At 45.9% G+C, this 72,089-nt stretch overlaps 1 protein-coding gene, 2 non-coding genes and 1 pseudogene across 3 annotated transcripts in view; 2 read left to right on the top strand and 2 right to left on the bottom strand.

Moving 5' to 3' along the window:
* The window catches only part of LOC137363018 (histone H2B 5-like), a 6,718-nt gene extending 2,892 nt beyond the window's left edge, over nt 1–3,826 (bottom strand). The window contains exon 1 of the mRNA XM_068027138.1: nt 3,821–3,826. Within this exon, the coding sequence (XP_067883239.1) occupies nt 3,821–3,826 (6 nt within the window). The remainder of the gene's footprint in view (nt 1–3,820) is intronic.
* A 14,001-nt stretch (nt 3,827–17,827) lies between these two features.
* On the top strand, nt 17,828–18,162 carry LOC137363029 (histone H2B-like; annotated as a pseudogene).
* A 29,181-nt stretch (nt 18,163–47,343) lies between these two features.
* trnaw-cca (transfer RNA tryptophan (anticodon CCA)) lies at nt 47,344–47,415 on the bottom strand. Its single transcript has one exon. It is a non-coding gene; the product is annotated as a tRNA-Trp (tRNA).
* Nucleotides 47,416–63,641: 16,226 nt separating this feature from the next.
* On the top strand, nt 63,642–63,714 carry trnaf-gaa (transfer RNA phenylalanine (anticodon GAA)). Its single transcript has one exon. It is a non-coding gene; the product is annotated as a tRNA-Phe (tRNA).
* Nucleotides 63,715–72,089: the final 8,375 nt, after the last annotated feature.

Below are 72,089 nucleotides of genomic sequence, written 5' to 3'. Positions count from 1 at the left end.
AGAATCTTATAGGTTTCAATAAGATCACCTCTCAATCTTCTAAACTCCAGTGAGTAGAGGCCCAATCTGCTCAACTTATTCTCACAAGTCAACCCTTCATCCCAGGAATCAGCCTAGTGAACATTCTTTGAACTGATTCCAATACAAGTATATCCCTCCTAAAGTAAGGAGACCAAAACTGTATGGAGTACTTTAGTTGGGATGCCACTAATGCCCTGTACAGTTACAGCAAAACTTCCCTACTTTTATACTCCATTCCCCTTGCGAAAAATTCCAACATTCCATTTGCATTCCTAATTACTTGCTGTACCTTCATGCTAACTTTTCTGTAATTCATGTACCTGGCACCCAGATCCCTCAGTACAGCAGCATTCTGCAGTCTCTCTATGTAAGTACTATTCTGTTTTTCTATTCTTCCTGCCAAAGTAGACAATCTCACATTTTCCTATATTATACTCCATCTGCCAAACTTTTGCCCACTGACTTAACCTATCTATATCTCTTTGCAGACACTTTATGTTCTCCTCACGACTTTCTTTCCTACCTATCTTTGTACCACCCATAAATTTGGCAACAGTACACTCAGTGCCTTCATGCAATTATTAATATAGACCATAAATAGTTCAGGCACCAGCACTGATCCCTGTGACATTCCATTAGTTACAGTTTTCCAATCTGAAAATGCCCCATTTGTCCCCACTCTCTGTTTCCTGTGAGTTAGCCAATCTTATATCCATGTGTGTGTAGTTTTCAGTTTGTATCTATCAGTGTCTGGTACTCTATGTGAGTTTTGGACTCTTTCTTACTCTCTCACTGCTATTTTTTGTGTGTTAGGTTGCTTTAGATGACTCAGGCTGAAGTACTGTGAGTGAGTGCAGTAATCAACCTATATCTTTCAGCATCTGGCACTGAGCATGTGTTTCAGCATCACTATCTATCTGTCAGTATCTGGTACTCTGTGTGAGTGTGGGATTCATTATATAATCCTCCATCCCTGGGACTGATGGCAAGTCTGGATTTATTCTCCATAAAATGTCAGCACAGCAACAGGCCACTGATGTGGTAGGTTTTAAGCAGACAATATATTTGAGGTTTTGCTTAGTATTAAATATCTGTCACTGTGAACACAATAGTGAAAGATAATGTATCCTACAATCTGATACAGGATTGGTGTGCAAGTGTAACTCAGGCTGTACTAATCAATTTGATCAGTGCCATTCAGTCTGAGTGAGTATCTTGGTTTTGCATGTAAAATGAGCTCAGTCTGGAATTGTACAGTATCTTCCATCTGACACTATGAGGTTTCAGGACTGGTATGTAATTTATCGCTCAGACTATACTGATCAAATTTATAATGTATCTTTTAGTTTCACAATCCGGATGAGTTTTAAACTGGAATCTGAGTTTGGATCTCAGGTTATACTATATTTCAGAATCTCTCAATCTGATTATGGACTTGAGTCTAATGTATATGTCTGGAAACATGATGGGAATTAATACTGATAATAAACTCAAAACCTGTGTAAATATTGGGCTGGTATTTAACTTGAATCTCAGAGTACATTATTGAGGTTAATTCTGTAACTTTGAAACAGGAACCACGTGTCAGTTCTCTGTGTGTTTAATTTGTAGCTGAGGTTGCTCTATTGTGGGATTGACACACTGATAATTTGATTGTGGGTGAGATGTTGGACTGGGATTTATGTATCTACCTGTCAGTGGTAATGAGTTGGGGTGACATAGAAACAACGTCTGTCTTTCCTGCTCTATTTGATTGATGGATTGAAAATGTGTCTCTGGAACTATTTCTGCTGTCTGAGACTGTGGAACTGATGACCTGTCTGTGTCTCTGCGCTCTGTGAGTGATAATGTACGTATTGTGTGTGAGAAGGATCTGGTGGCACTCTTCCTTGTAACTTGGGTGGAGGAAATAGCCCATTTATTCTGGTTCATTCAATCATTTGCCTGTTTGAACAAAAGTATGTTTGTAACTAAAATACAGGTGAGATCAAAGATATAGAGTTTTAATGAATTTAATCTCTCAAATAATAATCATTATGGATACCCGCAAAAGAACCACCGCAACACAAATATTGTCAGTGTTTCACTCCACTACAATAAGTTTCTTCCCATTCTGTCTCCATCCCCTTGTCCACACACAACCGGAGAATGGCCTCTCCACGCACTCCATGTTCCGAGACCAGTTTCAGATCCACTCCGCCTCCTACAAACAGCCCCCGCCTGCCCCTGAACTTGCCCCGGACTCGATGCTGATCTCTGAGTCTATCTGCGGACATGCTCCCAAAGCGATGTCCTGCTGGAAGGAGGCTGCTGTTTGCTCCCTTCCCCCGGGACCGGGATCTCTCCATTCGCTGCTGTTTTAAACCATCTTCTTCCGCTCACAGGCAGTGCTGGGGGAGGGGAGCGCAGGCCCAGATTTCTGCAGCACTTCAGCCAGAAACGTGGAAAACTTCCGGCACAGAATGAGTCCATTCGGCCCATCATGTCCGCGCCAGCGGAATGAGAGGGATATAGCCTGTTCCCACAGTTTGTTGTTATTGGACAGTGAAGTGTGGAAACAGAAGTGGACAGTCAGGATGTGGGGAGTTACACAAAGAGAATCTATTATAGGCACCAGGTGAGAAGTGTGAAGGACACATTTTAAACAGCGGCTGTTTGGTTTCATTTGAACGGTTGGACCATGGGAGCGGGAACAGGAAATCTGACCTGTGTAAAAGTCCCTGTTCCGTCAGTCAGTCCCGTTCATGGCCCAGTGGATTGTTTCTGGATGTTATTTAATTGTTGTAAAATGGCCAAAGCCCCTGGTATGCAGTAGCTGGGGGCTGCAGGACTGCAGTGGAATCAGACACTGACTCTGTTTGTGTTGCTGGCTTTCCTTTGTGATTGTTCACAATGATTATTCATTGAAAAATTGTTTTGGTCTCTCTTGTAACTTCCACCACATCTCTTCCTGAATTATAATTAATACTTTTTCTTTCTACAGGCAATACTTGAGGAAGCTGAATAAATGTAGTGATTCCTCGACACAAGGGGAAGTGCAGCCAGCTCCTCACACACAGTAAGTACAGTATCACTCACAGAGAGCAGAGACATCAGTTCCACAATCACCGACAGCAGAAGTAGTCAGAACACAAAAACACACAAAATAGGAGCAGGAGTAGATCATGTGGCCCGTGGAGCCTGCTCCGCCATTCAGTACCATCGTGGATGATCTTAGGCTTCAATTCCACTTTCCCGCCTGCTCGCCTTATCCCCTGATTCTCTGAGAGATCAAAAATCTGTCTATCGCAGCTTTACATGTATTCAATGATGGAGCATCCACAATCCTCTGGAGTAGAAAATTCCAAAGATTCACAACCCTTTGAGTGAAGTAATTTCTCCTCATCTCAGTCCTCAATGATCAGCCCCTTATCGTGGGACTGTGTCCCCATGTTTTAGATTGTCTGACCAGCAGAAACAATCTCTCAGTGTCTCCCCTGTCCAGCCCCTTTGGAATTTTGTATGTTTCAATGAGATCACCTCTCATTCTTCTAAACTGCAGAGTATAGGCCCAATTTACTCAGCCTCTCATCATAGGACAATCCCCTCATCCCAGGGACTAATTTAGTGAACATTTGCTGCACCGCCTCCAATGCACATATATCCTTTCTTAAGTGTGCAGACCAAAACTTCACACTGTATTCCAGATGTGGTCTCACCGAAATCCTGTACAATTGTAGCAAACTTCTTTATTCCTGTATTCTCATCCCCTCGCAATAAAGGCCAACACGCCATTTGCCTTCCTAATTGCTTGTTGTACCTGCATGCTAACTTTCTCTATTCCTTGTACAAGAAAACTGAAGTCTCTTTGAACACCAACAGTTACAAGTTTCACACCTTTTATCAAATATTCTACTTTTCTATTCTTATGACCAAAGTGAAGAACTTCACACTTCCCTACATTATACTCCATCTACCATCTTCTTGCCCACTCACTGAACTTGTCTATATCTCTTTGCAGCCTCTCTATGTCCTCCCACAGCTTCACTTTCCACCTACCTTTGTTTCATCAGCAAACTTAGATACATTACTCTCTGTCTCTTCATCTAAGTCATTAATTAAGATTGTAAATAGCTGAGACCCCAGCACTTATCCTTGCAACACTCCATTATTCACTGCCTGCCAATCTGTTTATACCCACTCTTTGCTTCCTGTCCATTAACCAATCCTCTATCCATGCTAATATATTACCCACAATTCCATGAGTCCCTTATCTTCTCTATTAACCTTTTATGTAGCACCTTATTGAATGCCTTTTGGAAATCCAGGAATATGACTAGTTTCCCTTTACCCTGCTAGTTACATCCTCAAAAAACTCTCATAAATTTGTCAAACAAGATTTCCCTTCAGGAAAATCATGTTGACTTGTTTGAATGCTTTTCTCAATGCATTGTTCAGACTTCCTGCATTTTCCCAAGGACTGATATTAGGCTAACTGGCCTGTAGTTCACAGTTTTCTCTCTCCCTCCTTTCCTGAAAGGCAGTGTAACATTTGCCAACTTCCAATCTGATGGAAATTTTCTGACCCCCTCCCACACCCACTGCAATATTACAGGGAACGGGGGTGGGGAAAAACAGCCTGTCTGCCCCAGGCCAATCAAGGCCCTTAATTGGCCAATGAACAGCCACTTATGGGCCTCCTCTCTCTGCTGCAGGTATTTTATCCTCGGTTGGGTTGGGGGCGGGGAAGCAGTGTGGCAAAGGCACCAAGAACCCTGCCTGATAAAACCAGGCATCTTTCTTGCGGGCTGCGGGGGTGTCCTCCTGATTAGGCACCCTGTTCCCCATGGAGGGCCACCCTCAAAGCTCCAACCGCCCCCAATGGGCACCCCCGGACCCTGTACCTGACCCCCCATTGCCTCAGACTTAAAGGTAACATTATATATTCTATCAGAACAGACTGAATGACAAATAACATAGCACTCCACAAAACTATAGTGTTAGAGTGAAAGATATTGTCTCAGTTATTTATTGCAGCCTGAGCTACACATTATATGCCAATCTAAAATCACATACAGTTTCAGACTGAGATACAGTATTTATTCCATAAATGCAAACCGAACTATATGTTCCACAGGAGTTCATACTATTGAACAAGCCTGGGCTCTTTTCTCTAAGTGGTCACCTAATCGAAGCATTGCATAATATGAAGGGTTTCGTTAGGGTAGAGGTAGAGATGTTTCCCACTTGTGGTGGAGTCCAAAGCTGTCGATATGAAATAGTCAGTAATAAATTAAATAAATAACTCAGGGGAATCTTCTTTACCCTGCTTTGACAGCACTTGAGCTGCTGAACATTGTTACATTTAACATCAAGCTAAATGATTAAATGAGGCAGAAACAATTTGAGAGATTTGCTGATGGGATTAGATGAAGTAGGGTTGGAGTAACCTCATTGGAACTACCAGCACTTGGGCAGAAAAGCCTGTCTCTGTGCTGTAAATACTATGTAATTTTGTGTAGAGTGAATCCAGAATGACAAACTAACCCAGAGATTAATGGCTACTGAATGCATCCCACACACAGGCAGTACCAGAGACTGACAGATACTGAACAAAACCCACACTCACAGGCACTACCAGAGACTGACAGATGCTGAACAAAACTCACACTCACAGGAAGTACCAGAGACTGACAGATACTGAACAAAACCCACACTCACAGGCAGTACCAGAGACTGACAGATACTGAACATAACCTACACTCACAGGCAGTACCAGAGACTGACAGATACTGAACAAAACCCACACTCACAGGCAGTACCAGAGACTGACAGATACTGAACAAAACCCACACTCACAGGAAGTACCAGAGACTGACAGATACTGAACAAAACCCACACTCACAGGCAGTACCAGAGACTGACAGATACTGAACATAACCTACACTCACAGGCAGTGCCAGAGACTGACAGACATTGAACATAACCTACACTCACAGGCAGTACCAGAGACTGACAGATACTGAACATAACCTACACTCACAGGAAGTACCAGAGACTGACAGATACTGAACAAAACCCACACTCACACGAAGTACCAGAGACTGACAGATACTGAACAAAACCCACACTCACAGGCAGTACCAGAGACTGACAGATACTGAACATAACCTACACTCACAGGCAGTGCCAGAGACTGACAGACATTGAACATAACCTACACTCACAGGCAGTACCAGAGACTGACAGATACTGAACATAACCTACACTCACAGGAAGTACCAGAGACTGACAGATACTGAACAAAACCCACACTCACACGAAGTACCAGAGACTGACAGATACTGAACAAAACCCACACTCACACGAAGTACCAGAGACTGACAGATACTGAACAAAACCCACACTCACAGGCAGTGCCAGAGACTGACAGACATTGAACATAACCTACACTCACAGGCAGTACCAGAGACTGACAGATGATGAACAAAACCCACACTCACAGGCAGTACCAGAGACTGACAGATGATGAACAAAACTCACACTCACAGGAAGTACCAGAGACTGACAGATACTGAACAAAACCCACACTCACAGGCAGTACCAGAGACTGACAGATACTGAACAAAACCTACGCTCACAGGCAGTGCCAGAGACTGACAGACATTGAACATAACCTACACTCACAGGCAGTACCAGAAACTGAAAATATTGAACAAAAAGTACACATGCGGTCAGTACCTGACACTGACAGATACTGAACAAAATACACACTCACAGGCAGTACCAGAGACTGACAGATGTTATGTCCATCCCAAATTCACAACAGAAAAAATAACTGAGAGATCCAACAGAAATCCAACACTTACATATAATACCAGTGACTTAAAGGTACAGAATTAATCGCACTCTCAAATATAGTGCATGTGACTGGGATACAGAATGAGTCTATACTGACACATAATACCAGGCAATGACAGATACAGAATGAATCACACAGTCACATACAGCAACAGGGACATTTTGGCACAGTATGAATCTGACAGTCGTGTACAGAAACAGAGGCTGACTGATATCAAATGAAACCCACACACACATACAGTGACACTGAGAGCTAGAACATATATGCCACATTCATATATAGTACCAGAGATTGACAGATACAGAATGAATTCCACACACACAAACAGTTCCAGAGCCTTATACATTCAGAGTGAATATGACACTTTGTACCAGAGACTGACCAATGCAGCATGAATCCCACACTCCCACTCAGTAATAGAGACTGACAGATAGCCACAAATAAAGAATGATTCTCATTCTCATGTACAGGACAACAGACTGATTTGCCACAATGGTGTCTCTAATCTTTGGGCAAACTCAGTGCAATAACAACTCATCTCCATTCCCCGTATTTCTAAATCCCACCTGTCCTCCATAATCTGAACAATTATTGCATGTCGTGTTGACTGTCTGATCTGTAAACTGCACTGGATCACAGGTTGCTGACATTTGCTAGCTGAAAGTGAGAACTGCAAAATAGAAGCAGAAATTGGCACAGCCTGTCAGGGTTAATAAACAGGTAATGTGAGGTAATAAACTTTGTAATAAACTCATATTGCTTCACATTTTTAAACTAAAAATAAAAGTAATCAATTCTTAATAAAAATGTTTACTACATTGATCTGATATTTGTAAATGTGCCCTGTTATATATTACACTACATTGAGCAGTATTTCTGTCTGATTTTTCAGGATACTATTTGCATTACTTCAAATAAAGAAAACATAACGACACAAAGAACTGAGCACAATGCTGAAAGTTTCACAGCAAACAGTCAAAAGGGAAAGAGATAACATATAGAAAGAAAAAAAGCAAAAATCCTGAAAACACTCAGCCAGTCCGGAAACAACTATGGAGAAGAGAAGCTCGGGTTAATGGTCCAGTTCTGTGAACCTTCTATAGACCTGAAACATTGCTCCTCCCTTCCTCTCTCCACAGATACTGCTGGAACTGCTGAGTGTTTCCAGAATCTTCTGTTATTCAGATTTCTAGCGGCTGCAGTATTTCTCTTTTTGAAGAATAAAACAATCCCTGGGAGGGAATGAAAGTTTACATAAGAAATAAGAGCAGGAGTGGCCACTCTGCCCATCGAAATAGTTCCACCATTCAATAATATAACAGCTGTTCTCCTACCTCAACTCCATCTTACCACACTGGCACAGCCCCCTTGATTCCCTTAATATCCAAAAACCTATCGATTTCTCTTGAATATACACAATGATTGAGCATCCAGAGCTCTTTGGGATAGAGAATTCCAAAGATTCATAACCCTTTGACTGAAAAGAAAATCTCCTCTTCTCAGTCAAATATGACCAAGCCCTTTATACTGAGACTGTAACCCTTCATTCTAGATTGCCCAGCTAGAGGAAACATCCTCCCAGCATTTACCATGTCAAGCCACTGAGCATTTTATCTGCCACTGAGATTACCTCTCACTCTACTGAGTTCTGGGGAATAGAGGCCTAGTCTATTCAATCTCTTCTCATAGGACAATCCCCTCATCCTAGGAAGCAGCCTAGTGGCACGTCTCTGTACTCCCTCGAAGGAAAGTATATCCTTCCTTAGATAAGGGGACCAAAACTGCACAGCACTCCAAGTGTGATCTCACGCTGTGTAATTGCAATAAATACTCATACTCTAATCTCTTTGCAATAAAGACAAACATATCATTTGCTTTCCTAATTGGTTGAGTACCTGCACGTTAACTTTCTGTGATTCCTGGACAAGGACACTCGGGTCCCTCTGAATGTAAACATTTCCCATTCTCTCACTAATTTCAAAAATGTTCTGTGTTGCTGTTTTAGATGAGAGATACAGCACTGAAACAGGCCCTTCGGCCCACCGAGTCTGTGCCGAACATCAACCACCCATTTATACTAATCCGACACGAATCCCATATTCCTACCAAACATCCCCACCTGTCCCTCTATTTCCCTCCCACCTACCTATACCAGTGACAATTTATAATGGCCAATTTACCAATCAACCTGCAAGTCTTTTGGCTTGTGGGAGGAAACCGGAGCACCCGGAGAAAACCCACACAGACACAGGGAGAACTTGCAAACTCCACACAGGCAGTACCCGGAATCGAACCCGGGTCCTTGGAGCTGTGAGGCTGCGGTGCTCACCACTGCGCCGCCCTGCCAAAGTGTGTAACTGTACACTTCTCCCCATTATATTCCATCTCTCACATTCTTGCCCACATACTTAGTCTGTCTAAATCCCTTTTCTCCCCCTTTGCATCCTCCTCACAGTTTACTTTGCCACCTCACTTTTTATCATCGGCAAGCATGGATAACATGACATTCAGTCACCTCATCTAAGTCATTGATACAGAATGGAAATAACTGAGTCCCGAGCACCAATCCTTGCAGTATCCAACTACTTACAGCTTTCCTGTCGAAAATGACTCGGTTATTCCTACTCTCTGTTTTTTGTCTGTTAACTACTACTCAATCTATACTAATATATTATCGCCAAATTGCATGGGACCTACATTGGTGTAATAACCACTTGTTTGATAACTTATTGAATGCTTTTTGAAAATCCAAACAGACTACATCCACTGGTTCCCCTTATCTACCCTGGCAGTTACAACATCAACATATTCTAATAATTTATCATTGGCAATTTCCTTTTAATAAATCCATGTTGACTCTGCCCAACCATATTCTGATATTCCACATCACCCTTTACCATGTCTGTAACAATGGATTGTAGCATATTCCCCATTGCTGATGTCAGGCAAACTGGCCTCTCGTTCTTTGCTTTCTCTCTCCTTCCTTTCTCGAATAGTGTGGATATGTTTGTTACCCTCCAATTCACAGCTTCCAGAATCCAGGAATTGTTTCTTATAAGGAACGGGAATAGCTGTGGGAAAATGAATCTGAGTAATTCTATTCTGAGTCCACTGTATGATTCAGGTCAAATAATAATTATCAATAAAAAGGAGTAAAATCAGAGTTCAATTGAACTTTAATTTGAAGGAAATCAGCGTTGGAAATATGTTTATTCAAATTATACACTTCTTGCTTTGGGAAACAAAATTCCTTCGAGACAGCACCCAACTCAGTTCCTATCTTTCAGTTTCTCATCTGAGGAATTTAAGGAACGCCAAACTGTAATGGCTGGGAATCAAACCCGGGCACAGCTGCTTGGAAGGTCATTGACCTGAAACATTAACTCTGTTCTCTCTCCACAGATGCTGCCTGACCTGCTGAGTATTTCCAGCATTTTCTGTTTTTATTCCAGCTGTTTGGAAGGCAGCTATGCTCATTGCTCGAACAGCATCGCTCACATGGAGCAATACATTGAGTCTTTCTGTGGATTTTGGGACTGGGCCGCTGTCTTTTGGTCTCTGATGCTATAATCACAGCCAATAAAATACTCAGCTCAGTTCCAGGTGTTTAAAACTGGTGAACTGAAAGGCGACATGATGTGTCAGGATGTTTCTGAACAGCAATAATCACAATTTTGCAACACAGAAAGAGTTCATTTGAACAATTGTGCTGCTCTTTGAACGATCTATCCAATCAGTCCCACCTCCCTGTCATTTTCACATTGCCCTGTAATTTCCCCATCAAATAATGATCCAATTCCCTCAGGAAAGTTATTATTGAATCTGTTTTCACCTCCCTTTTCAAGCAGTACATTTCTGATCATCAGAACGCGTGTTAAAATATCACCTCATCTTCCCCTGATTCTTTTAACAATTCTGCGTCCATTGGTTACAGACCCTTCTGCCAGTGGGAACAGTTCCTCTTCAACCCATTAGAATGTAGAACACAACTATTAAATATTACATTAACATCTCTGCACCAAGAAGAACGGCCCTAGATTTGCTACAAAAACAAGAAAAGCTGGAATCACTCAGCAGGTCTGGCAGCATCTGTGGAAAGAGAAGCAGAGTTAACGTTTCGGGTCTGTGACCCTTCTTCGGAACTGACAAATATTAGAAAAGTCACAGATTGTAAGCAAGTGAGGTGGGGGTGGGGTAAGAGATAACAAAGGAGAAGGTGCAGATTGGACCAGGCCACATAGCTGACCAAAAGGTCACGGAGCAAAGGCAAACAATATGTTAATGGTGTGTTGAAAGACAAAGCATTCGTACAGATTAGGTGTGAATATACTGAATATTGAACAGCAGCAAGTGCAAACCTGAAAAAAAACCTGAAAAAAACAGTGGGTAAGCAAACTGAACAAACTAAGATGAAATGAAATAAATGCAAAAAAAGATAGTAAAAAATGTAAAAAAGAATGTATAAAAAAGTCAGAAAAAATAACTAAAAATGAAAGTAAAATGTGGGGCTGTCATGCTCTGAAATTATTGAACTCAATGTTCAGTCCGGCAGGCTGTAGTGTGCCTAATCGGTAGATGAGATGCTGTTCCTCGAGCTTGCGTTGATGTTCACTGGAACACTGCAGCAATCCCAGGACAGAGATGTGAGCATGAGGGCAGGGGGGAGTGTTGAAATGGCAAGCAACCGGAAGCTCAGAGTCCTGCTTGCGGACTGAGCGGAGATGTTCCGCAAAGCGGTCACCCAGTCTGCGCTTGGTCTCCCCAATGTAGAGGAGACCACACTGTGAACAGCGAATACAGTATACTACATTGAAAGAAGTACAAGTAAATCGCTGCTTCACCTGAAAGGAATGTTTGGGGCCTGGGATAGTGATGAGAGGGGAGGTAAATGAGCAGGTATTACACCTCCTGCGATTGCAGGGGAAGGTGCCCTGGGACGGGGACGAGGTGGTGGAGGTAATGGAGGAGTGGACCAGGGTGTCGCGGAGGGAACGATCCCTTCGGAATGCTGACAGGGGAAGGGAGGGGAAGATGCGACTGGTAGTGGCATCACGCTGGAGGTGGCGAAAATGGCGGAGGGTGATCCTTTGGATATGGAGGCTGGTGGGATGAAAAGTGAGGACAAGGTGAACCCTGTCACGGTTCTGGGAGGGAGGGGAAGGGGTGAGGGTAGAGGTGCGGGGAATGGGTCGGACACGGTTGAGGGCCCTGTCATCCACAGTGGGGGGAAATCCTCGGTTGAGGAAAAAGGAGGTCATATCAGAAGCACCGTCATGGAAGGTAGCATCATCAGAGCAGATGCGTCGGAGACGGAGAAACTGGGAGAATGGAATGGAGTCCTTACAGGAGGTAGGGTGTGAAGAAGTGTAGTCGAGGTAGCTTTGCTATCCTTTCACGCATCTCTAGTGCCATTCTAGTCAATCTCCTCTGCACTCTCTCTCAGGCCTTGATATCCCTGCTAAAATGTGGAACCTAGAATTAGACACAATGCTCCAGCTGAGGCCGATAACCAGTGAGATTTATAAAGGTTCAGCATAAACTCCTTGTTTGTGACCCGTATTCCTATTTCTGGTTTCTAACCCAGTGTCGGCTCTGAGCTGTTGAAACTGCCTGAATAAATATTTCCGCCCAACAAAGCGCTCAACTTAAAGGCCGGAATGTGAGAAGCTGCTGAGAATAAGAGACCCTCGCAACCAGGCGTCATTTCCCGGTGGATTTTTCAATAGAAACTGGGGTTGGAGAGAGTCTTTGGGAAATGTAATTCCTGAATGCAGTGAGAGAGTTTGTGATTGGTTGCAGATATAAAACTATTGTGACATCACTGCCAATCACCCAATCACAATCTTTACTTTCTCCCATCCCTCATTAGCATAGAGCTGTGGGATTGTCTATTTAATCCGCACTCGGAAGGGGTTTGGTTTATTTCTGTATCTGAAACTGAAAATGGTAAGGTCCCCCCACCAGGCTCCCAGTGGAGCCATCATCCACTCTCCCTCCAGCTTCGCTATCGGGGGAAGTCGAGGCTTCTTGGTCTACGCTGGGCAGCCCAGAGTTTGCCGCACCTGTGGCAAATCTGGTCACGTGGCAGCCAACTGCAGCACGGTTGTTTGCAAGAACTGCAAGGAGGAAGGCCATCAGACCAAGGACTGTAAGCAGACTAAGTGTTGCAACTTGTGCGGTGCGGCAGGCCATCTCTACAAGACCTGCCCCAAACGTTGCCTCAGCTATGCTCAGGCGGCAACGTCCAAGGAAAGGCCGGGAGAAGGTTCGACGAAGGCGTCCGCTGTTCGAAAGGAGACCAGCAACCTTCTTCGAAGTGAGGAACTTCAACCTGAGAAGGAAGAGGAGGCAGCTGAAACCAACGACCCAGCACCTACCCAGCGCCCGGAAACCCCTCCTCCACAGACAGAATCAATGGAGGAGGAGGCAGCAGATGGACAAACAGGTCAGTGGCAAGTGGTCCAGGGGAAAACCACAAAGAAAAAACATCCCAAAGCCACCACCCAAACCAGTGGCAAGAGGAGGCTCTCTTCTGAATCAGACTGCAACAACTCCTCTTCACTGGACGGGGAAATGCTGGAACGACAGCCCCTTCAAAAGAGGCGGCAGAATTCCGAGATGGATGATAAGGCATCCCAGCCCCCGGGCACTGGAAGCTGTGATGGGCCCGGCGTGCCCCAACCCCAATGCCTCACACGTAACGACGTGGCCAACGCATCTCAGCTCCGGGACAGCGGGAGTAAAGACACGTCTGGCGCACCTGACCTCCGGGAGACCGGGAGCTGTGATGTTTTCGAGGAGGAACAGATGGAAGCAGCTGAGGACAACCCAATGCTCTCTGCCGACAAGACCCCCCCGATGTCACCCGAGCAGCACAAACCCTGCATGAAAAATCAGGAGGGGTTTCTGAGCCCAACCAAAGTGAAACTGCTTGCGCACACGATGGGTATGCAGGAACATCCCGAAGGACTGGGACCAGCGAGGGCAAATGGTATGGGAAGCAACAACTAATTTTTAGTAAAAAATGGGTGTAAGAATTGCTTCCATTAATGTGCGTAGCATTAAATCTGCTACGCGATGTGTTTCAACCTTGGATTACCTTGCCAAGGTCAAAGCTGACCTACTGTTTCTGCAGGAGTGTGGAATACCACACCTCAGCACCTACAGGCAGTGGTCGCGATGGTGGTCCCACGGGCCATCGATCTGGTCGGGGGGTAATGACTGCCGCTCCTCCGGCCTGGGTATTCTGCTGTGGGGAGGTAACTTCACCATCTCCGAAGTTAAGGAGGTGGTGGGCGGCCGCCTCCTCGTAGCAGACGTGATGTACAACAATGCTCCGTTCCGGTTGATCAACGTGTACGCCCCGTCCAACGCAGCGAGCGGCTGACCGTCTTCCAGCAGCTCCCACTGCTGCTGGCGACGTCCAGGCCGGTCATCCTAGGCGGTGACTTCAACTGCATCATCGATGCGGCTGGACGATCCGGCAGTGACGACAGGAAACTGGACGCTACGTCCAGATTCCTAGGAGAAACAGTTAAGGATGCCAAACTGCACGACGTCTTCAGCAAACCTGCAGACGGAGCGCAGCGCAGATACACATGGTCAAGATCGGACGGGTCTGCCCGTTCCAGGATTGACTTCCTGTTTGTGTCCCGTGCTGTCACGGTCGGATCCACCGACGTCAAGCCGGTGTTCTTCTCCGACCACTGCCTCTTACTGGACGACTGTCACTTACAGGACGACCAGCGGGTTGGCAGAGGGACGTGGAAGCTCAATGCGACACTGCTGACCCCAGAGAACGTTGAGGAACTCAAAAGGGATTACAATGGTTGGAGGAACGTGAAACCCGTCTTTGAGTCTCCAGTTCAGTGGTGGGAAGCGATTAAGGAGAACATCAAGAGGTTCTTCATCCACAAAGGTGTTCAGAAGGCGAGAGAGAGTCAGAGGGAACTGTCCCGACTCCAGAAAATTATGCAAAGTCTACTCCGGTTGCAGTCAATGGGGGTCGAGGTCAAGGAGGACCTCCAAGAGTTGAAGAGCCAGCAGGCCTCGCTCTTTGCCAAAGAGGCCTCCAAGATCATCTTCCGGTCCAGAGTCCGCTCCATCGAGCAGGATGAGACGTGCTCGCGTTACGTCTTCCAAAAGGTACACAGAGAGAGCTCTGTTATCAGCAGCCTGAAGGAAGAAGATGGCTCGGTAACATCTTCGCAGTCCGACATACTAAGGATCAGCAAATCCTTTTATGCTGGGCTGTATGACGCGAAGCCCACAGACAGCAGAGCCTCCCAGTCCTTCCTGTCATCTATCACAGAGGTCCTAGATGACAGCAGGAGGGAGAGACTGGACAAGCCGTTAACTCTGGACGAGCTGACAAAGGCCGTCGAGTCTTTCGAGACGAGTAAAACCCCCGGGAGCGACGGCTTACCGGTCGAGTTGTACTCGGCCCTGTGGGACTGGGTCGGCCCGGACCTGCTGGAAGTATACGAGAGTATGCTCCTGGCCGGCAGCATGTCAGAGACCATGAGAAAAGGCATCATCACCCTCATTTACAAGCAGAAGGAGGAGAGGGCAGAAATCAGAAATTGGCGGCCCATCTCACTGCTTAATGTTGATTACAAGATTCTGTCCAAAGTCATAGCCAGTCGAGTCAAGTCTGCTCTGCAGTTGGTGATTCTACCCGATCAGACCTGTACTGTACCCGGCAGGAAGATCTCTGATAGCCTCGCGCTACTCAGGGATACGATCGCCTACGTACGGGACAGGAGGGTGGACACCTGCCTCATCAGCCTGGACCAGGAGAAGGCTTTTGACAGGATATCGCACACCGACATGATGGACGTGCTTTCCAAAATGGGGTTTGGGGAAGGAATCTGCAATTGGATCCAACTGCTCTACACAAACATCAGTAGTGCAGTCTCAATCAACGAGTGGGAATCTGAAAGTTTCCCGATCAAATCTGGAGTCAGACAGGGTTGTCCTCTCTCCCCTGTCTTGTTTATTTGCTGTATTGAACCCTTTGCTGAGTCTATTAGGAAGGATGCGAGCATAAGAGGGGTGACAATCCCAGGCAGCGGAGGCACTCAGGTCAAAACCTCCCTGTACATGGATGACGTCGCCGTCTTCTGCTCGGATCCGCTGTCCGTGCGCAGACTGATGAGCATCTGCGACCAGTTCGAACTGGCCTCGGGAGCCAAAGTTAACCACGGCAAGAGCGAGGCCATGTTCTTTGGGAACTGGGCTGACCGATCCCTTGTCCCCTTCACCGTCAGGTCAGATTACCTGAAGGGGCTGGGGATATGGTTCGGAAGGGCCGGGGCGTGCACCAAAACATGGGAGGAGCGAGTAGCCAAGGTACGACAAAATTTGGGCATGTGGGGGCAGCGATCTCTCTCCATTGTGGGTAAGAACCTGGTCGTCAGGTGCGGGGCGCTCACGTTGTTGCTCTACGTGGCGCAGGTCTTGCCCATACCCCACTCCTGCGCCGTGGCAGTCACCCGAGCCATTTTCCGCTTCGTCTGGGGATCTAAAATGGACCGGGTCCGGAGGGACACGATGTTCAAATCTCTGGACATGGGCGGGAAAAATGTACCCAACGTGGCCCTCATCCTGATGACCACCTTCGTGTGCGGCTGCATCAAGCTATGTGTAGATCCCCAGTACGCAAACTCCAAGTGTCACTACGTGCTGAGGTTCTATCTGTCCCCGGTGTTGCGAAGGATGGGCCTGGTCACATTGCCGCGGAACGCTCCGTGCAGTTGGGCGGCGCCGTACCACCTATCCTTCGTGGAGCAGTTTCTGCGGAAAAACACCTTTGACCACCGGTCCATCAGGCAGTGGTCTGCACGGAATATCCTCAAGGCCCTACGGGAAAAGGAAACGGTGGATCCTGTCGGATGGTTCCCCGAGCAGACCTTCAAAGTCATTTGGCGGAATGCCTCATCACCAGAACTTTCAAACAAGCACCAAGACGTAGCTTGGCTGGTGGTGAGAAGGGCCCTCCCCGTCAGATCCTTCATGCACACCCGAAGTCTCGCCCCCTCCGCACAGTGCCTCCGCGTTGGCTGTGGTGGGGAAGAGACGGTCGGCCACCTCCTCCTGGAATGTGCCTTTGCAAAGCAGGTGTGGAAAGAGATGCAGTGGTTTTTGTCAAGGTTCATCCCAAGCAGCTCTGTAACACAGGAGTCTGTGCTCGACGGGCTGTTCCCAGGGACGCACACCGAGACAAACATCAACTGCTGCTGGAGGACTATCAATTCGGTGAAAGACGCCCTTTGGTCTGCCCGAAACTTGCTGGTCTTCCAGCGCAAAGCTTTGTCCACCACCGAATGTTGCAGACTGGCACATTCCAAGGTCCAGGACTACGTGCTGAGGGACGCACTAAAGCTTGGGGCAGCCGCAGCAAAGGCTCAATGGGGAAAGACCACAGTGTAAGGTTCCCCCACCAAGCTGGACTGAGGGGCTGGAACCATGGGAAACCCCTCGAACTGTATCGTTAATATTCTCAATTGCTGTAAATGTAAAACTGTAATTGACATGACAATTGTGAAACGGAAGGGTTGGGAAGAAACTCATGACAGTTTTGAAGGAAACTGATCTCCCTTGCAATGTTTGTAATTTTTGGTGCTGTTTGGAAACTGTTTGGCAATGTAATTTTTACAGATTTTTATGAATAAAGTATATTTTGGAAATAAAAAAAATAACAAGCTGAACTGAGGGGCTGGACCCCTGGGAAACACCTCGAACTGTATCTGGAAAATTTTCATTTGCTGTAAATGTAAAAATGTAATTGGCATGACAAATGTGAAATGGAAGGGTTGTGAAGCAACTCATGATTGTATTGAAGGAAACTGATCTCCCTTGCAATGTTTCTATTTTTTTGGTGCTGTTTGAAACTGTTTGGCAATGTATTTTTAACAGATTTTTATGAATAAAGTATATTTTGGAAATAAAAAAGAGAAGAAAGCAGCTCCTAAGAAAGGCGCCAAGAAAACCTTAACTAAACCGTCAACAAAGGGCGGCAAGAAGCGGAGGAAGGAGAGTTACTCCATCTACATCTACAAAGTGATGAAGCAGGTTCATCCCGACACCGGCATCTCCTCCAAGGCCATGAGCATTATGAACTCGTTAGTGAACGATGTTTTCGAGCGCATCGCGGGTGAGGATCCCGCCTGGCCCATTACAACAACCATCAGCTCTGGGTGATCCAGACCGCCGTGCGCCTGCTGCTGCCCAGGGAGCTGGCCAAGCACGCCGTGTCGGAAGGGACAAAGGCGGTGACCAAGTACACCAGCTCCAAGTAAAACTGCACAATGGACTGAAAAACATCCCAAACACAACGGCTCTTTTAAGAGCCACCAACAATCTCTGAAAAAGCTGCATCCGACATCTTTATGAAATCACTTTAAGACGATGTATAATATAATAACGATCCCACTGCTGTGTTTGTATCTCCTGTTATTAACCGAACACGAACCCATAATCTGATCACCCGCCTTCACTTTTTTTGCTTAAAGCTGCTCTTATTCTGGTTTTTCACAGCCCCTGTATGACCGCATTAACAGCTGATTTCAGCGGTAAGGATTAGACCTTAATCCCTTCACTGATTAATCATTTTATTAACAGCAACTCTCCACAGTGTAACAGCCTGGGATGGGATTATTACAGAGCAAGTTAAGGGCCGTTTGAGGACTTGATCCGGCTCCCTCTTTTCAGAGAAGGACACTGGGCTCTGATTGAAAACTAAACTGAGTATTTCACTTCAGGCCAATGCAGTCCCCACCCGGGACAGTATGAAAGCGATTGTCGAATGAGTCACAATTTAAATAACATTTTACAAGTTGAATAAAACAAAATCAAGAGATGGGACTTTAAATCTTTGACTAAGGATGACATTTATTTCAATCCGCTCCTTTCCGACAATGAAATTGGCGGGCTTTTTGAAATTGACAAATTCTGTGCTTCTGATGTCGTGGTGGGTCAATCCCGCCCTCTTGTGTTGGTCAGTGACCTGATTGGTGAAGAATATAGGCAAATAGAATTAAGTACCGACCATTGAGGAGAGTTCTCAGTCTTAAAGTAAAGTAAATGCTGCGGAAATGATCCATTTGTGAAAGTATTTGTGAGATTGTGGAAATGTCTGGAGGAAAGACCGGCGGGAAAGCTCGGGCCAAAGCCAAGTCTCGCTCCTCCCGGGCTGGACTGCAGTTGCCGGTGGGCCGTGTTCACAGGCTCCTGAGAAAGGGCAACTATGCTGAGCGTGTGGGTGCTGGAGCCCCGGTCGATCTGGCTGCTGTGCTCGAGTATCTGACCGCTGAAATCCTCGAGCTGGCCGGTAACGCGGCCCGGGACAACAAGAAGACCCGCATCATCCCCAGACACCTGCAGCTGGCCGTCCGCAACGAGGAGGAGCTCAACAAGCTGCTGGGAGGGGTGACCATCGCTCAGGGCGGGGTGCTACCCAAGAAAACCAGCGCTCAAAGCTCCCAGAAAATGTAAAGCAGACAAAATGTCATCTAATAAACCAAAGACTCTTTTCAGAGCCACCCACAGTCTCCGAAAGGGCTGATTACTGTCTGATTCAAGCATGTCAGTAACAGAACAGAATAGGAACTATTTAAAATGTTTATGAGCAACTATTTCAGTGGCTTCTCACTGTCCCCCTGATCCCTGTGTGAAGGGGAATTACCAATAGTCTAATTTATTCCTTTCCACACCGAGTTTGAGTTATTGGTCCCTTAAGGATTGCTGAATGGAGTCTTCCACCGCCGGTTACAGATAAGAAGTGGGGGGGAAAATGACAGGTTAAAGCTGTGCGTAAAATAGCGCCAGGAATTTGAGGCGATAATAGCGGAATAAAGAAAGGTTTTTAAGGGTTGGTGGAAAATATTTTACGAACAACTTTAAATAGATTTTCCAGTAATTCGCTTTTTGCCGACACTGAAATTGGCGCCTTTTTCGAATTCAAACGTTCTGCCAATTTCGACAATTTAAGCCAATGATTTGCTGCATTTTCCCCAATTCGAAGCTCTGCGATTGGTTAAATAATGCGAATGGGAAGAGGGTGACCAATCAGAAGTGAGCGCGGGCTCAAGCTGTGGGAATTCCAGGTCCCTGAATGATTGAGCTGAAACTGATCAGTTTCACAAACCCTGTCAGTTTCAGTGCAGGAAACACCGTCTGGGAAGAAATAACATCACAATTGGGTCTGGTTCCAGTGACCGATTCAACGGCTGCTGCAAAATACCCGGATTCCCTCATTGCAGCGAAATCATTTTGAAATTCTATGAAAACAATGAGTGATTCAGGAGGAGTGATGTGGCTTTTCACTGAGGGTATGTGTCGACTGGGGAAATAACTAAGTGTAGAGCCTCGGGCACTGTTTACACAGCCCGTTTAGAAAATCAAATCCATTGCACATCCTTGCTGCAACTGAAATGTCAATTTCGGGGATTCTAGTTTTCTACCCGAATACAGCACAGATTTATTCCAGACAGTTCTGAACAGCCTATCCCAGCTCCCGTTTCCAGCTCACTGCTCTCTCTGTGAGACGGTGGGTGGCTCTTCGAAGAGTGTGTGTTTGCTGGAAAGGGTCGAGTTGTGCGGCCCTGCCGTTTCAGAGCGTACACCACATTCATGGCAGTGACCGTCTTGCGCTTGGCGTGCTCAGTGTCGGTGACCGCATCCCTGATCACATTCTCCAGGAAACCTTTCAACACCCTGCGAGTCTCCTCATAGATCAAACCCGAGATCCGCTTGACCCCGCCACGGCGAGCCAGGCGGCGGATTGCTGGTTTGGTGATGCTCTGGATATTGTCAGGAAGCACTTTGCGGTGCCGCTTTGCTCCGCCTTTGCCTAGTCCTTTCCCTCCTTTACCTCTGCCAGACTTTCTTCTATTAACTTCCAAAATATACTTTATTCATAAAAATCTGTAAAAAAAATACATTACAAAACAGTTCCAAAAAGCACCAAGTCAAACAATACAAAGAGTGTAAAGGAGATCAGTTTCCTTCAATACAGGAGTGAGTTGCCTCACAACCCTTCCATTTCATTTCTCATGCCATGTACATTTGACAGCAAACAAATAATTTCTGGCTACAGTTCGAAGGGTTTCCCATGGATCCAGCCCCTCAGTTCACTATGGTGGGGGGAGCTTACACTGTGGTCTTTCCCCATTGAGCCTTTGCTGCAGCTGCCCCAAGCTTTAGTGCGTCCCTCAGCACGTAGTCCTGGACCTTGGAATGTGCCAGTCTGCAACATTCGGTGGTGGACAACTCTTTGCGCTGGAAGACCAGCAAGTTTCGGGCAGAGCAAAGAGCATCTATCAACGAATTGATAGTCTTCCAGCAGCAGTTGATGTTTATCTCGGTGTGCGTCCCTGGGAACAGCCCGTAGAGCACAGACTCCTGTGCTACAGAGCTGCTTGGGATGAACCTCGACAAAAAACCATTGCATCTCTTTCCACACCTGCTTTGCAAAGACACATTCCAGAAAGAGGTGGGCAACCGTCTCTTCCCCACCACAGCCACCTCGAGGGCATTGTGCAGAGGGGGTGAGACTTCGGGCATGCAGGAAGGATCTGACGAGGAGGACTCTTCTCACCATCAGCCAAGCTACATCTTGGTGCTTGTTTGAAAGTTCTGATGATGGGGCATTCCGCCAAATGACTTTGGAAGTCTGCTCGGGTAACCATCCGACAGGATCCACCATCTTCTTTTCCCGTAGGGCCTTGAGAACATTCCGTGCAGACCAGTGCCTGATGGATTGGTGGTCAAAGGTGTTTTTCCACAAAAACTTTTCCATGAAGGATAGGTGTTACAGCACAGTCCAACCGGATGGAGCGTTCCACGGCAATATGACCAGGCCCATCCTTCGCAACACCAGGGACAGATAGAACCTCAGCACGGAGTGACACTTGGAGTTTGCGTACTGGAGGTCTACACACAGCTTGATACAGCCACACACAAAGGTAGCCATCAGGATGAGGGCGATGTTGGGTACATTTTTCCCGCCTTTCTCCAGAGGTTTGAACATCGTGTCCCTCGGGACCTGGTCCATTTTGGATCCCCAGATGAAGCGGAAAATGGCTCAGGTGATCACCACAGTGCAGGAGTGCAGTCTGGGCCAGACCTGCACCACGTACAGTAACCTGACACAATGGAGAGAGATCGCTGCTCCCACATGTTCAGCTTATGTTGTACCCTGGCTACTCGTTCCTTCCAGGTTTTGGTGCACGCCCCGGCCCTTCCGAACCATACCCCAGCACCTTCAGGTCGGCTGACCTAATGGTGAAGGGGACAAAGGATCGGTCAGCTGAGTTCCCACAGAACATGGCCTCGCTATTGCCGTGTTTAACATTGGCTCCCGATGCCAGTTCGAGCTGGTCACAGATGCTCATCAGTCTGCGCACAGGCAGCGGGTTCAAGCAGAAAACGGCGATGTCATCCATGTCCAGGGAGGTTTTAACCTGAGTGCCTCCACTGCCTGGGATTGTTACCCTTCTGATTATCGCATTCTTCCTAATAGACTCAGAAAAGGGTCCAATACAGCAAACAAACAAGACAGGGGAGAGAGGACAGCCCTGCCTGACTCCAGATTGGATTGAGAAACTTTCTGATTCCCACCCATTGATTGAGACTGCGCTACTGATGTTTGTGTAGACCAGTTTAATCCAATTGCAGATTCCCTCCCCAAACCCCATTTTGTAAAGTACGTCCATCATGTCGGTGTGCGATATCCTGTCAAAAGCCTTCTCCTGGTCCAGGCTGATGAGGCAGGTGTCCACCCTCCTGTCCCGTACATAGGTGATCGTATCCCTGAGTAGCGCGAGGCTATCAGAGATCTTCCTGCCTGGTATAGTACAGGTCTGATCAGGGTCAATCACCAACTCCGGAGCAGACTTGACTCGACTGGCGATGACTTTTGACAGAATCTTGTAGTCGATGTTAAGCAGTGAGATGAGCCGTCAATTTCTGATTTCTGCCCTTTCCCCCTTCCGCTTGTAGATGAGGGTGATGATGCCTTTCCTCATGGATTCTAATATGCTGCCGGCCAGGACCATACTCTGGTATACTGCCAGACTTTTTTTTTTAAATTTCCAAAATATACTTTATTCATAAAAATCTGTAAAAATTACATTCCCAAACAGTTTAAAACAGCATCAAGTCAAAAAATACAAACAGTGCAAAGGTGATCAGTTTCCTTCTATACAATCACGAGTTGCCTCACAACTCTTCCATTTCATTGTCATGCCATATACATTTCTACATTTACAGCACACAAAATTTCCCCTATCTGGTTCGAAGGGTTTCCCATGGATCCAGCCCCTCCGCTCAGCTTGGTGGGTGGACCTTACATCATAGTCTTTCCCCATTGAGCCTTTGCTGCGGCTGCCCCAATCTTTAGTGCGTCCCTGCCCACGTTGTCCTGGTCCTTGGAATGTGCCAGTCTGCGACATTCGGTGGTGGACAACTCTTTGCGCTGGAAGACCAGCAAGTTTCGGGCAGACTAAAGGGCGTCTTTCACCGAATTGATAGTCCTCCAGCAGCAGTTGATGTTTGTCTCGGTGTGCGTCACTGGGAACAGCCCGGAGAGCACAGACTCCTGTGTTATCGAGCTGCTTGGGATGAACCTCGACAAAAACCACTGCATCCCTTTCCACACCTGCTTTGCAAAGACACATTCCAGGAGGAGGTGGGCGACCGTCTCTTCCCCACCACAGCCACCATGATAATTCTTGCCTCAAATCAGTGCACAATAAAAGAGACTGATTCCGTCAGCTTCCTTTTTTTTACAGGCCGCCCGGACCTGGCTGAGAAAGGCAGAGTGAGAGCAGGGAGGGGAGGAGACAAGAGTGAAGATTAAACAGAGAGCGAGAATGAAGGAGACACCCAGAGTGACAGACAGAGAGAGAACGGCACCTTATCTTTCATCTCCAACCTCCAGTTTCCTCCGGGCTGCCAATTTCAAACCCTTTATTAACAGTAGAACCGAAACCCAGCTCTCCACGCAAACCTTTCAGACTCGACCTTCACAGTCAAGGCTTTCCAGAAAGCCGGAGCTTTTAAATATGATCCTGCTACAATTAACACTCAGTAATATTCCCACCAAAACACAATCCATTCTATAACAAGGAACCTCCTCAGTAACATCACCATTTCCACACACATCCGCTTCCAACAGTTTACAAACACCCTATTGCAGCTGTTTGGGGAATCTCCTGTGTTAAGATTGGAGTTGGAAAGCGGCCTTTACCCGGCAGTGTTATCGTCTCACACTGAATCTGCCAGACATCCTGTTCTCTTTATTGCGAGAGAGAAAGCACGGATTTAGGAAATGTTCATTTGAAATTATCTCTATTGAGAACGAGCCCGGCCGTGGGACAGGTATTCCAGTGCAAAGAGCTGTCTATGACCGAGTGTCGCAGACTGGCACATTCCAACATTCAAGACTATGTGCTGTGGGACGGCATTAAAGCTTGGGGAAGCCACCATGGAGTCTCAATAGAAAGGCGACAGACTAAGGCCCTCGTTCAGCGAGAGGCTGGAACCTGTGTAAAACCGCTCGGGCTGTTTGCACCAGAGAATGTTTGATGTGTAATGTAAATACTGTAAATATAACCTGTGCAGGCAGGGATAGTGAGATACCTCATGTACATTATTGAAGGAAATTGATCTGTATTGTACCTTATGTAATATTAAATTTGAACTGCTTTGCAATGTAATTGCACAAATTATATGAATAAAATACATATTGTGCAAAAGAAAGCAGCTTTCCTGACAACACACACCTTGTCTCAGGGCACAACTTTCCTGTGATCTTGTCACACCCAACTTCGCTCTATATCTTCTGACACACACACTTTACAGTCTGTCATTTCCAAAAACAAGCATTCTAAAATCAAAAGACCTTTTGTTTATTTCTCCTTTCTTTTCATTTCTCCTCTATTCTTCTCAATCACTCCCTTCAACAGTCCTATTCAGATCAAGGTGGAATGTGAATAGTGTCACAACTCACCTCTGACACTATTATTACCCTTCTCTTCTCTTGTCTTATTCAATGGGAAAGTTTTATTCACCAGTCTGTTGCTGTTTTACACTCTTGCCATACCATCTGGTATTGCATCCATCTGAATTCTGTGCTTTCATGGCCTTATATTTCTTTTCCACTTCTGGATGATTTGTTTGCTTCAGTTCCATTCAACCAGGCTGGACCACAGGGAAGCTTAGAACAAAGAACAAAGAACAGTACAGCACAGGAACAGGCCATTCGGCCCTCCAAGCTTGCGCCGATCTTGATGCCTGCCTAAACTAACACCTTCTGCACTTCCGTGGCCTATATCCCTCTATTCCCTTCCTATTCATGTATTTGTCAAGATGGCTCTGAAACGTCGCTATCGTATCTGCTTCCACCACCTCCCCTGGCAGAAAGTTCCAGGCACTCACCACCCTCTGTGTAAAAAACTTGCCTCGCACATCCCCTCTAAACTTTGCCCCTCGCACCTTAAACCCATGTCCCCTAGTAACTGACTCTTCCACCCTGGGAAAAAGCTTCTGACTATCCACTCTGTCCATGCCGCTCATAACTTTGTAAACCTCTATCATGTCGCCCCTCCACCTCCGTCGTTCCAGTGAAAACAATCTGAGTTTTTCCAACCTCTCCTCATAGCTAATGCCCTCCAGACCAGGCAACATCCTGGTAAACCTCCTCTGTACCCTCTCCAAAGCCTCCACGTCCTTCTGGTAGTGTGGCGACCAGAATTGCACGCAATATTCTAAGTGTGGCCTAACTAAGGTTCTGTGCAGCTGCAACATGACTTGCCAATTTTTATGCTCTAGACCCCGACTGATGAAGGCAAGCATGCCGTATGCCTTCTTGACTACCTTATCCACCTGCGTTGCCACTTTCAGTGACCTTTGCCTTGGGTGGGTCCACGTTGATCCATTACATTCAGAATCACCTCCTTGAAATAACTCCATAGTACAACTACAGTAACCACACAGAATCTGCTTCAAACACTCCTCCACATTTTATCTGTTCTGACTGTCAACACCTCCAGCTCTTTGGTTTAAGTGGAACCCATCAGGTTTGTATAGGCTCCTTCTATTCTGAAAGCTGTGGCACTGGTTCAGGGAATTCAGCCCTGTTTCTCTACTCTAAAGGCTCAGCCATGCTTGATCTGCGTGGTATTTTGCTTTTATTGCAACGTTACAAGACCTCCAATGCTCTGGAAAACGATGGTCAGACCTTCCACTATTTCTTCCCTGGCGTCATTCAACAGCCTGGGGTACATTTCATCTGGTCCTGGTGATTTATCCACATTCAAGGATGCTCATCCCATTAAGACTTCCTCTCTCCTTAACTTATCACGTCCAATACTTCACACTCCTCCTCCTTCATAACAATATCTGCATCACCCCCTCATTTGAGAAGACAGTAATGTATTCATTAAGGATATTGGCAACATCTTCCACCCCGATACTAAGGTTACATTTTTGATGTTTTCTGTGCCCTGCTGTTTGCTCAGTTGCCTCTTACTCGAATGTTTTGATGCAACATCTTTGGGTCCATTGTTATTTTGCTTGTCCATGTTCTTTCCTGTTCCCTCTTTGCTCTTCACCTCTGCTCCCAAACGCCTCCGGAGCAGTCAAAACACAAGGTGTCAGAAGCGGGATTTGAACCCACGCCTCCAATGGCTGGAGCCCCGGTCTATCTGGCTGCTGTGCTCGAGTATCTGACCGCTGAAATTCTCGAGCTGGCCGGTAACGCGGCCCGGGACAACAAGAAGACCCACATCATCCCCAGACACCTGCAGCTGGCCGTCCGCAACGACGAGGAGCTCAACAAGCTGCTGGGAGGGGTGACAATCGCTCAGGGCGGGGTGCTGCCGAATATCCAGGCCGTGCTGCTGCCCAAGAAAACCAGCGCTCAGAGCTCCCAGAAAATGTAAAGCGGCCAAAATGTCATCTAATAAACCAAAGGCTCTTTTCAGAGCCACCCACAGTCTCTGTGAAAGGGCTGGTTACTGTCAGGAGGGAGTCAGTGATGGAGTTATTGTAACAGTGGATTGACCTGTTTCACATCTGTCCAGGTGTGTTTTCAGTTCCCTCTCTGGATTTCGCTCTGTTTCTCTGCTCACGCATCTCCCCCTCTAGTTAAGTGAAGAAGTGAACTACAGGGTGTCAGAATCAACAATTTAATAAATCCCGCTGCCTTCGATTTGATAAATCCCGAGATTATCCCGGTACATTAACGGGAACTGGTTCGGAGCTGATGAATTAATTTAATAATGAAAGTGTCCGGGTTAATTCTCTGTTTTTCATTTGGACAGTTTGAATTGTGTTTTTTTTTTCTCTCCGGTGATCTGAGCGCCGCTTCTCAATGAGAATCTGCTCCCAGAACAGAGTAAATGCAGGAAGAAAGAAGCCATTCTCGGGCTGTGTGTTTCTTTCCTAACCTGATCTGTTTAGACCGCACTGTTCCCAGAGGACGGAATCAGTGAGAGTTGTGCACACACAGGAGCTGAGTCCACTGCAGCGCTTTAATATGTGCCTTCTCCCCGGCCCTCCCTATTCTCCGGACACAACGCTGTTTGTTCCCCCGGCGGCGGGATAGAGTCGGGGATTCTCTCCCCGCAGTGTCAGTGGCTGCAGCCCCGGAGAACTGGCGGTTTCAGTCAGAGTGACCGAGCTACCTTACAGGACTCTCCCCCTGAATTTGTGAACTGAGACTACACCGAACACATCCCCAGTTAGAGTGAGGGCCGGACATCCTTCTGCTTTATTACAGAGAGTGGAGAAAGGGCTGGGTGGAGGGGAGTCACCAGGGATCCTGGATTTGCTGCAAATCATTTCCATGTGGAATCTGCAGGCGGGGCCGGGACAGGGATCATTTGATCAGGGGATCAGCTCTTTCCTGAGAGATGTGGGTGGCTCTGAGAAGAGCCTTTGTGTTCAGATGTTTACAAGTTTCCCGCGCTCTTTCACTTCTTTCCAGACCATGCTTTCTGAGCCTTCGCTGCTTTCGGCTTGACCTTGCTCTTCCATGTCTGCACTTTCTTCAGCGCCTTTCCGCCCGCCGCACTCTTGCCTTTTTTGACCTTCTTCGCAGGAGACTTTTTCTGAAGCACTGCTTTCTTCACCGCCTTATTTGGCGTTGCCGCCGCCTTGCTGCTCGTTTTCTTGGCTGTTACTTTCTTTGTTGTCACTTTCTTGGCTGCTGGTTTCTTCACCAATGATTTCTTGTCTGCTGGTTTCTAACGAAGGAGTTATTGTCTGCTGGTTTCTTCACTAAAGATTTCTTGGCTGCTGATTTCTTCACTAAAGATTTCTTGTCTACTGGTGTCTTCACTAAAGATTTCTTCGCTGCTGGTTTCTTCACTAAAGATTTCTTGTCTGCTGGTTTCTTCACTAAAGATTTCTTGGCTGCTGGTTTCTTCAAGAAAGATTTCTTGTCTGCTGGTTTCTTCACTAAAGATTTCTTATCTGCTGGTTTCTTCACTAAAGATTTCTTGGCTGATGGTGTCTTCGCTAAAGATTTCTTGGTTGCTGGTTTCTTCACTAAAGATTTCTTGTCTGCTGGTTTCTTCACTAAAGATTTCTTGTCTGCTAGTTTCTTCACCTTCTTTCCCACTTTTCCCTGGGTTTTCCTTCTTGCTGATTTTGAAGGAGCCGGAGGCTCCCTGTCCCTTGCTCTGCACCAGGGAGCCTTTGTTCACATTCCTCTTGATACTTTGCTTGATCTGGGTCCTGAGCTTCTCCACATCGACACCGCTGCTACCCAGAGCCTTCTTTATGGCGGCCAGGGACATCCCGTTGCGATCGCTGAAAGCCGGCACAATCTTGAGGATCTGTTCGCCCAACGGGAGACCGGCTGGCTTGTTCCGGGGAGCCGCCTTCTTCTTCTTGGGGGTCTTGACTTGGGCGGCGGCGGCGGCTGGAGGAGCCGTTTGGGCTGCTGCACTATCGGACATGTCCGGGACTCTGCACAAATTCTCACTGTCAGTGTGAACTGGGTCAGAAATGAAGCCGGTGATGGTGGCACAGAGCAACTTCAAGGCAGAGAGAGGACGGGGCGGAGACAAGCTGCTGTCAGCTCTCGGCTCCTGCTGTCTCTCTGTGTTTCTCTCTCCTCACAAACTCTCCAATTCCATTGAAATTCAGAGACTCCAGACTTCCAGACTAGATCTTTCCTGTCTCTCACTCCAGTATGTTTGCTGTTGAAAAGCTTTCACTCGGATTGAGGACTCCATTTTCCATTTAACCTGGTTTTATTGCTGCATTGACCGCCCTCTCTCACCCCTCGCTGACATGTTCTCTACTTTTCAACTGAAATCTTGAAATTAAAAAAAATGATCCCGAATTCCCACTTTGGGGCTGAGCAGGGAGCAGGGCGGTTCTTTGACTGGAAAATCATTTGATTTTACACAAGAATGACTCTGAAATCCGGCGATGAGAGCGGACCCACAAACACAGTGGCTTCAGACTAACCCGCCCTCCCCTTTAATACAATCTCTCTTCCACAATATTCACATCTGCATATTCACAGGACAAACTGTTCCCTGAATGTAGAGTTCCCAGGACAGGGTTTCCCCTCCGCTCGGTCTGTGCTGCGGATTCTCGGAGGTGAGTTGTATTTTCTCAGCTCAGTCAGTGTTAAACAGTCTGGGGCAGGCGCTCCGAATATTGTCTGTTAACCAGAGTCCGATACAAGAGCCAATCACAGTTGTGACTTTTTTTATTCGTTCATCGGATTTGGGTGTGAGTCCAGAACCAGGGGTCATAATCTAAGGATACGGGGTAAACCTTTCAGGTTGTCCTTTCTCTCTCTGCCGACACCCACCCCCGGTCTCCTCTCTCCCTCTTACTCTCCTCTCTCTCTCTCCCTCTCTCTGACAGTTGCAGAGAGCGAGAACTCTCAGCTTTATGGTTAGTCTTTTTTAAAAAATCGCAGCCGTCAGTTTCACAGCTGACAGGTGCTTTGAGCAGAGACAGCACTTCCGAAACTCGGACAAGCTCGGGTTTTTCTGGAGGGCTTTGAAATGAAATCAGAACTGCCGGAAAGCTCCGAACTTGTCCGAGGTTCTGAAACGTTGTCTCTGCTCTCAGGACCTGTCAGCTGTGAAACTGACGGCTGCGATTTGATTGAAAGTCAGACTGGTCTGGAAGAAGAAGCCAATGGGAAATTTCTCATCCCTGAAATTATCAGTCACGGACCGAACTGTTTTAACGTGGACACTGGTGTCCATGTACAGACATGTTGCCAACCCCTGTTCTTCACACAGACTTACCAATCACACACTGATCAACGCCAACAAATAATTTGACTTTTTTATTGAAGACTGACAATACTATATACAATTTACAGGAGAGTATTACAGGCACATCTTACCGGGGATCATCCCATCTCCCACTCTGTGTCACATACTGTCTGACATCAATTCCTGAAGTGATGATGCACACACGAGTTACCAATTCCTTGAAACAAAGAGTAGGCATAAATGGGCCATTTTCTCATTGGCAGGATGTGACTGGTGGAGTGCCACAAGGATCAGTGCTTGGGGTTCAATTATTTACCATCTATATTAATGACATGGAGGAGGGGGCAGAGTGTAATATATCCAAATTTGCTGATGATACAAAAATAGGTAGGGCATGTTGTCATGAAGACATAAGGAATCTCCAAGGGGATATAGATAGGTTGAGTGAGTGGGCAAAAACTTGGCAGATGGAGTTTAATGTAGGAAAGTGTGAGGTCATACACTTTGGTAGGAAGAATCAAAATGCAGACTATTATATAAATAGACAGAGACTCCAAAAAAGAGGGATCTGGGTGTTCTTGTGATTGAAACACAAAAAGTTAGCATGCAGGTGCAGCAAATAATTAAGAGGGCAAATGGAATTTTGGCCTTTATTGCTAGGGGGCTGGAGTTTAAAAATAGGGAAGTCTTGTTAAAGCTGTACAGGGTGTTGGTGAGGCCACACCTGGAGTGCTGTGTACAGTTTTGGTCCCCGTATTTAAGAAAGGATATATTGGCATTGGATACAGTCAAAAGAGATTCACTCGGCTGATTCCTGGGAGAAAGGGGTTGACTTATCAAGAATGGCTAACAAGTTAGGCCTTTATACATTAAAGTTTAGAAGAATAAGGGTGATCTTATTGAAATGTATAAGATTCTGAGGGGGCTTGACAGGGTAGATGTTTCCACTAGTGGGGGAATCTCAAACTAGGTGACATAGTTACAGAATAAGGGGACAGTCATTTAAAACTGAGATGCAAAGGAATTTCTTCTCTCAGAGGGTAGTGAATGTCTGGAATTCTCTACCCAGAGAGTTGTGGAGGCTAAATCACTGAAAGCATTTAAAGAGGAGGTAGATAGATTTTTGAAATATTGGGGAGTTGAGGGCTATGAGGAGCTGGCACGAAAGAGGAGTTGAGGTCTGGGGCAAATCATCCCTGATCTTATTAAATGGTGGGGCAGGCTTTGGGGACTGAATGGCCTACTCCTGCTTCTATTTCTTATGTTCTTATAAGGGGGCTACAAAGAGATGTAGATCGGTTAAGTGAGTGGGCAACAACCTGGCAAATGGAGTAAAATGTGGGAAAGTGTGAAATTGTCCACTTTGGCGGGAAGAATAAAAAAGAAGCATATTATCTAAATGGTGAGAGATTGCAGAGCCCTGAGATGCAGAGGGATCTGGCTGTCCTCGTGTATGAATCGCACAAGGTTAGTATGCAGGTACAGCACGTAATTAGGAAAGTGAATAGAATGCTCGTGTTTATCGCGAGGGGAATTGAATACAAAAGTAGGGAGGTTATTCTTCAGCTATACAGGGCATTGGTAAGACCACATCTGGAGTACTGTCTACAGAACTGGTCTCCTTATTTAAGGAAGGATGTGAATGCATTGGAGGCAGTTCAGAGAAGGTTTACTGGACAAATACCTGGAATGGTGGGCTGTCTTACAAGGAAAAATTGGACAGGCTTGGCTTGTATCCACCAGATTTTAGAAGAGTAAGAGGCAACTTGATTGAAACACATAAGATCCTGAGGGTCTTGACAGGGTGGATGTAGAAAGGATGTTTCCTCTTGTGGGAGAATCTAAAATTAGGGGTCACTGTTTAAAAATATGGGGTCGCCCATTTAAGACAGAGATGAGGAGAATTTTTTTCTCTTAGATGGTTGTGAGTCTTTGCAGTTCTCTTCCTCAAAACGCAGTGGAAGCAGAGTCTTTGAATATTTTTAAGGCAGATGTAGATAGATTCTTGATAAGCAAGGGGGTGGTCAGGGGTAGCTGGAAATGTGGGTCATCAGTTCAGCTATGAAATTATTGAATGGCAGAGCAGGCTGGAAGGGCCGAGTGGCCTACTCCTGCTCCTAATTCATATGTTCGTATGCTTGTATGTTTGTATAAATCCCAAGATGCCATATATTTTACTACTACTCTCTCAATATGCCCTGCTACCTGCAAAGATCGATGCACATGCATCCCCAGGTCCCTCTGTCCCTGAACACTCTTTAGAACTGTGCCATTAAGGATACATTGCCTCTCCCTATTCCTTCTGTCAAAATGCATCACCTCACACTTAACAGTATTAAATTCCATCCGTCACCTCTCTGCTCATTCTGCTAGCCTATCTATGTCCTATTGCAGGCGGTTCATATCATCCTCACTGTTTGCCTCACCTCCAAGTTTGGTATTGTCAGCAAATTTTGAGATTCTGTTCCGTATTCCAAGATCCACATATTTTATACATAGCAAGAAAAGCAGTGATCCCAGCACTGACCCACGGGGAACACCACTGTCGACCATCCCCTAGTCTGAAAAGAAACCATTTACTACAACTTGCTTGTTTCTGCCCTTAATCCAATTTTTTAACCAATTGGACACTGACCCTCCTATTCCATGAGCCTCAATTTTGTTAACCAGCCTTTTATGTGATACCTTATCAAATGCTTTCGTAAAATCCATAGAAACAACATCCACTGCATTTCCTTCATCAAACTTCTCTGCTCCTTCATCAAAAAATTCAATTAGATTAGTGAAGCATGATCTGCCTTTTACAAATCCATGCTGGATATCCTTAATTAACTCAAACCTCTCTAAATGTCCATTGATATTTTCCCTGATTATCATTTCTGAAACCTTACCCAGCATTGATGTTAAATTAACTGGCATGGAGTTGCTTGGACTGTCCTTACACCCTTTCTTGAATAAGGGTGTCATTTGCCACTCTCCAATCCCCTTATCCAGGGAAGATTGGAAGATTATAGAACATAGAACATAGAACATACAGCACAGAACAGGCCCTTCGGCCCACAATGTTGTGCCGATCCTTTGTCCTCTGTCAAGGACAATTTAATCTATACCCCATCATTCTCCTTTATCCATATACCTATCCAAAAGCCTTTTGAAAGTCCCTAAAGTTTCTGACTCAACAACTTCCCCGGGCAAGGCATTCCATGCCTCGACCACTCTCTGGGTAAAGAACCTTCCCCTGACATCCCCCTTATATCTCCCACCCTTCACCTTAAATTTATGACCCCTTGTAACGCTTTGCTCCACCCGGGGAAAAAGTTTCTGACTGTCTACCCTATCTATTCCCCTGATCATCTTATAAACCTCTATCATGTCACCCCTCATCCTTCTCCTTTCTAATGAGAAGAGGCCTAGAATGTTCAGCCTTTCCTTGTAAGACTTATTCTCCATTCCAGGCAACATCCTGGTAAATCTCCTCTGCACCCTCTCCAAGGCTTCCACATCCTTCCTAAAATGAGGCGACCAGAACTGCACACAGTACTCCAAATGAGGCCTTACCAAGGTCCTGTACAGCTGCATCATCACCTCACGGCTCTTAAATTCAATCCCTCTGCTAATGAACGCTAACACCCCATATGCCTTCTTCACAGCCCTATCCACTTGAGTTGCAACTTTCAATGATCTATGCACATAGACCCCAAGGTCTCTCTGCTCCTCCACATGCCCAAGAACCCTACCGTTAACCCAGTATTTTGCATTCATGTTTGTCCTTCCAAAATGGACGACCTCACACTTTTCAGGGTTAAACTCCATCTGCCACTTTTCAGCCCAGCACTGCAACCTATCCAAGTCCCTTTGCAGACGACAATAGCCCTCCTCGGTATCCACAACTCCACCAACCTTTGTATCATCTGCAAATTTACTGACCCACCCTTCGACTTCCTCATCCAAGTCGTTAATAAAAATCACAAACAGGAGAGGACCCAGAACTGATCCCTGCGGCACGCCACTGGTAACTGGGCTCCAGGCTGAGTATTTACCATCTAAGACCACTCTCTGCCTTCTATCAGTTAGCCAATTCTTAATCCAACTGGCCACATTCCCCACTATCCCATGCCTCCTGACTTTCTCCATAAGTCTATGGACCTTATCAAATGCCTTACTAAAATCCATGTACACCACATCCACTGGTTTACCCTCATCCACTTGCTTGGTCACCTGCTCAAAGAATTCAATCAGGCTTGTGAGGCAAGACCTACCCCTCACAAAACCGTGCTGACTGTCCCGAATCAAGCAGTGTCTTTCCAGATGCTCAGAAATCCTATCCCTCAGCACCTTTTCCATCAACTTGCCTACCACCGAAGTAAGACTAACTGGCCTGTAATTCCCAGGGTTGTTCCTATTCCCTTTCTTGAACAGGGGCACAACATTTGCCACCCTCCAATCACCTGGTACCACCCCCGTCAGCAGAGAAGATGAAAAGATCATTGCCAGCGGCTCTGCAATTTCATCCCTTGCTTCCCATAACATCCTTGGATATACCCCGTCAGGCCCGGGAGACTTGTCTATCTTCAAGTTATTCAAAAACCCCAACACATCTTCCCTCCTAACGAGCACTTCCTCGAGCTTACCAGTCTGTTTCACACCGTCCTCTTCAGTAATACACCCCTTCTCATTCGTAAATACCGAAGAGAAGTACTCATTCAAAACCTCACTTATCTCTTCCGGCTCAACACACAGTCTCCCGCTATTGTCCTTGACCGGACCTACGGTCCCCCTAGTCATCCTCATATTTCTGACATACGCGTAAAAGGCCTTGGGGTTTTCTTTTATCCTACCCGCCAAGCATTTTTCATGCCCTCTCTTAGCTCTCCTAATCCCTTTCTTCAGATCCTTCCTGGCCATCTTGTATCCCTCCAGAGCTATGCCTGTGCCCTTTTTCCTCAACTTTATATACGCATCCTTCTTCTTCCTAACAAGACTCTCAACCTCTCTTGTCAACCACGGTTCCCTCACATGACCATCCCTTCCCTGTCTGACAGGGACATGCTTATCAATGGCCCCTACTATCTGCTCCTTGAAAAAGTTCCACATTTCGACCGTGCCCTTCCCTGCCAGCATATGCTCCCAACTTATGCTCCTCAGTTCCTGCCTGACAGCATCATATCTACCCTTCCCCCAATTGTAAACCTTGCCCTGTTGCACATACCTATCCCTCTCCATTACCACAGTGAATGCTACAGAATTGTGATCACTATCTCCAAAGTGCTCGCCCACCAACAGCTCTATCACTTGCCCTGGTTCATTACCTAGTACCAAATCCAATATTGCCTCCCCTCTGGTCGGGCAGTCTACATACTGAGTCAGAAAAGCTTCCTGGACATACTGCACAAACACTACCCCATCCAAACTATTCGATCTAAAGAGTTGCCAATCAATATTTGGGAAGTTGAAATCCCCCATAATTACTACCCTGTGACTTCTGCTCCTTTCCAAAATCTGTTTCCCAATCTGCTCTTCCACCTCCCTGCTGCTATTGGGGGGCCTATAGAAAACTCCCATCAAGGTGACTGCTCCTTTCCTGTTCCTGACCTCAACCCACAGTGCCTCAGTCGGCAGATCCTCCTCGAAAATTCTTTCAGCAGTTGTTACACTATTTCTAACTAACAATGCCACCCCCCCACCTCTTTTACCACCATTCCTAATCTTATGAAAACATCTATAACCAGGTACCTCCAAAAACCATTCCTCCCCCTCACCTATCCACGTTTCAGTGATGGCCACAACATCGTAGTCCCAAGTGCCCATCCACGCCTTCAATTCACTCACCTTATTCCTGATGCTTCTTGCGTTGAAGTATACGCACTTTAACCCTTCTCCGTGCCCATCTGTCCTCTGCGACAGTGCTACCTTCCCCAATACCTCACTACACTCTTTGTCTTTCTGAGTGGACCCACTGGTCCCTGGATTACAAGTCCGGTTCCCATCCCCCTCCCAAACTAGTTTAAACCCTCCCGAACAGTACTAGCAAACCTCCCTCCCAGGATATTGGTGCCCCTCTGGTTCAGATGCAGCCCGTCCTGTTTGAACAGGTCCCATCTTCCCCAGAATGCAGTCCAATTATCCAAGAACTGGAAGCCCTCCCTCCTACACCATTCCTGCAGCCACGTGTTCAGCTGTGCTCTCTCCCTATTCCTAGCCTCACTATCACGTGGCGCCGGCAACAAACCAGAGATAACAACTCTGTCCGTCCGAGCTTTCAGCTTCCAGCCTAACTCCCTAAACTCACTTCTAACATCTGTGCCACCCTTCCTTCCTACGTCGTTGGTGCCAATGTGCACCACGACCTCTGGCTGCTCCCCCTCCCCTTTAAGGATCCTGAAGACGCGATCACAAACATCACGGACCCTGGCACCAGGGAGGCAACAAACCATCCGTGCGTCTCGCCTGCGCCCACAGAACCGCCTGTCCGTACTCCTCACCATCGAGTCCCCGATGACTAGTGCTCTCCCATTCTCCCTCCTTCCCTTCTGAGCCACAGTGCAGGACCCCGTGCCAGAGGCCCGGTCACTGCAGCCTGCCCCCGATAGGCCGTCCCCCCCAACAGTATCTAAAACTGTATACTTGTTGTTGAGGGGAACGACCACAGGAGATCCCTGCACTGACCTCTTCCCACCTCTAACTGTTACCCAGCTGCCTTTGATTTGTGGAGTAACGACCTCCGTGTAGCTTCTATCTATCAACCCCTCAGCTTCCCGAATGATCCTCAGTTCATCCAGCTCCAGCTCCAATTCCCTAACACGGTCTGATAGGAGCTGGAGACGGATGCACTTCCAGCAGGTGAAGTCGGCAGGGTCACCGGAGGTTCCCCTCACCTCGAACATACTGCAGGAGGAGCAATACACTACACTGGCTGCCATTTCTTTTATTCAATTACCCCTTAGTTAAGTACAACTATAGATATTAACAAAAACAGTAAATAGCTTACCTGCTCAGTCCTTTTTGGTTAGAGGAGGAGGGTAAAAAGGGTCATATTATTAGGTTAGAGGAGGAGGATGGTTATGGCAAGCCCTTCCTGGAGGAGTCTAGACATGCAAGGACTCAACTACCAGCAAGCGTAGAAAGCAAGACCCAGGCTCAGGGCCTTCAGTTTCCCCTGGAGGGGAGTCGGAGAGGCAGCGGACCCTGTGAGGAACCACAGTTCAGGAAAGATGAGAAGGTCATTATAAGGGGACAGAGGAGATTAAGTTCAAGGTTTCCCAGCTTGTAAGCAAGTGCAGAGACAAGGAATGGTGCTGGGGCAAATAATAGGAAGCTGTGATCGGTTGGAAGGCAGGAGTGATTAAATGACAGAAGAGATGATGGTGCAAGGCAAAAGTCAGGGAAAGAACAAGTAACATTTTGCCGGCACAGATACCAGGAGTGGGGTTTGAACACACACAGGCATATATTCATTGGATTTTAAGTCCAACACCTTAACCACTCAGCCCTCCTGGTTCATTAACCCATTGCTGAAAATGAAATTTAATGTGATCCGGGTGACATCTGGCCTTTTACAATATACAATTATGACTCCTCTCCCATGCTAAATTGGACCCTTCATTACTTATGAACCTCAATTGGATCACCCCTCAGTCTGGGTTTCTCTAAGGTGTAGGGTTCCAACTCTTTTAGTCTAACTTGATAACGAAGATGTCTTACACTGGGAATTAGTTTAATGTCTCTCCTCTTTACCCTGTCAAAAGCCTCAATAGCACCCATCATGTGAGGAGACCAAGACTGGATACAATATTCCAAGTGAGGCCTGACCAAGGTTTCATAAAAGGACAAATTCGGGACATCTCAGATACTGAAGGAGTCCGTGTCCAGAAGCAGCAAGACCTGGACAACATTCAGGCTTGGCCTGATAAGTGGCAAGTAACATTCACACCACATAAGTACCAGTCAATGACCATCTCCAACAAGAGAGAATGTAACCATCTCCCTTTGACGTTCAACAGCATTACCATCGCTGAATCCCCCCCACCATCAACATCCTGGGGGTAACCATAGACACAAGCTTAACTGGACCATTCATATAAATACTGTGGCACCAAAGGTAAAACAGACAGTGAGAATTCTGTAATGAATAATTCAGCTCTCGGTACGAGGTGAAATGCTCATTAGGAGAGCTGGAAAAATGGACTGGTCAGGTGTGCAGAAAAGTGGCAAATGGAATTCAACTTGGAGAAGTGTGAGGTGATGCCTTTGGTGAGGTCAAACACGGCAAAGGAATACACAATTAATGGGTGAATACTGAGAGGTCTAGAGGAAGTGAGGGACCTTGAAGTGAATGTCCACAGATCCCTGAAAGTAGCAGGACAGGTTGATAAGTTGGTTGAGAAGGCTTATGGAATCCTTTCCTTTATTAGCCGAGGTATAGAATATCAGAGCAGGGAGGTTATGCTGGAACTGTATCAATCATTAGTTAGGCCACAACTTGAGTTCTGTGTGCAGTTCTGGTCACCTCATTCCAGAAAGGATGCAATTGCACCAGAGAGGTTACAGAGGAGATTTACGAGGATGTTGCCAACTCTGGAAAAATGCAACGATGAGGAAAGATTGGATCGGCTGGGGTTGAATTGAGGAGGCTGAGGGGAGATTTGATTGAAATGCATAAAATTGTGAGGGGTCTGGATAGAGTGGATGGGAAGGGTCTATTCACCTTAGCAGGGAGGTCAATGACTAAGGGGCATAGATTTAAAGTGATTCGTTGAACGATTAGAGGGGAGATGAGGAAACTTTTTTCACCCAGAGGGTGCGAGGGGTCTGATACTCACTGCCTATAAGGGTAGTTGAGGCAGAAACCCTCAACTCATTTAAGAGGAGTCTGGATGTGCACCTCAAGTGCCTGAACCTGCAGGGCTACGGTCCAAATGCTGGACAATGGGATTCCGCTGGGTTGCCCGATTTTTGGCCTTCCTGTGCTCTAAACTTTCTATGTTCAATGATTCTATGCAGAGACAATGGGCCGAATAGCCTCCTTCTGCACTGTAATAATTTTGTGATTTTTGACTCTCCAAAACTTGTCCACCATCTACAAGGCACAAGCCAGGATGAGTGCAGCTCCAACAATACTCTAGAAACTTGACACTGTTCAGGACAAAGCAGCTGCCTTGATTGTCACCCCATTCACCACCTTAAACATTCACTCCCTTCACCACTGACGCACAGTGGCAGTAGTGTGTACCATCTACCAGATGCACTGCTGCAACTCACCAAGGCTCCTTCAAAAACACCTTCCAAACCGAAGAACTCAACCACCTTGAAGGACAAGGGCTGCAGATGCATGGAAACACCACCATCTGCAAGTTCCCCTTCAAGTCACACACCATCTGATCTGCAACAATATCGCTGTTCATTCACTGATGTTGGGTCAAAATCCTGGATCTCCCTTCCTAACAGCACTGTGGGTGCACCTACACAACATGGAGTGCAGCAATTCAAGAAGGCAGCTCACCGCCATCTTGTCAAGGACAATTAGGGATGGGTAACAAATTCTGGCCTTGCCAGTGTCGCTCACATCCCATGAAAGAATATGCCCCATCTTATATGCAATTATCCTCTGAATGCAGCCCAACCCCCTATTTGCTCCAGCTATCACTTCACAGCATTGCTGCTGTACCTTTCGAGATCTGTGCACCAGAACATCCAGATCTCTGCTCAAAATTATTTTCCTTCTCCACCTGCTTTAATGTTTTTCCCTGAAGGGTGTATGAATGTTGAGCATTCGCCCTGTCCACATGAATAACACTGCACTTACCCAAATTAAACATAATTTACCAGTCATGAACCCAATCTCCCAACACATTAAGATCAGCCTGAAACAGTCGAGCATCGTCTACAGTCTGAACAGTCGCACAAATCTTCAAATCATCTGTAAATTTACAGATGGTGCCCCCTACACCGACATCCAGATCATTAATAAAAATAATAAAGAGCAACAGACCCAACACCGATCCCTGTGAGATACCATTGGTAACTGGTCTCCAAACAGATCCAGATCCATCTGTAACTACTTTCTGCCTACGTCGTGCCAGTCAGTTCCCAATCCAGATCAATATATTACCACTGACACCAGGGACTTTAATCTTATAGAGAAGCCTCTTGTGTGGAACCTTATCAAAATCTTTTGGCTGAGATCCGCTAATTGAGCACAGGCCGGGGATGAGGCCTAGGCCTGTCCTGCTCTGTGTGTGGGTCTCAGGAAGGCACAAGGTGAGATCAGCTCACTGAGCACAGGCCCTTCCTGCTCTCCAGTGCTCAGTACCTCACCAAATGAGAATAACTAACACACCACAGGCCAGGGAGCCTCGGCCCATCCTCCCCTGATTGTGGTTCAGTGCCAACCAGGTCAGATCAGCTAATTCAGCACAGACTGGAGATGGAAGCTGGATCTTTCCTGCTCTGGGGGCTCCGTACCATACCAGGTGTGATGAAGTAAAATACCACAGGCCGGGGATGGAGCCTGGGATTTTCCTGTTCTGTGTGGGGCTCTGTACAACACCGTGTGAGATGAACTATCATCCCTCAGGCTGAGGAAGGAGCCTGGGCCCATTCTGTTCTGTGTGGCTCCTACAACATTGGGTGGGTTCAGTGAACTCAACACAGGCCATGAATACAACCAGGCCCTTTCCTGCTCCATGTGGCTCAGTATCACACCAGGTGACATCAGCTAACACAGCCCAGGTGGGGCTGGGGCTGGAGCCTGGGCCTGTCCTGCTCTGTGGGCTCAGTAACACAGCCCGTAAGATGAACTTTTTTCAAAAGACTTCAGTGTATTTAACTCTGTGTCCAACACTGTGAGGCAGCTTTCTGTGTTTATAAAGAGTGTAATTTATTGACTGGTCTCTTGGATCTTGGAGCAAACAGGGTGACATACAGAGGTCTGTGTGCAGAGGGTTTGGGGGTGATCTCTGATTCCTAACCCTTTCTGGATTGTGAGGAATAAAGAATGAATGAGAGAGAGAAAATGTGGGAGAAGGGATGATAGAAGAATTTGTCCGTGAACCTGATTAAAAGTGGCTCAAACGCAAAATAATATGAAGATATCAAGAGCAGAACATTAACATAATCTGAGTTCCGCGATCTGGTCGGGTCCCATTCCTCTGAAGTGAGGAGTGAACGGGTGGGGAAATTCCGCCTGGAGTTATATTTGTCTCCAATGAAGATGAGCTCACAGTGAGGATGGAATAGCTCAGTTGGGAGAACACTAGATTGAAGAACCAGGATACAATCCCTGGTTTCATCAGTTTTAATTTGGTGTCTCCTTCATTTTAAGTAGAGAGAATCAAAGGGGAGATTTTCCACTCTTGACCCCATGGGCTGAATTTTAAACTAACGGTGCGGCTCTCGGCAGAGGCACCGGAAGCGGGTGTCGTCACCACACGAGTGAAATGTGGCCGACCGACTCCGATCACGGAGCAGCCGACAAATTAATGAAGGGGAGGCGTGGGGCCCATGTAAACAAGGACCAGAGGCAGGGAACGAGGTGCCGATGGCACCGACATCTGACACAACGGCAGGTGCTGGCACCATATTTAAAGGGCTGCCAGCCCTGCATTCACTGCTGCCTGGTTTAAAGGAGTGTCTTCCTGAGAGCCCTCTGCTGTCCCAGGACCAGTTCTGCTGCCTCTGATGCCCCAGGACCCATTCTGCTGCCTCTGTTGCCTGATGGGTAAGGAGCTGAATGCGAGCCTGCAGTGACCATGGTGCCACGGTTTAGCGATGCCACCCTGCAGGTTCTCCTCCAGGTGACAAGAGAAAGGTGCAAGATCCTCTTCCCCAGGGATGGGAGGTGGAGACCTGTCCACCTGACCAAGCAAAGCTGGCTGGAGATAGTAGATGAGGTCAGCAGCCATGGGTTCACCCCCAGGAAATGGATCCAGTGCAGGAAGTGGGTCAATGACCTGATCCAGGTTGCTCAGGCGACCAATCAAAGCACTTTGGACCCTTTGGACATTGCATGTGGCAGAGTGAGAGGGAATGTTTAGTGGAAAGGGAGTGACCACCCAGTCATGTGTATTGGGGAAGGGCAGCAGGAGAGGCACACGTCAGTCATTATATAACCTCACACAGTCCCTCGAGAGGGGCCGCATGCAGGAGGCATATGTGTGTCCACATCATGGACTGCTGGACTATCACCATCAGAGATGTTGGGCTTGTCCCCGCTGGGAGACTAACTTTGTTCATCTTTGTGTCTGCAGGAGAAGACATCCCACAATTGGAAAGAGCGTGTCAAGACTGGCGGTGGAGTGCCTTATCTCCGTGTCCTCATCCCGATGGAGGAGGAGGCCATGGAACAGGCCGGGCTGCAAAGCAGCTGCTCCATATCTGATGGAGAGACAGGGGCATTTACCCAAGAGAGTGAGTGCACATCTCCTGGGGCACAAGGGAGCATCCGCTGCAAAGGAGCCACACTGCACATCTGTTCACCACTGCATCAATGGAGCTGCACAGTAGGGGTGGTTGGAATGTCACGATGGGCAAACCGTAACCCTACAATGTCCCTGTTTTCTCATGAAGGCCCGGATGAACGACAAAAGCAAAGAGCTGGAGAGACTGGGAGACAGCCGGACACGTCTGAGGAGGAGGAGGGAGCCTCAGATGGTGCACCATCACATCATTCCCCTGCACCCTCCACCAGAACAGAAACGCTCACGCAAACTGATGAGCACATCACAGACAGGCCCGGGCAGCTGACGGAGGCTGTGACAGCCGAGGCCACTGACAGTTGGTGGTCTGTGGGAGGCCAGGCCCATGCTGAGCCCCAGGCTGATGACATGCCTCTGGTGTCACCAGCAACACGGGAAATACCGCAGCTGCAGCGAGAGGTCAGGTAACATCTGGCAGAGTTACCAGAGGCTATGTGTACCCGAACAAGGATGGTGGAGGAGTCCATCCAGGCCTTGGGTGCTGCATTGTCTCTGATGGGGGTGTGTCTGGCTTCCTCCATTGTGAGATTGGTGACTCTCATGGAGAGCCTGATCCAGCCAATCAATCAGTGGCTGCCGGAGATGTGTGCAGACCTGCACTCCATCGCTTTGTCCATGAGCTCCATCCAGCGGTGACAAGGTGAGAGGGGGGACGAGGTCCACGTCCCTCTCAGGTCAGCAGCGAGTTACAAGTGTGTCTTATAAGGGGGAGGAGCAGCTGGCTGCTACATCTGGGGTCTCCTCTCAGGGTGCTCCTTGTGTGGACAGTCGCTCCAAAGCCCCTCTGCCAGTGACACAAGTGATGCCAGTGCCTGCCTCCATCACCCTCGATGACAGAGGGGGGTCCCTGTACCTGTGCAGGAGGCCCTCAGTGTGCCGGGGCCCTCCAGGCCTCAGGCAGCAAGAGGACGGCCACCAATGTCATCCCAAGCCATGGGGCAGCAAGGTCAGCAGCCTGTCTCCACCTCAGCTGACAGAGCAGGGGGAGCACCACGTAGGAGCACCCGGAAAAGATTTAAGAAGAGCACCTAGATTCACTTAGGGTTCACAGTGAATGTACATTCCAGATGGATAGGGTTGCATTTGTTGTCACACGGAAGAAAGAAATGATGTTCTCTCACTATGTCTCCTTCCTATTGTTGATGCCCTTTGGGACTTCATTTAAACCCTTCCTCCCAAGGGGCTGGAAGTGAGGGACCAAGCCCTGAGTTCACAAAGCTTTGGCCTTGTCACTGTGCGATGTGTACCTGGACGCTGCAGAACAGAAGGAAGGAGGTGACAACAGGGCTGTTTAAAGCTAAGACTTTATTGCCTTGGTTCCAGAAGGTGGTAAGGCTCAAAGGAAACTTAAATGTATAAGGGTGTCTCATGTCCCCCTTGTGTGTATCTCATGGCCCCTACCCTGCTGTGCCTGAGGTTCTTCATCTGGCACTGCTTGGGCAGCATCCTCCTCCACATCCTCATCATCAGAGGAGACATCACACTCCACGATATCCTCACTAGTCAACACCTCACCCCTCTGTAATGCCAGATTGTGCTGTGCACAGCAAACCACCACGATATGCGAGACCCTCGCCGGGACATACTGAAGGGCTCCACTGGATCGATCTGGGCACCTGAATCTCATCTTCAGGAGACCAATGGCCTCCTTGATGGTCGCTCGGGTTGACCCGCAGCAGGTGTTGTACCTCTCCTCTGCATCCGTGCGTGGGTTCCTTACAGACGTCAGTAGTCATGTCCTCAGTGGGTAGCCCTTGTCTCCAAGGATCCATCTCTGAAAGCGGATGGGGCCGCGGAAAGGTTCTGGCACCTGGGAGTGCCTTGGTATGCCGGCGTTGTGGCTGCTTCCCGGGATTTGTGCACACACCTATGGGATCCATTTGCAGTGGTCGCAGACCAATTGCACACTGAGCAAGTGGAAGCCCTTCCTGTTGAAGGCTGCTGGCTGGTCTGCAGGAGCCATGATGGTCACATGGGTGCAGTCAATGACACCCTACACCTGGTGGAATCCAGCGATGTCCCCGAATCCTATCGCTCTCTCAGCTTGACTGTTTGGATCAATGTGCACATAGTCACCGGCCCTCCTGAACAGGACATTGGTGACCTCCTTGATGCACTGATTCACTACAGACTGTGAGATTCCACACATATCTCCAGTGGATCCCCGCAATGATCTGGTGGTGAAGAAGTTCAGTGGCACGGTGACCTTCAGTGACACTGGCATCAGGTGCCCACCAAGTCGCATGGGGCACAGCTGCATCATGGCAGAGAGATCAGTGACGACCCCCGTGGAGAGGTGCAGTCTGCGGAGACACTGTCACTCGGACTTCTGCAGGTAGTTGAACCTCGGCTGACGTGTTCCTCTGCCTCCTTCTCCAGCCTCCTGTTCGAGGCTGGCCTTCCTGTGGGCCCCCAAGCTGCTGTGGTGCCCCTGCTGGTGCCTGTGCCTCCCTCCCTTCCTCTCTACTCCTCCTCCTCCTCCTCAATGGGAGACTCGAATCCAATGAGAGCCTCGAATGAGGCCCATGACAGGTTGCCCCTCCCTGAGTGCAAGGCCTTCACAGTTAACAACACCCAGCCACATTTACCTCACTTGTCACCCTCAATGAAGTGGCACTGCCCCAATGGCACCCTGGTGTTGTTCCCTCTGCAGAGCTGGCACATTGGCCCCCACTCCTGACAGTGTTTCCCGATGCCCTTTCTGCCAAGTTTTGCTGCCTCACCCGATAGCTTCCCAGTGATGACAACACTCAGCTCCCACCTCCCAGTCAGCTCCTTTAACCAGGCGAGGCTCTGAAGCCCCGTGGTTCCCGTGTGCTATGAGTTCAATTGGATCCAGTGAATAAAATTGCTGACAATTGGACTCATAAATACTTGATATTTTGATACTTCACGTTTTTATTCATTCATTCATGCGATGTGGGCATCGCTGGCTAGGCCAGCTTTTATTGCCCATCCCTAATTGCCCATGAGAAGGTGGTGGTGAACTGCCTTCTTGAACCGCTGCAGTCCATGTGGGGTAGGTACACCCACAGTGCTGTGAGAAAGGGAGTTCCAGGATTTTGACCCAGCGACAGTGAAGGAACGGCGATATAGTTCCAAGTCAGGATGGTGTGTGGCTTGGAGGGGAACTTGCAGGTGGTGGTATCCCCTGCATTTGCTGCCCTTGCCCTTCTCGGTGGTAAAGGTCGCTGGGTTTGGAAGGTGCTGTCGAAGGAGTCTTGGTGCATTGCTGCAGTGCATCTTGCAGACGGTACACACTGCTGCCACTGTGTTCCGATGGTGGAGGGAGTGAATGTTTGTAGATGGGGTGCCAATCAAGTGGGCTGCTTTGTCCTGGACGGTGTTGAGATTCTTGAGTTGGAATTGCACCCATCCGGGCAAGTGGAGAGTATTCCATCACACTCTTGACTTGTGAATTGCAGATGGTGGCCAGGCTTTGGGGAGTCAGGAGTCATGGATGAGTGGGAGGAATATATCACACTTTGGGGCTTTTGTGAGAGGATTTATTGATAAACCTGGGATTTGAGAGGAATCTGCTTCATGGTTTACAGAACCAATTCAGCCCCTGGGGTGGAGCCAACAGCTGCACTGTAATTACTCACCTCAGGATTCCAAGCCTCTGACCTGCTCTTCTAGTCACGTTATTTGTATGGCTACCCATGGTAACCTCCATGATGTTGATGGTGGGGGATTCAGTAATTGTAATGCTATTGAATGTCAAGGGGAGATAGTTAGATTCTCTCTTGTTGGAGATGGTCATTGCCTGGCACTTGTGTGGTGCGAATGTTACTTGCCACTTCTCATCCCAAGCCTGTGAGACTGAAATAGCTCAGTTGGGAGTGTGTTGGACTGAAGATCCCTGGTTCAATCTGGGGTTTTGGCAGTTCTCCTTTATTCTGCATCGCCCTTTGGTTTTGACTCTTGAGCTGCACAATTTACACTGAAATTATTTACCCAACTCTGAAGGTTGGATTGGAATAGAGAGATATCAATGATGGGAAATATTTACATTCTCAGCTTTAGCTTATTCTCTATCTCTTTGTGTCCTTTTCCCCAGTTTTTGAATCTTTCAGGGCCGGGTGAACATTTGATTTGCTGCATATGTCCCAAACTGAAGCCTTTTCCACATCTCTGGGCAGTCAGACTTGCTCTGTCTGTTTTTGCTGCTCGTGACCATGAACGAGAACAGGCCACGAGTTCAACGTTTTTCAGAAAACGGAAGATAATTGGAAAGAATTCTGTGTTACTCCAGACCAGTGACAAAGATACAATGGATGTTATTCAAAATAAATTCCCTTTGACATTTGATGTAAACTTGTTTGCATCTAAAAGTTGGATTTTAAGTGTTGCAAAAATGTGTCAAATTAATGACTGACCATGTGACAGCGCACATGGGGATCAAATCCACAGCCTTGTTGTTATCAACACTGCGTCCTAACCAACTGAACTAAGCGGCCGATAGACAGAGCCAGGTATGGGTTTGAGCCGCACGCTGTGAGGTTTGTGTTTTATTTCTCACACTGGGTGACAGAGCGATTGCACAAACAATGGACACATCACATCCCTGAAACATTGTTCTGATATAAAACAGTGTGAAATAAGAACTGAGCATGGAAATGGAACGGAACCAGAAATCAGGACTTTAATCTATTAAAGTTGATCTTGAAATTCTACCATGCACGAATATTCCAAGAGAACGAACTCTCTTCTGATATAAAATCCAGGAACTTGAGCTGCTGTAAAACATAACTGAGCTTGACGTGTTTTGAACACGCAACCTTCTGATCTGGAGTCAGACGCACTACCGTTGTGCCACAAGCTCACAGGTAAAGCAAAGCCTTCCATTCCTGGCAGATTTACTTCTTGTTTAGATTCAGTGATTGAAATTAATTCAATCCTCATCTGACCTCCGCTCTGCAAAGGCCTGCCACCCGACCTGAACCCGACGGGACCCGACGACCTGTGTCGGGTCCGGGTCGTGTTGGGTCGCTCTTCCGGGTCTGGCTTTCGGGCTCGGGTCAGGTCGGGCCAGGTTCGGGTTGGGCTGGGTCCAGGTCGGGCTGAGTCCGTGTCGGACACACAGTAAGTATTACATTTAACTCTGCTGGGAAGTTGAGTTTAATAAGTGTCAAAAGTTGAAAAGCCAACCTAAGCTGGGAGTCCGGGTCATCAAGGAGGGAAACTCTGAGTATGCTCAGTGAGAAAGTGAGCATCTCTATGACGTCATTGCGCTCATGCTGCAGCTTCCTGTAGATTCGGAATCGGGAGGTAGATAAAGTGAACATTCCAGTGGTCGGGTAAGGCTCGGGTTAGTTTGGGCGTGGGAATAAATGGAGATACTCGGGCCGGGTCGGGCTTGGGTCCAATGTGGTTCTGTCAGGTTCGGGTCGGCTTTTTTTTCCTGACCTGAGCAGGCCTTTACCGCTCTGTCAGTTCAGTGCCTTATTTAAACTATTACTTGGAGTTCTGTTTTACAGGGTCTCGGCTGTTTAAGTATTTCCCAGACCCACTACTCTGATTAATCAGACATTTTGCTGCTAACTGCTGCTGCTACAATTGAAATGTAAAAAAGAATTTCCAGTGACCTGCAACCAATGGACAAATACATTTCAGAAAGATAAAGCTCATTCACCAATCCACAAATGTGTCTTTCTGCTTATATTTATAAACAACTCCTTCTCTCCACTATGAGAACCATACAATCACTACAGTTATTTGAAAGTTAGTATAAGATGTTCCAGTTCATCAATTTTAAAACTGCAGCAGGTATTTTCCAGAAAACTTCTCTGTTGGAACCTCAGTCCCATTTAGATTGAAAGTGGACAATTAATGTATTCACTTGTTCATTGTGGACAGGTGTCTGACTTCAAATAAATCTCATTAACTTTCAATGAGGTGGCAGTATTTCTGTGCTCCCATTTTACGCAGTCTGTCCTGTTCATGCACCATGTTTTTATTCTCTTCTCCCATTCTCCACAGGATACAGATTACAAGCATCATCAATCGAGCTGTTGAAAAGCATTGGAAGAATCTGGTCACACAGGTATTGAAACATTCATTTTCTGCCATTTTCCATGTAGGTTGCTTTAAACACAGTACGATGTGTAATCATCTTGAAAAGAGATTCTCTTCAATATCCAATACAAACTGAATTACAAACCTGACAGACAAACACAGGAGAACAAGTGACTAGTGAACACAAACCTCATGGTGCTCATTTTCAGATTTATTGCAGTCATCCGACAAAACAAGTGAAAGAATATTCCAGTGAAATGATTTGGAAAGTAGGGGTGACTTTTGTTGGTGCCTTTCTTTGCTCTGTTGGTGAAACTTTCTTGCACCTGACTCGTGTTCATGTCTCTGTTTCCTCTATTGAATGAGGAAGGAGGTATTTGATCAGAAATCAACTGGATTGTGTACCTTTGAGAGGGGATTTCTGCACCGTCAGGGCTGGAAACAGGAGTGAGTGAAAGACAATGTGTGGAGTTTGATTTTGTACAGAGGGAGAGCAAATCTAACAGGGCTGTGAGATATTGGCCTGGATTTTACAGCCCAATAGTGGTGAACTCTGAGACTTTCACTGCTATTGAGGGTCTGAACAGCACTGCAACTGCTGGTACATGCACACACTAACACCAGCATCTGGAAGTTGTGGTGGTGAGAAATGTGCTTAAAAGGAGCCTCTGATCATAATCGCACCAGCCAACTCTTTAAAGTGACAGGGACCTGTAGTTCAGCAATTTGGGCTCATTGCCCACAATGTACCCTGATTTTTACCTGGGTTGGATTAAAGCCGGTACCAACAGGCTCAGGGCTGCTCGGGAAGGACTTTTCTGTTGACACAACAGCTCCACTATTCCAGGAAGACACCGGCAGCAGCAGTTGTCAACTTTCAGAGGGAGTTCAGACATTTTAAATGTTGTATTTTATTTCTTAATTGTATGTAACTTTTTAGCATAGCCTGATCAGAGTTCTTAAATTTACATCTGACTTTTTATTAACAAGATTGAAGTGCTTTTAAAAGATCTCTAAATGTATATGACTTTTTATCAAGATTTACTTGGCTTCTTTGAAAAGACTCTTGAGCAAGATTGAAGTGACTTTTAAAAACTACATCTTATCCTTTAAAATCCTGCTTCCATGTGGATGACATTGGAAGATGACTTCAGAATAGCTTAGACTATCTTTCTAACAGGTACTGCAACAGCTTAAGACCTACTTTTCTGCAAAAGCTGGTGAATTACCTTCCGGGAGCGGAGAGGAGCCGAGCGGAGCAGACCTATATGGACCGATATGAGGAGAATGTTGAGAGCGGAGCCTATAAATCCAATCCGAGGATCGAGGCCCAGTCTCTTCCCTTCCAGGAGTGGAGTGGAGCTCTTCCAGTGTGCTGGAGTTTTGAAAAAAAAGAAGCCAACTGTGATGTCAGAGGAGAGCTGCAAGGTGATTGGTTGGTGAGTCACTGCTGTTAGTGTATTTAAATATCTTAAAGAAAAGGGCAACGTTTTTTACTTGAAAAAAAAACCTCTGCTGATAAGATGAGTACTACTAAAGTGTTTTTTTTATTCAGTGTAGCTTATGAAGGACTTTAGATTGTAGTGGGTAGAACAAGGCCCCGAGTGTCATTAGTATTTTTTAATTAAGGGAGTAACTAATTAATCTAAGGGTAAGTCATGGCAGGAGAGCTCAGCCCCGTGATATGCTCCTCCTGCGCTATGTGGGGATTCAGGAACCCTCCCAGTCTCCATGACGACCATGTGTGCAGGAAGTGTATCCAGCTGCAGCTACTGGCTACTCGCATTATGGAGCTGGAACTGCGGGTGGTTTCACTGTGGAGCATCCACGAAGCTGAGGGTGTCATGGATAGCATGTTTAGTGAGGTGGTCGCACCGCAGGTAATGGATGCACAGGCAGAAAAGGGATGGGTGACCTCCAGATGGAGTAGTAGGAGCAGGCAGGTAGTGCAGGAGTCCCCTGTGGCCATCCCCCTCTCAAACAGATACACCGCTTTGGTTCCTGTTGGGGGGAAGACCTCGCAGGGGAAAAGAGCAACAGCGCGGTCCGTGGCACCACGGAGGGTTCTGCTGCACAGCAGGGGATGAAAAGGGGAGGAAGAGCTATTGTGATAGGGGATTCTATCATAAGGGGTGCAGATAGGCGTTTCTGTGGCCGCAAACGAGACTCCAGGATGGTATGTTGCCTCCCTAATACTAGGGTCAAGGATGTTTCGGAGCAGCTGCCGGAAATTCTGAAAGGGGAGGGTGTGCAGCCAGAGATCGTGGTCCATATTGGTACGAACGACATAGGCAGGAAGAGAGATGAGGTTCTGCAAAGTGAATATGGGGAGTTAGGCAGAAGGTTAAAGAGCAGGACCTCTAGGGTTGTAATCTCAGGTTTACTCCCTGTGACACGTGCTAGTGCGGGTAGGAATAGGAGGATTAGGCAAATGAATGCATTGCTGAAGACTGGCGAAGGCGGGAGGGCTTCAGGTACTTGGATCATTGGGATCTCTTCTGGTGCAGAGGTGACCTGTACAAGAGGGACGGGTTGCATCTGAACTGGAAGGGGACCAATATCCTTGCAGGGAGATTTTATAGTAATACACTGGAGGGTTTAAACTAGTCTTGCAGCGGGGGTGGGACCCAAAGTAGTAGTCTCTCCGATGAGATAGTTGAGGCAAATGGAGAGGTTAAAGCAAGCAAGTCCAGTAGGCAGGCCAGGCAGGGGCAGGACAGGGAGCGTGGAAGGTCTGGTGGGCTAAACTGCATTTACTTTAATGCAAGTATCCTTACAGGTAAGGCAGATGAACTCAGAGCATGGATCGGTACATGGGATTGTGGTATTGTAGCTATTACGGAAACGTGGTTGAGGGATGGGCAGGACTGGCAGCTCAATGTTCCGCGGTACTGATCCTTCCGGCGTGACAGAGGTGGAGGTAAGAGAGGAGGGGGAGTTGCACTATTGATTAGGGAGGACATCACGGCAGTACTTAGAGAGGATATCCCGGGGTGAATGTCCAGTGAGGCCATACTGGTAGAACTTAGAAATAATAAAAGGGTGATCCCTTTGATGGGATTATACTATAGGCCCCCCAATAGTCAGAGGGAAGTGGAGGAGCATATATGTTGGGAAATCACAGATAGGTATAGGAATTATAGGGTTGTAATAGTAGGTGATTTTAACTTCCCTAATATTGACTGGGACTGCCTAAGTGCTAAGGGATCAGATGGGGAAGAATTTGTTAAGTGAGTCCAGGATAATTTTCTGAAGCAGTACGTGGATGGCCTGACTGGAGAAGGGGCTACACTCGATCTCCTGTCAGGAAATGAGGATGGGCAGGTGGTTGATATGGCAGTCGGGGAGCACTTTGGGACCAGTGACCATAACTCTATTAGCTTCAAGATAGTTATGAAAAAGAATAGGACTGGTCCTCAGGTTGAAGTCCTAAATTGGGGGAAGGCTAATTTCCATGGCATCAGACAGGAACTCTCAAAAGTTGAATGGGAGAGGCTGTTTACAGGTAAAGGGACGACTGGCAAGTGGGAGGCTTTTAAAAGTGAGATAGGAAGAGTTCAGGGCCAGCATGTTCCTGTTAGATGGAAGGGCAAGGCTGGCAAGTTTAGGGAACCTTGGTTGACGAGGGATATTGAGGGTCTGGTCAGGACAAAGAAGGAGGCATACGTCAGGTATAGGCAGCTGGGATTGAGCGTGTCCCTCGAGAAGTATAGGAGATATAGGAGTATACTTAAGAAGGAAATTAGGAGGGCGAAAAGGGGCCATGAGATTTCCCTGGCAGATAAGATAAAGGAGAATCCTAAAAGATTCTATAAGTGTATTAAGAGTAAAAGGGTAGCTAGGGAGAGTGTAGGTCCCCTTAAGGATCAGTGTGGCAATCTATGTGTGAAGCCACGCGAAATGGGCGAGGTCTTAAATGAATATTTCTCGTCTGTATTTACCGTGGAGAAGGTCATGGAAGCTAGTGAGTTCAAGGGAGGGAACAGCGATATCCTGCAGCATATCAACATTACAAAGGAGGAGGTGTTGGAGGTTTTGAAGCGCATTAAGGTGGATAAATCCCCAGGGCCTGATCAGATGTATCCTCGGATGCTATGGGAAGCAAGGGAGGAGATTGCTGGGGCGCTGGCAGAGATTTTTGTATCATCGTTAGCCACGGGTGAGGTACCGGAAGACTGGAGGATAGCTAATTTGTTAATTAATAAATTAAATAACAAATCATGTCGCCTCTTTCTCTTCTAAACTCTGGCGGAGACAAGCCTAGCTTGTCCAATCTTTCCTCGTAAGACAGCCCACCCATTCCATGTACTAGTCTCGTAAACTTTCTCTGTACTACCTCCAATGCATTTACATCCTTCCGCAAATAAGGAGACCAGTACAGTACTCAGTACTGCAGAAGAGGTCTCACCAATGTCCTGGATAGGTGAAGCATAACCTCCCTACTATTGTATTCAATTCCCATGGTGATAAATGATAACATTCGATTAGCTTTCCTAATTACGTGCTGGACCTGCATACTAACCTTTTGCAATTCATGCCCTCGGACACCCAGATCCCTCTGCATCTCAGAGCTCTGCAATCTCTCACCATTTAGATAATATGCTTTTTTATTCTTCCTGCCATAGTGGACAATTTCCGACTTTCCCACATTATACTCCATTTGCCAGGTCTTTGCCCAATCACTTAACCTATCTATATCCCTTTGTAGCCCCCTTATGTCCTCTTCACAACCTACTTTCCTACCTATCTTTGTGATCAGCAAATTTAGCAACAATACCTTCGGTCCCTTCATCTAAGTCATTTATATAAATTGTAAAAAGTTGAGGCCCCAGCACAGATCCCTGTGGCACACCACTCGTTACTTCTTGCCAACCAGAAAATGACCCATTTATGCTGACTCTCTGTTTCCTGTCAGCTAGCCAATCTTCTATCCATGCCAATATGTTACCCCCGACACCATGAGCTTTTATTTTCTGCAATAACCTTTGATATGGCACCTTATCCTTCTGGAAATCAAAATACAATACATCCACTGGTTCCCCTTTATCCACAGCACATGTAACTCCCTCAAAGAACTCCAATAAATTGGTTAAACATGATTTCCCTTTCAAAAAAACATGTTGACTCTGCCTGATTACCTTAATTTTTTCTAAATGCCCTGCTATAACATCCTCTGTAATAGCTCCAAACATTTTCCCTCAGACAAATGTTAAGCTAACTGACCTGTCGTTTCCTGCTTTCTGTCTCCCTCCCTTTTTGAATAAATGAGTTACATTCACTCTTTTCCAATCGAACGGAACCTTCTCGAATCTAGGGAATTTTGGAATATTAAAACCAGCGCATCAACTATCTCACTAGCCAATTCAGGACCTGGCGACTTGTCAACCCGCAGCTCCAACAATTTGTTTAGTACCACTTCCCTGGTGATTGTAATTTTCTTGAGTTCCTCCATCCCTTCAATTTCCTGATATACGGCTAATACTGGGATGTTATTTGTATACTCAATAGTGAAGACCGATGCAAAGTATCTGTTCAATTCATCTGCCATCTCTTAATTATCCATTATTAATTCCCCAGACACACTTTCTATTGGACCAACAGTCGCTTTGTTAACTCTTTTCTTTTTAAAATATCTATCGAAACTCTTACTAGTTGTCTTGAAATTTCTTGCGAGCTTTGTCTCATACTCTAATTTTACCTTCCTTATCAATCTTTTAGTCATTCTTTGCTGTTTTTTTAATATTCTGTCCAATCTTCTGACCTGCCTCCCACCTTTGCACAATTATAGGCTTTTTCTTTAAGTTTGATAGTATCTTTAACTGTTTTCGTGAACCATGGATGGTGAGTCCCACCTTTGGAACTTTTCTTTCTCGTTGAAATGTATCTATTCTGTGTATTCTGAAATATCCCCTTAAATGTCTGCCACTGCATCTCTATTGACTTATCCCTTAACCTAATTTGCCAGTTCACTTTAGCTAGGTCTGCTTTCATGACCTTATAATTGCCCTTATTTAAATTTAAAATACTAGTCTGGGACCCACTCTCCTCTCCCTCAAACTGAATGTAAAATTCAATCATATTATAATCGCGACTACCTCGGGGCACCTTAACTATGAGGTCATTAATTAATCCTATCTCGTTGCACAATGCCAGGTCTAGTATAGCCTGCTCTCTGGTTGGCTCCAGAATGTATTGTTCCAAGAAATTATCCCCAAAACATTCTATGTATTCCTCATCTAGGCTACCTCTGCCCATCTGAATTTTCCACTCTATATGTAGATTAAAATCCCCCATAATTATCACAGTACCTTTCTGACAAGCTGCCATTATTTCTTCCTTTATATCCCATCCGACAGTGTGGTGAATGTTAGGTGGCCTGTACACCACTCCCACAAGTGACTTCTTGCCTTTATGATTTCTCATTTGTACTCAAACTGATTCTGCATCCTGATCTCCAGAACTCAGGTCATCCCTCTCGATTACGCTAATACCATTATTAATTAACAGAGCTACCCCACCACCTTTTCCTAGCTTCCTGTCCTTCCAAAATGCCATGTCACCTCCAATATTCTCATCCCAATCTATGTCGCCCTGCAGCCATGTCTCTGTAATGACTATCAGATCGTACTTATTTATTCTATTTGTGCTCCCAGTTCATCTGTTTTGTTTCAAATGCTCCATGCATTCAGATACAGAGCATTTAGTTTTGTCGTTTTATTATTTTTGTCACCTCTGGCCTTATCTGTCGATTTACTCTTAGATTTGTACATTCTGCCCCTTCCTGTCACAGTCTGCTTATCATTTCCCATATTTATACCTTTCTCTCTCGCCCTGTCTCTCCTCCTTGATTCACCATATCTTCCCAAATTTGATCCCTTGCCCCCACTATTCAGTTTAAAACCGTCTCTACGTCCCTCGTTATGTGGCTCGCTAGAACACCAGCACCAGCACGGTTCAGGTGTAGACCGTCCCAACGGTACAGCCACCTCTTTCCCCAGTACTGGTGCCAATGCCCCACAAACCAGAACCCACTACTACCACACCAGTCTTTCAGCCGCACATTACTTTCTCTAATCTTATTTGTCCTATGCCAATTTGCACATGGCTCAGGTAATAATCCAGAGATGATTAACTTTGAGGTTCTGCTTCTTAATTTGGTGCCTAGTTCCTCAGACTGACTTTGCAGAACCTCTATCCTTGTCCTGCCTATGTCTTTGGTACCGACATGGACCACGACGACTGGATCCTCCCCCTCCCATTGTATGTTTCGCTCCAGCCCTGAGCAGATGTCCTGAATCCTGGCACCGGCAGGCAACACAGCCGTCTGGACTCTTGCTTTTGCTGCAGAGAACAGAGTCAATCCACCTTATTATACTGTCCCCTACTACCACTACATTCCTTTTTTCTCCCTCTTTGAGCCGCAAACACTTACTGCAGACGTGTTTGCCCTGGATCACACTGGCATCCAGGAACTCCCACATGCTGCAGCTGTGACACATCACCTGTCCTGTCATCCTCAACGTGTTTCAATTTACTACTTAAATATTTTATTCAATTATTCATTTTATTGCATATTTTAATAAACTTACCACTAGTTTGTTTACTATTTTAAATGTTAGGACTAAAATGGATCTTAATCACTTACCAGATGCGCATCAAGCAGGTCGGTTCTTCCAAACCAATCAACGACCTGCTTGCCTGTGATGTCACAGCTTACCAGATCCTCACCAAACAGCTCCTTCCACTGCACCGAAGAAAGAACCAAATCCTGGATCCTCACTGCAGCGGCTCTCTGTTTCCCTGCTCTCACTCTCCATTGTGACGTCACTCCTCGATTTTTTTTTCCCCTGCTCTGCTCCTCTCTCTGGCTCTGTCTCCGAGTCTGTGCTTTTGGCAGATTTCTTCATTTGTTGTTCCGTTGTGCTCCTCTGTTTCTGGTCCAAAATCTGACGCTGGTGGGACTTGAACCCACCACCTTAGAATATCATCTTAATTATTATTTAGAAGTCCAACACGCTATCCATTGCGCCACAGAGCCTCACACACTTTTGTTAACATCACTAAGGCCTTTGATATTGTCAGCAGAGACGGCCTCTTCAAACTGCAATGGAACATCGGCTGCCCTCCTGACCTCTTGGGCATCATCTCTTCTTTCCACGAGAACATGCACAGTTCCATCAGTTACAATGGAGCAACATCAGACGCTTTCAAGATCAGCAGTGGGGTAAAGCAGGGCTGCGCGCTGGCGCCAACTCTCTTTGGAACAGAGGAACATAGGAGTAAGCGATTCAGCCCGTCGAACCTGCTCTGTCATTCAATTCGATCATGGCTGATCACCTACCTCAAAGCCCCTTTCCCATGCTATCCCCATATCCCTTGATGTCATGAGTATCAAGATTTCTATCAATTTCTGTCTTGAACATGCTCAATGATGGAGCTGCCACAGCCCTCTGGGGCACAGTATTCCAATGATTCACCACCGTCTGAGTGAAGAAATGCCACCCATCTCAGTTTTAAATGGCCTACTCCTTATTCTGAGACGATGTCCTTTGGTTTTAGACTCACCAACCAGGGCAAACATCCTGTCTACATCCACACTGTCACGCCCTGTAAGAATTTTGTCAGTTTCAATCAGATCACCTCTCATTCTTCGAAACTTTAAGGAATACAGGCCCAGTTTCCTCAGAAGACAATCCCACCATCCCAGGGATTAGTCTGGTGACATAAAAACAAGAAATGCTGGAACCACTCAGCAGGTCTGGCAGCATCTGTGAAAAGAGAAGCAGAGTTAACGTTTCAGGTCAGTGACCCATCTTCGGAACTGACATATATTAGAAAAGTCACAGGTTATAAGCAAGTGGGGTGGGGGTGGGGCAGGAGATAACAAAGGAGAAGGTGTAGATTGGACAAGGCCACATAGCTGACCAAAAGGTCATGCAGCAAAGGCAAACAATATGTTAATGGTGTGTTGAAAGACAAAGCATTAGTACAGATTAGGTGTTAATGGACTGAATATTGAACAGCAGGAAGTACAAACCTGAAAAAAACAGTAGGTAAGCAAACTGAACAAACTGAGATGAAATGAAATAAATGCAAAAAAAAGATTAGTCTGTTGACCCTCTGTTTCACCCCCTCTATGGCAAGTGTATCCTTCATAAGATGAGACTAAACTGTACACAATACTCCAGTGCGGATTCACCAAGGCTCTATACAATTGCAGCAAGACATCTTTACTCCTGTACTCATGACCCCTCGTGTGGGTACAACATACCATTTGCCTTCCTAATTGATTGCTGCACCTGCACAAGAGCTTTTGGTATCTCAGGAAAAAGGACACCCAGGTCCCTTTGGACATCGACACTTCCCAACCTCTCACCATTTAAGAAATACTCTGTCTTTCTGTTTATTCTACCAAAGTGAATAACTTCACACTTATTCACATTATATTCCATATTCTTGCCCATTCACTTAGCCTCTCCAGGTCCCCTGGAAGCCTCTCTGCATCCTCCTCACAACTCACACTTCACCGAGCTTTGTGTCATCTGCAAACTTGGAAATATTACATTTAATTCCCACATCCAAATCATTTATATAGGTTGTTAACAGCTGTGGCTCCAACACTGATCCTTGCAGTACCCCAATAGTAACAGCCTGCCATCCTGAGAAGGACCCGTTATTGCTGTAATTGTGACCTGACTCCAAAAACAACTGGACTGGAATGGAATGGAATTCTTCAGTGTTTCTGTTGTTTGGCTTGCATTGACTCATCGATTTTCTTGTTTTTCACTTTGTCGATGCCTTTGAATAATTGTGGATCCTTCTTCAGGGTGTCTTCTTTCACCAGGTAGTTCTGACCTCTGATGATGTTGATTGTAATCAGCTTCAATTCGCTGATAGTTTTGGAAGTGAGCAGATTTCCTTTGCTTGAGTCTACAACATGGAACTCAGTCTGACATGTGGACCCATGGGAGGATTTGAATGCCATCCCTGCGTTGGAGTTGCATCCATCCAATAAGAGACCGAGTAGAAGTGACAGTTCTGTCAGTCGAATATGAGACTTTTAATGGCAGGGTTGTGAGTTTGAGTGCCATTCTGTTTTTCCCTTTTGTAAGGCTTCATGAGCAGAGAGTACAGGGAGTGTTTGAAATGAGCAAGTCTCGCTTTGATTCAGGACTCTTCCCTCTCAGCAGCATCTCACTATGAAAGATTGAATTTGATCTCATTTCATTCTCAGCTCGGAGTCTGTGCGGCTCAGTGGCACTTCTGGCTGTCTCCCGCTTCACAATCCATCAGTACTGAGAAAGCAATGGGGAATATTACTCACATGTTGTGTTCTTTAATTTTTTGGAAAACTTGAATGTATGTATTTTCTTCCAAAACAAGGACACCACGCTGCTGATAATGTCGGGCTGGAATAGCTCAGTTGGGAGAGCGTTAGAATGAAGATCTAATGGTTCCTGGTTCAATCCCGGGTTTCAACAATTTCGCTTCCTTATGCGTCCCTTGCCTTGGTTCTGATTTTCCAGTTGCACAATTCACTTTGAGATTATTTACCAAGCACCAGTGGATTGAATTTGAGAAACAACACAGAGTCATTTACAACATGGAAGGTGGTCATTTGGCCTATCACGTCCATGCTGGCTCTCCCCGGAGCAATCTAGTCAGTTCCACTCACCAGCTCGATCCCTTTCCTCCTGCAAGTTTCTTTCCTTCAAGTATCCATCCAATTTCCTTTTCAAATCATTGATTGTCTCTGCTTCCACCACACTCGTGGGCCAAGACATTACCACCCACAACATAAAAAATTCCACCTCATCAAGGATGGGAAATACTTACATCTTCTATATTTGCTTATTTTCTATTTCTATGAGAATAGACTGGCAGTCAACATGAAAGGAAACCCAAAAATCTTCGAGCAGCATGTAAATGATAAGTGGGTAGTCAGAGGTTGAGTCGGGGCTATTAGGGACAAAAAGGATAATATAAGCTTAGAGGTGCAGGGCAATGTTAATCTACTTAATGAGTACTTTGTATCAGTGATCACTAAGGAAGTGGAATTTGACAAAATATCTGTCGAAGTGAAGAGAGTAGAGGCAATGGAGAGAGTACAAATTAGGAGAGGGAGGTACTAAAAAGGCTGGCTGTGCTTAGGGAAGATAGATCACCTGGTCCGGATGGCTCACATCCCAGGTTGCGAAAGGAAATGCGGATGCAGATAATGGAAGGGCTTGCTATAATCTTCCAATCTTCCCTGGATACGGGGGAGGTGCCAGAGGATTAAACAGTGTCAAATGCGAAACCCTTATTCAAGAAAGGGTGTAAGGACAGTCCGGGTAACTACAGGCTAGTTAGATTAACAGCAGCGGTGGGTAAGGTTTTAGAAAGAATAATCAGGGTAAAAAATCAACAGTCACTTGGAGAGGTTTGAGTTAATTAAGGAGAGTGAGCATGGATTTATAAATGGGAGTTCATGCTTGACTAATCTAACTGCATTTTTTGATGAACTAACAGAGCAGCTTGATGAAGGCAATGCAGTGGATGTTGTTTATATGGATTTTAAGGAAGCGTTTGACAAGGTACCACATAAAAGGGCGGTTAACAAAATTGAGGTTCGTGGTATAGGAGGGTCAGTGTCCAATTGGATAGAAAATTGGTTTAAGGACAGAAAACAGCGAGTCTTATTAAATGGTTCTTTGTCAGACTGGAGGATAGTCGACAGTGGTGTTCCCCAAGGGTCAGTGCGAGAACCACTGCTTTTTTTGCTCAAGGTAAGTGACTTGGATCTTGGAATACAGAGTAGAATCTCAAAATATGCCGATGACACCAAACCTGGAGGAGCGGCAAACAGTGAAGATGATATGAACTGCCTGCAACAGGACAGTGATAGGCTAGCAGAATGGGCAGACAGGTGGCAGATGGAATTTAATAGGGACAAGTGTGAGGTGATGTATTTTGGCATAAGGAATAGGGAGAGGCAATATATACTTAATGGCACAGTTCTAAAGAGTGTGCTGGAATAGAGGGACTTGGGGTTCATGTGCATCAATCTTTGAAGGAGGCAAGTCATATTGCGAAAGTGGTTCGCAAAGCATATGGGATCTTGGGCTTTATAAGTAGAGGCATTGAGTACAAAAGCAGGGAAGTTATGCTGAACCATTATAAAACTCTGGTTAGGCCCCAATTGGAGTGTTGCTTCCAGTTCTGCTCAGCAGACTTTAGAAAGAATGTGAGGGTCCTTGAGAGGATGCAGAGGCGATTTACCAGAATGGATCCAGGGATGGGGGATTTTAGCAACAAGGTTAGGTTGGAAAAGCTAGGATTATTCTGCCTATATCAAAGGAGATTGAGTGGAGAATTGATAGAGGTGTATAACACCTCTAGAGAACAGGCCATCCTGGACTGGGTATTGTGTAATGAGAAAGGATTAGTTAACAATCTTGTTGTGTGGGGTCCCTTGGGGAAGTGCGCCCATAATATGATAAAATTCTTCATTAAGATGGAGAGTGAGAGAGTTGATTCCGAGACTCGGGTCCTGAATCTAAACAAAGAAAACTATGAAGGTATGAGGCGGGAGTTGGCTATGATAGATTGGGGAACGTTACTTAAAGGGTTGACAGTGGATAGGCAATGGCTAGCATTTAAAGAGCGCATGGATGAATTACAACAATTGTTCATTCCTGTCTGTGCAAAAGTAAAACAGGAAGGGTGGCTCAACTGTGGCATACAAAAGAAATTAAGGAAAGTATTAGATCCAAGGAGGAGAAATATAAAATGGCCAGAACAAGCAGCAAACCTGAAGATTGTGAGCAGTTTGGAATTTAGCAGAGGAGGACAAAAGGATTGATTAAGAAGGGGGAAATAGAGTATGAGAGTAAGCTAGCAGAGAACATAAAAACTGACTGTAAAAGCTTCTATAGATATGTGTAGAGAAAAAGATTAGTGAAGACAAATGTGGGCCCCTTCCAGTCAGAAACGGGGGAATTTATAATGGGGAACAAAGAAATGGCAGACCAATTAAATACATACTTTGGATCTGTCTTCACAAAGGAGGATACAAATTATCTCCCAGAAATGTTGGGAAACATAGGGTCTAGTGAGAAGGAGGAACTGTATGAAATCAGTATTAGCAGGGAATGTTTGGGAAATTGATGGGATTGAAGGCCGATAAATCCCCAGGGCCTGATAATCTATATCCCAGAGTACTTAAGGAAGTGGCCCTTGAAATAGCAGATGCATTTCTGGTCTTTTTTCAAAATTCTATCGACTCTGGAACAGTTCCAATGGATTGGATGGTAGTTAATGTAACTCCACTATTTAAAAAAAGAGGCAGAAAGAAAACAGCGAATTATATACTGGTTAGCCTGACATCAGTCGTGGGGAAAATGCTGGAGTCCATTATAAAAGATGTAATAGCAGAGTGCAAAAATAACTCGTCTCCACTCCTAGTATTTCTAAATCCCACACATTCACTATAATGTGAACAATTATTTCCTGTTGTGTCTCACTCAGATTTGGAAACTTCACTGTATTGGAGTGAGGTGACATCTACTGGCGGGAAGCAAGAACTGCAATTAAGCAGCAGAAACTCCACAGTCTGTCAGGGTTAAAGAAACATTGCAATGTGAGGATGCAGCGATGTGGTTTGATTGGGTAGATGGAGACATGATTCCACTTGTGGTGGTGTCTGAAGCAAAGGCCAGAAATACAAAATTGTCATTAATAAAAGAAATGAGGAATTCATGAAAAATGTAGTAACGCAGTGAATGGTTAGAATGTGGATAGAATAGAAAGTGAGATTGGATGGACAGAAGCAGTCTGAAAGGATGGCTGAAACAAAAGGTGAGTGCCCTGAAACGTTAACTGTGTTTCTCACAGCACAGATGCTGCCAGAGCTGCTGAACATTTCCAGCACTTTCTGTTTTTATTTCAGCATTTGCAGGATGTTGCTTTGATCTGAAAAAAAATGGATGATTGGCTGGGGGGTTCCAGTGAAATTCCACAGCAGCTAATAAAGCCTAACCTGTCAGTGGCTCGTTGGTCTAGGGGTATGATTCTTGCTTTGGGAGCATGGTTAATTAGCATGCGAGAGATCCCGAGTTCAAGTCCCGGACGAGCCCTGGTCTGCTGGCATTTTTAGATTAAGGTTATCTATTGGTTTCAGCCTTGCAGAAGGTGGAATTGACTTCCAAACGGAGCTGGCTTGAGGACCAGCCAACTGGATTCAAAGAGCTTGTCGACAAAATTGTAATTAACGAAATGTACAGATAGCCAAGTGAGAACATAAAGTTGTTGCTGTAATTGTGACCTGACTCCAAAAACAACAGGACTGGGTTCTGGACTGGAATGGAATGGAATTCTTCAGTGTTTCTGTTGTTTGGCTTGCATTGACTTATCGATTTTCTTGTTTTTCACTTTGTCGATGCCTTTGATTAATTGTGGATCCTTCTTCAGAGTGTCTTCTTTCACCAGGTAGTTCTGACCTCTGATGATGTTGATTGTAATCAGCTTCAATTTGCTGATAGTTATGGAAGTGAGCAGATTTCCTTTGCTTGAGTCGACAACATGGAACTCAGTCTGACATGTGGACCCATGGGAGGATTTGAATGCCACCCCTGCATTGGAGTTGCATCCATCCAATAAGAGACCGAGTAGAAGTGACAGTTCTGTCAGTCGAATATGAGACTTTTAATGGCAGGGTTGTGAGTTTGAGTGCCATTCTGTTTTTCCCTTTTTTAAGGCTTCATGAGCAGAGAGTACAGGGAGTGTTTGAAATGAGCAAGTCTCGCTTTGATTCAGGACTCTTACCTCTCAGCAGCATCTCACTATGAAAGATTGAATTTGATCTCATTTCATTCTCAGCTCGGAGTCTGTGCGGCTCAGTGGCACTTCTGGCTGTCTCCCGCTTCACAATCCATCAGTACTGAGAAAGCAATGGGGAATATTACTCACATGTTGTGTTCTTTAATTTTTTGGAAAACTTGAATGTATGTATTTTCTTCCAAAACAAGGACACCAAACCACTGCTAACGTAGGGCTGAAATAGCTCAGTTGGGAGAGCGTTAGACTGAAAATTTAAAAGTCCCTGGTTCAATCCCGGGTTTCAGCAATTTTGCTTCCTTATGCGTCCCATGCCTTGGTTCTGATTTTCCGGTTGCACAGTTTACTTTGAAATTATTTACCAAGCACCAGTGGATTGAATTTGAGAAACAACACAGAGTCATTTACAGCACAGAAGGTGGTCGTTTGGTCTATCACGTCCATGCTGGCTCTCCCCGGAGCAATCTCGTCAGTTCCACTCACCAGCTCGGTCCCTTTCCTCCTGCAAGTTTCTTTCCTTCAAGTATCCATCTAATTTCCTTTTCAAATCATTGATTGTCTCTGCTTCCACCACACTCGTGGGCCAAGACATTACTACCCACAGCATAAAAAATTCCACCTCATCAAGGATGGGAAATACGTATATCTTCTATATTTGCTTATTCTCTATTTCTATGAGAATAGACTGACAGTCAACATGAAAGGAAACCCAAAAATCTTCGAGCAGCATGTAAATGATAAGTGAGTAGTAAGAGGTTGAGTCGGGCCTATTAGGAACAAAAAGGATAATATAAGCTTAGAGGTGCAGGGCAATGTTAATCTACTTAATGAGTACTTTGCATCAGTAATCACTAAGGAAGTGGAATTTGACAAAATATCAGTCGAAGTGAAGACAGTAGAGTCAATGGAGAGGGTACAAATTGAGAGAGGGTGGTACTAAAAAGGCTGGCTGTGCTTAGGGTAGATAAATCACCTGGTCTGGATGGCTGGCATCCCAGGTTGCGAAAGGAAATGCGGATGCAGATAATGGAAGAGTTTGCCATAATCTTCCAATCTTCCCTGGATACGGGGGAGGTGCCAGGAGTAAACAGTGGCAAATGCGACGCCCATATTCAAGAAAGGGTGTAAGGACAGTCCGGCTAACTACAGGCTAGGTAGATTAACAGCAGCGGTGGGTAAGGTTTTAGAAAGAATAATCAGGGTAAAAAATCAACAGTCACTTGGAGAGGTTTGAGTTAATTAAGGAGAGTGAGCATGGATTTATAAATGGGAGTTCATGCTTGACTAATCTAACTGCATTTTTTGATGAACTAACAGAGCAGCTTGATGAAGGGAATGCAGTGGATGTTGTTTATATGGATTTTAAGGAAGCGTTTGACAAGGTACCACATAAAAGGGCGGTTAACAAAATTGAGGTTCGTGGTATAGGAGGGTCAGTGTCAAATTGGATAGAAAATTGGTTTAAGGACAGAAAACAGCGAGTCTTATGAAATGATTCTTTGTCAGACTGGAGGATAGTCGACAGTGGTGTTTCCCAAGGGTCAGTGCTGGAACCACTGCTTTTTTTGCTCAAGATAAATGACTTGGATCTTGGAATATTGAGTAGAATCTCAAAATATCCCGATGACAACAAACTTGGAGGAGTGGCAAACAGTGAGGATGATATGAACTGCCTGCAACAGGACAATGATAGGCTAGCAGAATGGGCAGACAGGTGGCAGATGGAATTTAATAGTGACAAGTGTGAGGTGATGTATTTTGGCATAAGGAATAGGGATTGGCAATATTTACTTAATGGCACAGTTCTAAAGTGTGTGTTGGAATAGAGGGACTTGGGGTTCATGTGCATCAATCTTTGAAGGTGGCAAGTCATATTGCGAGAGTGGTTAGCAAAGCATATGGGATCTTGGGCTTGAAAAAAAGAGGCATTGAGTACAAAGCAGGGAAGTTATGATGAACCATTATAAAGCTCTGGTTAGGCCCCAGTTGGCGTGTTGCTTCCAGTTTTGCTTACCACACTTAAGAAAGAATGTGAGCGTCCTTGAGAGGATGCAGAGGAAATTCACCAGAATGGATCCAGGGATGGAGGATTTTAGTTACAAGGTTAGGTTGGAAAAGCTAGGGTTGTTCTACCTGCATCAAAGGAGAGTGAGGGGAGAACTGATAGATGTGTTTTCGGCTATGACAGTTTTAAATAAGTTGGCAAGGAAACATTGTTCCCGTTAACTATTGGTACAAGGACTAGGGGACACAGATTGAAGGTTTTGGACTGGAGGTACAGGGGGAATGTGCGCAAGAACTTTCTTACACTGATTGGTGATGATCTGTAACTCGCTGCCCACGGGGGCGGTGGAAATGGAGACAATCGAGGATTACAAAAGGAATTTGAATGGGCACTTGAAGGAAATAATTTTACAGGGCTATGGGGATCGAGCAGACAAGTAATAACTCGTCTCCACTCCTAGTATTTCTAAATCCCACACATTCACTATAATGTGAACAATTATTTCCTGTTGTGTCTCTCTCAGATTTGTACACTTCACTGCATTGGAGTGAAGTGACATCTACTGGCAAGAAACAAGAACTGCCGTGATGAGATCAGCCATGATTGTATTGAATGGCAGAGCAGGCTCGAGTGGCTGACTTGCCGACTCCGGCTCCTCGTTCTTATGTTCATCGAATCATACAGCACAGAAGGAGGCCATTCGGCCCCATTGTGTCTCTGCTGACTCCCTGACAAAAAGATCCAATTAGTCCAACCCCCTGCCTATTTCCCCATAATCCTGGAGAATTTCACTTTGAAATATTTGTCCAATTCCTTTATGAAAGTTATAATTGAATCTGTTTCCACCACCCTGTCAGACAATTCATTCCAAATCCGAATCAGTTACTGGGTAAAAAGATCTCTCCTCACCTCCCCTTGACATTTTTGGCCAATTATTTTAAATCTGTGTCCTCTGGTTACTGACCCCCAGGACAGTGGAAACAGTTTCTCCCTCTCTACCCTATGAAAATCCTTCATGATTCTGAACACCTCTATTAAATCTTCCCTTAACATTCTCTACTCTGAGGAGAACAATCCCAGCTTCACCAGCCTGTCCAGAGAACTGACACCCCTCATCTCTGGTATCATTCTAGTAAATCTCCTCTGAACTGTCTCAGAAGCTTTGATGTCCTTTCTAAAGCCTGGTGCCCAGAACTGGACACATTACTCGAGCTGAGATCGAGCCAGCGACGCCCACATCCCACGAACGAATAAAAAAACGCTCCCGAACCAGTCCCCAATTCTTATCCATTTTTCGACGCCGTTTCGGGAAGCCTCACCGGGAGAAGCTTCACCACCGCCATCCACAGGGATACAGATGGGATTGTTCCATCTTATTGTGGCCCTGAGGCCCTGCTCCAGCTGTGTGAGCCCGCAAAGTCTTCTCGCACTTTGTGAATATCGTGCTCCAACACCGAACCCGCAGCTCTTGCTGCTGACAAAGCTCTCTACCGCGCCTGCGAGCCCCGGTCCTGTCACAGATCGGGCGGATTCTAGGCCGCTGAGCATTCTGGGTATCACACCTGTCATTAATGCTATTCTTTCAGCTGAAAGGTTTGATTACGTACATTTCATGACCTGGAATCGTCGTGAGTTTTTTCTTTTGCACCTGTCAGTGCCTGGGAGGATAGAGTCAGCTTCACTTTGTAGCCATGAGTTTCTGGTGTGAGAAAGTGGTGTTTAACTCAGTATATTTCAGTTTTTGGTCTGTGACTGTGGGTATTATTCAGTACTTGTTTGTTTCTGCTATTGCTCTGTGAGTTTCACCACATATCTTTCAACAACTTGTATGTAAGCATCAGCTTTTGTCTATATCTATCAGTTTCTGAGAAGTGAGAAAGGGTTTGATTCTATCCCTATCAGTTTCTGTTACATGCATGTGTCTTTAATCTGCACCTCCTCTGAGTGTGTCTTCGTCTCTGCACTTGTAAGTGAATATGTGTTTTGCTTTGTATCTCTCAGTCTTTGAAGTGTGAGCCTGGGTTTGTACCTAATTTCCTTTGTACCTTGCAGTTGGGATATGAAAGAAAGATTTTTACACGTTACCTGCCAACTGCTGCTCCGTGACTGTGGGTTTCACACTGTATCTGTCAATTTCTTGTCTGGTAATGCGAAGTTTACAGTGTACCTGTCAGTTTCTTGTATGTGAGTGTTGATTTCACTCTGAAAAGAATCATAGATCATAGAATAGTTACAGAACAAAAGGAAGCCATTCAGCTCATTGTGCTTGTACTGCTTCTATGCACGAGCAACTCAGCTCATGCCACAGACTCATGTATTCCATGAAAACATGCAATTTTTCCACTTCAGATAATTATCTTATGCCATTTTGAAAGCTATGGTTGAATCAGCCTCCATCACACTCTCAAGCAGTGCACATCAGATCTTAACCACTCGCTGTGCAAAAGAAGTTTTTCCTCATGTTGCCTTTGGTTCTTTTGCCATTCACCTTAAATCGGTGTCCTCAGGTTACAGAGCCGTGAATAATATTCCCCATTGCTTTCTCAGCACTGATGGATTGTGAAGCAGGAGACAGCCAGAAGTCCCACTGAGCCGCACTGACCCCGAGCTGGGAATGAAATGAGATGAAGTTCAATCTTTCACAGCGAGATGCTGCAGAGAGATGAGTCCCGAATCAAAGTGAGACTTTCTCATACATTTGCTGAATTTCATTTCAAACACTCCTTGTACTCTCTGCTAATGAAGCCTTAAAAAAGGGAAAAACAAAATGGCACTCAAACTCACCACCCTGAAATTAAAAGTTTAATGTTTGACTGACTGAACTGTCACTTCTACTCGGTCTCTTATTGGATGAATGCAACTGTATTCTTCAACGCAGGAGTGGCATTCAAATCCTCCCATGGGTCCACATGTCAGACTGAGTTCCATGTTGTAGACTCAAGCAAAGGAAATCTGTTCAGTTCCAAAACTATCAGTGAGTTGAAGCTCATTACGATCATCATCATCAGAGGTCAGAACTACCTGGTGAAAGAAGACAATCTGAAGAAGGATCCACAATTATTCAAAGGCATCGACAAAGTGAAAAACAAGAAAATCGATGAGTCAATGCAAGCCAAACAGCAGAAACACTGAAGAATTCCATTCCATTCCAGTCCAGAACCCAGTCCTGTTGTTTTTGGAGTCAGGCCACAATTACTGCAACAACTTTATATTCCCACTTGGCTATCTGTACATTTAGTTAATCAAGCTCTTTGAATCCAGCTCTCTGGTCCTCAAGCAGGCTCCATATGGAAATCAATTCCGCCTTCTGCAAGGCTGAAACCAATCAATGACCTTAAACTAAAAATGCCAAAGAAGAAGGGCTTGTCCAGGATTTGAACCCAGGATCTCTCACACATTAATTAATCACTCACCATAAGCAAGGATCATACCCTAGATCAACATGCCACTGATATCAGAGCTTCCTTTTAGCTCCTGTGGAATTTCACTGGCAGCCAAAGCCGACCATCCATTTTTTTTCAGAGCAAAGCAACATCTTGCAAATTCTGAAATAAAAACAGAAAGTGTTGGAAATGTTCAGAAACTCTGGCAGCATCTGTGGAGAGAGAAACAGAGTTCACCTTTCAGGGCGTTTACCTTTTGTTTGAGCCATACTTTCACACTGCTTCTGTCCACCCAATCTCACTTTCTATTTTATTTAGATTCCACCCACTCACTACCTAAATACATTTATCATGAATTCCTCATATCTTTTAATAATGACAATTTTATATTTCTGGCCTTTGCTTTGGACTCCACCACAAGTGGAATAATGTCTCCATCAACCCAATCAAACCCATTGACTATTTCCTCACATTGCAATGTTTCTTTCACCCTGACAGACGATGGAATTTCTGCAGCTTGATTGCAGTTCTTGCTTCCTGCCAGTAGATGTCACCTCACTCCAGTACAGTGAAGGTGACAAATCTGAGAGCACACAACAAGAAGTAATTGTTCACGTTGTTCATTGTTCAGTGAACAGGTCCCTCTATTCCAGCACACTCTTTAGAACTGTGCCATTAAGTATATATTGCCTCTCCCTATTCCTTCTGCTAAAATGCATCACCTCACACCAGTCACTATTAAAATCCATCTGCACCTGTCTGCCCATTCTGCTAGCCTATCACTGTCTTGTTGCAGGTGGTTCGTTTCATCCTCACTGTTTGCCACTTCTCCAAGTTTGGTGTTATCGGCATTTTTTGAGATTCTACTCTATATTCCAAGATCCAAGTCATTTATCTGTCGCAAGTAAAAAGCAGTGGTTCCAGCAGTGACCCTTGGGGAACAGCACTGTCGACAACCTTCCAGTCTGAGAATGAATCATTTATTACGACTTGCTGTTTTCTTTCCTTAAGCCAATTTTCTTTCCAATTGGACACTGACCCTCCTATTCCATGAACCTCAATGTTGTTAATCACCCTTTTATGTGTCGTTTCTTAAAATCCATATAAACAACATCCACTGCATGCCCTTCATAAACCTTCTCTGTTAGTTCATCAAAAAATGCAGTTAGATTAGTCAAGCATGAACTCCCATTTATAAATCCATGCTCACTCTCCTTAATTAACTCAAACCTCTACAAGTGACTGTTGATTTTTCCCCTGATTGTTCTTTCTGAAACCTTACCCACCACTGCTGTTAATCTAACTGGCCTGTAGTTAGCCGGACTGTCCTTACACCCTTTCTTGAATAATGGTGTCACATTTGCCACTGTTTAATCCTCTGACACCTCCCCCGTATCCAGGGAAGATTGGAAGATTATAGCAAGCCTTTCTGTTATCTGCATCCACATTTCCTTTCGCAATCTGGGATGAAAGCCATCTGGACCAGGTAATTTATCTTCCTGAAGCATAACCAGCCTTTTCAGTACCTCCCTCTCTCAATTTGTACCCTCTCCATTGCCTCTACACTCTCCACTTCTCCTGATATTTTGTCAAATTCCACTTCCTTGGTGATCATTGATACAAGGTACTTATTAACTAGATTAACATTGCCCTGCAGCTCTAAGTATATATTACCATCTTTGTCCCTAATGGGGCCCACTTCACCGCTTACTACCTGCTTATTATTTATATACTGCTCGAAGATTTTTGGGTTCTCTTTCATGTTGACTGCCATTCTATTCTCGTAGAGATAGAGAATAAGCCAAATATAGAAGATATAAATATTTCCTATCCTTGGGTGAGGTGGAATTTTTTTATGCTGTGAGTGGTAATGTCCTGACCCACGAGTGTGGTGGAACTAGAGACAATCAATGATTTGAAAAGGAAATTGGATGGATACCTGAAGCAAAGGAACTTGCAGGAGGAAAGGGATCGAGCAGGTGAGTGGAACTGAGTAGCTGGCTCCGATAATTGCTGCAGTCACTGCGTTCCCCCTTAATTTTGTACAAGGTGACAATGTTTGCATCACGCATGTTTTGAGCCCTTGTTGAGCTCGACTATGGAGGGCTCACTGTCCAGTTCCTCCATGACAGGGAAGTCTGGAATGGCACTGAGAGCTACTTCAATGACAATGTTCTCCGTTATGTAGAGTTCAAGATAATGCTCCACTCACCTTTCCATCTGCTTGTTAGGTTCAGTGATGATCACCCCTCTCTTTGTCTTCAAAAGGTGCTGATTTAGTTACTACTGGGCCCATTGCTTTCTTAATTCCTTCATACATCCCTCTAGCAACCCCGGATTCATCAGCAGAATTTTAACCAGTATTGATTGGTGCAGTGCCGAGCAGTCTGCAGAGACTTGTTTCTGGCAGCTCTGAGAGCATTTAGATGTTGTTTGCTGGGAACTTGTTTGTAGTTCATGAGGGCTCTCCTCTTAGTTACAGTAACTGACTCCATTTCAGTCCAATAAGCCTCAAACCAGTCAGCATTCCTCCCATCACTTTTCCTATACGCAGTGAGTGCAGAGATATAGATGGTGGTGTGCAGATGATTTCACTTTGACACTGCACTGAGGCCTTGAGCATTGTTGTCTGAAAGAGCCTGATAGAGGATGTTGAGGAACTCCTGGGTCCTTTCTGGATCAGTGGTTCGGCAAGTGTTGATCAGAAGACGAGCTTTCATCATGGATGGATGAAGCTTCCTTGGCTGAAGCCTGACCTTGTTACACACCAGGGAGTGGTCAGTGTCACAGTCAGCGCTGTGATAGCTGCGAGTGATGAGGACACTGCTGAGGGTGTTATGTCTGGTGAAGATAAGGTCTAGCTGGTGCCAATGGCATGATCTCGGATGTCTCCAGGACACCTTGTAGCACAGCTTGACCTGGAAGTAGCTGTTCATCACACAGAATCCATGGTGACAGCATAGCTCCAGCAACCTCTGTCCATTTTCGTTCATCTTGCCAATCCCCTGGTGCCCTATGCACATTGGCAAAGCTGTGTAGTCAGTACCCAAGCTTGTGTTGAAGTCTCCTAGAAGGTACAGTCCCTCAGTGCTGGGAATTCTACTGATGGCAGTGTCAAGTGTCACATAGAATTGATCCTTGACATCTGGGGTGGAGGTGAGTGTCGGGACATAGATGCACATGAGATTAACTGGGCCCACACTTGTTGACAAGTGAAGAGTAAGAAGTCTCTCTGAGCCTACTGTGGCTGGTTCACTCATCTCAAGTGGCGTGTAT

This window comes from Heterodontus francisci, unplaced genomic scaffold, assembly GCF_036365525.1.
Source record: "Heterodontus francisci isolate sHetFra1 unplaced genomic scaffold, sHetFra1.hap1 HAP1_SCAFFOLD_51_2, whole genome shotgun sequence".
NCBI classification, from domain to species: domain Eukaryota; kingdom Metazoa; phylum Chordata; class Chondrichthyes; order Heterodontiformes; family Heterodontidae; genus Heterodontus; species Heterodontus francisci.
Note: the sequence above shows the minus strand (reverse complement) of the source record. Positions and strands in the feature narration are given on the sequence as shown.